Raw genomic sequence first — 69,627 nt, forward strand, 5'->3', positions numbered from 1 at the left:
TCCTAAGAGATAGAAGAACACTTTCTCAAGTTCATGACCTTGACAGAAGTTTATCTGGGGTCAAATATGCAAAGGGTACTCAAGAAAAATTATCAGAAATGTTTAAGAAGGTGATAACTTTCACTAGAATCCCAGACTTGCCCGAAAAGGAGGAGAAAAAAAAATAGTGGAGATTGTCCAATTATATTCGGTCTCGGCCTGGGCACCTGCCCTCCTCCTGTCACTTTTGTCATAGCTAATCTCTTTGGCTTTGGCCTGTCCTCTCGCCCTGGTCTTACTCTCCCCTTTCTGGTTTTCTGTGACCCCCGCTAAGACCTCTTTCTCAGCTCTCTTTAGTGGGGCTCTCACCTCATCTCTGTTAAGACTGCACTCTCCCTGCTTCCTCTCCTCCCCTGAAACCTGCTCACAGTGCATTACCTCCAAGCGGGGGCCCAAATTCATGTCTCCTCAGCATTTATGGACCCAACTCAATATTTCTGTATTGAGCTCTTGAATCAGTTGGCCTTGGTTCAAATCCTATTTCTACTCCTTAACTAGTTGCATCATTTGGGCAAAGCTCTTAATCTTTTAAACCTTAGTTTTCACTTCTAGAAAAATGCAGACAATAACAGTGGCTGCCTCATAGTGCTGTTGTGGGGATTAAAGGAGATTATCTTTGTAAAGCACTTGCCACAGTTATTTACCTGTGGCGAACAGATTGAGGAGGGCTGCTCTTGTTACTCTATGCAGGAGTTGATGTGATTCCCAGCGTGAGATTGAATTATGAATTATGAAGCAGATTTGAGGTATCCTTTCCTCTGACGTTGTTCTCCTCTGAGCCCCATGAGAGGATCTACTGATTATTCTGTTTTCATGCTAGCAGGCAATCTAGAGAAGTCACCAACAACATGAGCTGCTCTATGTAGATGGCGGTGGATTTGCCGGGTGGTCAGGATCCACTCTTCCCTTTTCCTGAGAGTAAAAGGAAGGAGCCTTTGGCCAGGCAGCTGGGGCCCCGGGGCCTTGAACTTGCTCTGTAGGCACTGGCTATGTGGCCTTGAGCAAGTCACTGTTTGTCTGTGGCCCTGTGAAGGTTCCTCCTCCACAGTAGAGGAGCTGCAGGATTCCTCTTGCATGTAGAAGCTCACAAAGCCTCCAGGTGGAGAAGGGGAGACCCTACCTTCAGGGCCCTCTCTGCCTGTGGTGGATGCATGGCCTAGACACTGGGTGGTGTGGGAGCCCTGGCCACTGTTCCTTCATGGGACACTTCAAGAAGGCGCCCCTCAATGCTGTGTGAGATGGATATTAAGGGATGTAGAAAGGGTGTTGAGGTGCATGGAGCTGTCTCCCCTCAGCTGTGGTGTCAAGCACTGCCTCAGCTCTCGGGCCACTGTGTCTGGCTTCTGCTCAGGGAACAGAGCCTTCCTGAGAGGGGACACCATCTCCTGAGGGTCTGGTGCAGCATCCGGGTTCATGTCTAGGGCTGCCAGGTCCTCAGGGGACAGCTGGAGCTTCTGAGGGTCCAGACATCAAGCTAGGAATCTTGGACACGCTGGTCCTTACTTGGGAGATGAAGAGTCCAGTTTAATGAGAGTCCAGGTCTCCAGCTCAGGGCACAGAAACCTGTGGGTCTCCCTCCCAGAGGCAAAGGCCAATCTTCTGGCCCTGCTCTGTCTTGGTATTTGTCTGCCTGAGAGTGCATACCTGCTCTGGCTCCACCCCTACCTTTTTGTCTTCTGTGGCAATTTGGAGATGGGCTTTTGGGTCAAAACAAATGCTTTTTCTCTTCTCCCTCATACATCCAAACACCAGGCCCCACAGGAAAGCCCCTCTCAGTGGGCCTTTGGGTGTCAGTCACCTTCTCCCTTGCCTCTCCCTGCAGCCTCATAGTGCTCTTAGCCCGCACTGTCTTGTTCTGTGATGCAGAAGCAAGAGCTCTTCTCCTGTCTCTGGTCCTGAAGTAAGGGCATGCATAAACACCTTTTGAAACATGATACTCTCAATTCTCAGTTATCCACCTTAGTGGATGTCAGCCATGGTACTGATAATCTGCAACCATGTTTAGCAAGAAGTTGTTTTTATTTCATTTTACAAGGCCTCCTATGACTGATTCTGAGACAGAGGGACTCTCTGCCTTCCATGGATTCATAGACCCTGAGTAGCCACCAAAGGGAGGAGGACAGTGGAAGATCTATGGGGACTGGGAGGGTGAAAGTGTGTTAGCCTGACCCCGCCCCATTCCCTGAGAAAGTCAGGTGGTATCCACCTAGAGAGCAGCCTGAGAGTGGGCTGGGTTCAGGTGTCTCCCCTCTGCCAGAATGAGGATAAAAACATAGCAGAAGCAAATCCTTCACAAGGGCCATGCTTCAGGCACAGTCTGGTTTGAAATAATGTCCAGTGTGACCTGTTGGGCTATAAGGGGTGTGACTAGAGCCCTGGAACCCTGCAGTTTATGAAGGAGATCTTGCATCCTGTGTTTTGTTGTAAAGGGTTGCCCACTGCCACCTTACCCTCTCTCCCACAGCTTTCCATTAAATTTCATGGGGAATAGATTCTGTTTGGAAACTTTAAAAATATTCACTAATAAGATTGTCGCTGAGTATTGTTCACTACCCCCAGATTGCCATCCTGCAAGGCCCACATGTGCATGTGTACACACACACACACACACACACACACACACACATATGTTCACTCTGTTCTGTCCTTGCTTGGCTGTCTGTGCTGACAGGAGGGAACACTGGAAGGGGTGCTGTTCCTGTTCAGCTTTGGAAGGTGGGCACAAAGGACCCTTGTTTCCTCTCTCTATTAGGAAAACACAGCTTCTATTTTTTACAGCAATAACTTTAGGCCTTGAGCCTTGTTTGGCAGCCAAGCTGGTGTTATTATTGGCTAATTGTAGGGTAATAGTGTTGCTATCATTATTGTTAGGAGGATTATTATCAGGCAACTAAATGGCCAGAAGGTGTGGAGTGGGAAAAGCAGCCTGGGGGCTTGGGTCACAAGGGCAGCTTTCCTGTTTTGTCTCCTGCTTTGCTCGGAAGGCAGTTTCCAGTCCAGCACTGCACTCGGAGTCCAGAGGTGTTGTATTGGAAGGCAGGTCTTACCAAAAATTCCCTGCTGTGAGCTCTGTTTTCAGCAGCAAGGGGAGGAAGATAGCCAGGGATAATGGGGCACAGGTCCTGCCTTTGAGCCACTCCTACACTTCTGAACAGGCAGCACGCATTCATTCAACAACCATTTATGTGCCAGATTCTGTTCTCAACACTAACACAAAAGGGTGACCAAGACCTCTGGCTGTTGGGAAGCAGGTAAGTGAAGGTGCAGAGTATAGTGGGACAGATGCTATCTTGGGAAGAGTATCTCAGGAAAAGGGACTCAGATTAGGAGGATAAGGGAGACTTCCTTAATGAAGATCCCTCAAAGCTGAAACCTGAAACCTGAAAGATGAAGAGTTAGCCAAGGGGAAGGGAGTGTTTAAGTAGAGGTGCTGTATCTACTGTGACCAGAGCAGTGCTGGGCACATAAGTAGGTGCACCATAAATGGTTGAATTGGTCAAATGAAAGAAAAGGAGGTTGACAAGAGCATGAGAAAATGCAGTCTGGTGGAGCTTGGAGAGAGATGTGGCAGGACAGGTGGGCGGGGCAAGATCAGGACGAGAAAGCACTTCTGCTTAGAGGTGGCCAAGGTAGAGTGGCCACCTTGTTCCTGTTTGCCTGGAACTTTCCTGGTTTTGAAACTGAAAGTCCCACATCCTGAGAACCCAATAAGCCCAGGCAAATGGAAAAGGTTAGTCATCCTATGGCTGCGTTGCCTTCCCAGATTTGGACTCCATGCTGCAGCTTTGAGCAGTGGACTGTTAGACACAATGGCAAGAATGCTTGCTCACCTAGCAGGCAGGGCATAGCTGAGCCTGCTGGGTGGCCCCCGTATCCTTTCTCCTTTTCTTTCACAGAATTAGAAATTTAGATGAGCACATGGCCAGCCACCCAAAGATGACATTTCCCAGCCTCCCTTGAAAATAACTGTGGCCATGAAACTAAACTCTGGTCAGAGGGATACGAGTTGTGGTATCTTGCTCATGATTGTGCTGTTAAAAGGCAGAACTCCTGAGAGTGGGTTCAGGCTCTGATGAAAACAATATGAGGAAGTTTAAAAAACTCTCCAAACTCAAGACCTGACCCAGACCTTTTAAATAAGAATCTCAGCGTCAGGGAAAGGGCTGATTTTTTTAAAGAAAGATTTCAGGCAGTAGTGGTTAAAAGGATGGACTCTGCAGTGGGCTGCCTGGCTTCTAGTCCTGGTTCTAGCTATGTGACCTTGTGCAAGTAACTTAACCTTCTGTGCTTCAGTTTTCTTATCTATAAAATGTATGTTAATTGAACCTTCTTGATGGAGTTATTTTGAAGATTAGTGTGCTCAGAACAGTACCTGTCATATACATGCTTAATTCACTAATGTGCTCAGTAAATGTTGCAAGATGGTAACATATATCTATATCTATAATTAAGATATAGAGCACCTCTACTTAAACACTCCCTTCCTCTTGGCTAACTCTTCATCTTTCAGGTTTCAGGTTTCAGCTTTGAGGGATCTTCATTAAGGAAGTCTCCCTTATCCTCCTAATCTGAGTCCCTTGTTCCTGAGATACTCTTCCCAAGATAGCATCTGTCCCACTATACTCTGCACCTTCACTTACCTGCTTCCCAATAGCCAGAGGTCTTGGTCACCCTTTTGTATTAGTGTTGAGAACGTAATAATTCTATATCTATAATTAAGATATAGAACATTTCCATCATCACAAATTTCCCTCATGTTGTCCTCATTTGGACACATCCACTTCTCTCCTGTAACACTCTGTTCAACCCCCAAGCAATTACTAATCTGTTTCCCATTTCTGTATTTCAGGAATGTTATATAAATGGAATCTTTTCAAGAGTATTACATAAATGGAATCATACAATATACAAATCATACAGTCCTTGAGGATTTTTTTTTTTTTAACTCAGTGTAATTCGCTAGAGATTCACATGGGTCATTGCATGTACTGATAGTTAATTCCTTTTCATTGTTGAGTAGTACTCCATGACATGAATGTATCACGGTTTGCCACCCATTGAAGGGCACCTGGATCATTTGCATTTTTTGGCTATTACAAATAAAGCTGCTATAAATGTTTGCATACAGGTTTTTGTGTGAACATGAGATTTCATTTCTCATGGGATAAATGATCAGGTTTGTAATTGCGGGGATGTATGGGAGTTGCTTGTTTGGTTCTTTAAAAACTGTCAAACTGTTTTCCAGAGTGGCTGTGCCATTTTACATTCCCATTAGCAATATATGAATGCTCTAGTTTCTGTGGGTCCTTGCCAGCATTTAGTGTTGCCACTAAGTTTTCTTGAAGCCATTCTGATTGGTGTTGAGTAATATCTCCTTGTGGCTTAAATTTGTATTTCCCTAATGTTGAATTTCATTTTGTGTGCTTATTTGCCATCGGTATGTCCTATTCAGTGAAAGTCTTGTCATGTTTTTGCCCATTTTCTAATGCAATTGTTGTTCTTTTGTTGTTGAGTTCTGAGAGTCCATTATGTATTCTAGATCCTAGTCCTATGCTGAATATGTGGTCTGCAAATAATTTTTCCCAGTCTGTTGCTTGTCTTCTCATCGTCCTTAACAAGGTCTTTTGCAGTACAAAGTTTTTAATTTTGATGAAGTCCAGTAGATTTCTCCTTATATGGATTATGCTTTTGATGTCAAATCTAAGACCTCTTTACCTACCCTTTATCTTGAAGATTTCCCCTATTGTTTTCCTAAAAGTTTTATAGTTTTACATTTTATAGTCAATTAAGTCTGTGATCTATTTTGAGTTAATTTTTGTGCAAAATATGAGACTTAGATCAAGATTTTTTTTTTTTTTGGCCTATGTATGTACAATCACTTCAGCACCATTTGTTGAAAAGGCTGACTTTCTTCCACTGAATTATTTTTGACTCTGTGTCGGAAACTAGTTGAGGTCAAATTTATCTTTTTTTGGTTTTGTTTTGTTGTTGCTTGTGCTTTTTGTCTCTGTTATGGGTTGAATTGCATTCTCCAAAAAAAGATATGTTAAAGTCCTAACTCCCAGTACCTCCAAATGTGAGTGTATTTGCAAATAATGTGCTTTAAAAATTTTCTTTTGAGATTTCCTCTTCAACCCATGAATTATTTAGATGTATATTGTTTAGTTAATAAGTGTTTGGATAGATCCTGTTATCTTTCCTTTGTTTATGTTCAGTTTATTTATTTTAGTTAGAGAACATATTCTGCATGGTTTAAGTTATTTACAACTTGTTGAGGTTTATTTTTATATTCCAGAATATGACCTATTTTGGTATATGTCCTGTGGGCACTTGAACAGAATATTTATTCTGCTTTTGTTAGGCAGAATGTCTTACAAATATCAATTAGATCCTGTTGGTTGATAGTACTGTTGAGTTCTTTCATATCCTTGATAATATTATTGCTAATTGCTCTATTGACTGTGAGAAAGGAATATTGGAGTCCCTAACTATAATTGTGGATTTGTCTATCTAATATTTTAGTTCCATCAGTCTTTCATTCACATATTTTGCAATTCTTTTGTTTGGTGCATAAACATTAGGAATGTCTTCTTACTAAAGCACTGTTTCTTCTTGGTGAATTGGTCTTTTTAAATTATACAGTGTCTCTCTCTGTCTCATATTTTTTTTTGCTTTGAAGTATACTTCATCTGGTGTTAATCTAGCCACTTATATTTGAGATGAGTTTTTGTAGATAGCGTATAGTTGGTTCATGTTTCAAAATATACTCTGTCAGTCTCTGCCTTTTAATTGGTATATTTAGACCATTTGTATTTAACATAATTATTGATATATTAGGGCTTAAGCTGCCATTTAAATTTTTGTTTTCTAATTGTTCTCTTTTTTCCATTTATGTTTTTCTCTTACTGTCCTGTTGGTTACTTGAACATTGTTAAGAATCCATTTTGATTTGTGTATTGTGTCTTTTAGTAAATGTTCTTGTATAGCATTTTTAGTGCTGCTGAGTATTTTATTATATATACATAACTTATCACAGTCTATTGCTATCATTATTTTATCAGTTGAAGAATCCTTACCTCTTTATATTCCTTTACTCTCTCTCATTTATAATATAATTTCTTAAATATTTCATCTAAATACATTTAGAATCATATCAGACAGTGTTAGAATTTTTGCCTCAACCATTGAACATAATTTGTAGGAAATTCAAGAGAAGGAAAGTCTATTGTATTAACTCATTTAAAAAAAATTATCATTTTTTTTCCTCCTTCCTAATGTTTCAAGTTGTCTTCTTTTATCAATTTCTTTCTGTTTAGAGAACTTATTTTAGCCATTCTTTTAGGGTAGGCCTGCTGGAAACACATTCTTAGTTTTTCTTCATCTGAGAATGTTTTCATTTTCTCTTCATTACTGAAGGATATTTTTACTGGGCATTGAATTCTGCATCAACAGTTCTTTGCTTTCAGCACTTGAAAACTATGCCACTCCCTGCTAGCCTCCACAGTTTCTGATGAGAAATCTTCTGTCCTTCAAATTGTTTTTTCCCTAAAGCTAAAGCATTGCTTCTCTTTAGCTGCTTTCAGGTTTTTCTTTGTAGTTTTCAGAATTCTGACTCTAATATGTCTGGGTATGAATTTCTCTAGGTTTATTCTATTTAGGGTTTGCTCAGCTTCCTGAATCTGTGAGTTTATGTCTTTTGCCAAATTTGGGGAATTTTTATTCTTTATTTCTTTGAGTTCTTTTTCAGCAATCCTTGTTTTCCTTTTCTTCTGAACCCCAGTGACTTGACTATTAGATCTTTTGTTAGAGTCTCCCTGATCCTGAGACTTGGTTCATTTTATTCTTTTTCAGTCTATTGTTCAGTTCCCTTTATTATTCAGATTGGGTAATTTTTATTGTCTTCTCTTTCAGTTCACTGATTTTTTCCTCTGGCCTTTTATTCTGCTGTTAAGTGTATCCATTGAGTTTTTTATTTTGGTTATTCTATTTCTTAGTTCTAAAACTTCCATTTAAAGATCCAGAAGCTGATGGATGTGGGTCTGATCACAATTCAGTGATGACTTATTTATCCCCCACTTCCCTTCACCGTCAGGTGGAAAGAGGAGCTGGGACTGTGGCAGGCAGCACGGAGCAGAAGGGAGACAAGTGAGATAGAAGGCCTCATCTCTACATATTATACATACATAACCCCAGGGAAGACACAGAGACTTGTACTTGCACTGTTCGTGTTGCTGCTCCCTCTGGGCCCTCCCAGCACATGCATGGTCTCTTCACCACTGCCCTTGAGTTCCGTGTCTCCTTCCCCTGCCCCTAGTTGTTGTCTTGGCTGCTCTCCCATACTTGGCTATGTTTAATTTGGAGCAGTGGGCATGTATGGGGAGGGGACGGGGTTCTTCCCAGACTCAGGTCCCAGCTGTTTATTCCATATCCTCTTCTCCAATAAAACAAGCAAGTTGGGCTTGGTTATTAAATAAATGAATAAATAAATAAATAAATAAAACTTCCATTTAGTTCTTCTGGTTTTTTAATTTCTTTGTTGAAACTGTCTAATTTTTCATCTATTTAGCATGTTCTTAGTTGTTCATTTAAGCATGTTTATTGCGGCTGCTTTGAAATCTTTGTCAGATAATTTTAACAACTTTGTCATCTAGGTATTGGTATCTATCAATTGTCTTTTTTTTCATTCACTTTGAGAACTTCCTTGTTCTTGGCACAATGAGTGATTTTTAAAATAAAAATTTGGACGTTTTGGTATTACTATGAGATTCTGGATATTGTTGAAATCTTCTGCTTTGGCTGCCTTCTTCTGACATTGCCCTTGCAGGGGAAAGGGTGTGGATGCTACCTTGTTGTTGCCAGGTAAGGGTGGAAGTCTGGGCTCCCCACATGGTCTCCACTGGCACCAAGTGGGTCAGGCACTTGTTATCTCCTGGTGGGGATGAAATCCCAGCTTCTTTCTTGGACTTCCCTGATTCCACCTAACTGCTGGGGGAGGGGGCAGTTAGGGCACCTCATTATAGCCTGGTGAGTGTGAAGGTCTAGGCCTCCCACTCAGCTTTTGCTGATGTGGGTGTGGGTGAAACCATAGTTTTTTCTGTGTGTTGGGATGAAATACAGTGATTATTCTCTGTAAGTTTTCTGTCTTGCTAGGCTGCCCCTTTACCGATGATGTGGCTACAGAGATGAGGCTTTTGTTCAGTCTTTAAAAATTTGAGCCTTTCCAGATTCCTGCCTTTTTCTGCCCCAAGTCTGGAATATAGGAGACAAATAGAAACCCTAGAGAAATCTTCATCATGTCTTTCATTGGGTCCTGAGGTCCCTGTTGGTGTGCCTTCTTCTCTACCCTTCAGAGTCTTCTTATGTTTGTGAAGAAGGGAAAAGTGTATCTACTTCATCTTTCCAGATGTGGAATATCTACATGTGGAATACTGATTTCACAATATTTATTTGATTGCCCCTGGGGGTGACAGGAAGTTGATTTCCTGCCTCTCTCTCTGTCTTTATCTCTCTTTTCTGAAACCATCAGAAACTCTTGCCCTAGAGTCTGGGCAGAGGCTAGTGGCAGGACAGCTCCACTGTGGGAAGTGGGGCTGACTTGGTAAGTGGGTTCATCTGGCACTGAGTTTCCCCTGGTGAGGGCAATAGCACGATGTGAAATATAAGGAGGTCACTATGTGAGAACCCATTTAGAGGAGTTTTAATGACAAGTGCTAGGGATACTGTTCTTAGGGAGAATGATTTCAAAGGGCACCTAAGAGTTTTTTAGCCTAGTCCATGACTGCCTGAGAGTCCTTCACCACTGGAGTTCTGGGAAGTGAGTAGAGAGGACCAAAGGGAGGATAGGACCTGGATCTTGTCCTCAGGAAAATTTCTGGCCATCAGGAAAGATTGACATACCTCCCGAACACAGGTAGAGACATCAAATTAGAAGAGACAATTGACATAATAGATGCTGTTGTTTGGACAACAAACGATACATGGGAGGCTGGGAAGAGAGGTGTGATTGGATTAGGAAAGTCATCAGAGAAGTTTTCTGGGGGTGCCTCTGTGGCAGGTTCACAAGACGAGAAGGCCAGGGAGGGGAGGGGAAGTGAAAACCATAAGGAGAGGGGCTGTTTGCTCGTAAGCACACCCACGCCACACTGCAGAGTTGGCATTCACAGCATAAATGCCACTGGGGTGATATCAAGGCCTGTGACATGCAGCAGTTTGTAGTTTTGCTGAGATGTGGGTCTGAATCACCTCCACCCCAGTGCTGGTGTGCTGAAATGAGCCAATTAGGGAGTGATTCTGGCTGGAATACTCAGCATTCTCATCACAATGCAGTTTTAATGGTCTTCTTTGTGCCTTACAAAGAAACTTACAAAGGAAGAGAAAAAAAAAAGAATAGAAACTTTGTGTAGCTAAAAGAGATTAAAGGATTGCCAAGTGGCATTGCCTTTAGTGAAATTGAAGACATCTAAGAAAATGATCATTCTTTTTTTTTTTTTTTTTTGAGATGGAGTCTTGCTCAGTCGCCCAGGCTGGAGTGCAGTGGCCAGATCTCAGCTCACTGCAAGCTCCGCCTCCCAGGTTTACACCATTCTCCTGCCTCAGCCTCCCAAGTAGCTGGGACTACAGGCTCCCGCCACCTCGCCCAGCTAGTTTTTTGTATTTTTTAGTAGAGACAGGGTTTCATCGTGTTAGCCATGATGGTCTCGATCTCCCGACCTCGTGATCCGCCTTCCTTGGCCTCTCAAAGTGCTGGGATTACAGGCTTGAGCCACCGTGCCCCGCCATGATTATTCTTAACTAGAAAACAACTGTATTGTATAAAAAAGAGGGGAGGTTGAATTTGGCAATTGCTTAGTACAACAGTTTTAGGGGCCTATCATAACCTCTGTACAGAAATAGAAAAGAAGGATGGGCCAAGTGTTCATTCAAGTACTCAGCTAGGGAAATACTTGTGTTTTATGGAGCAAATTCTATACTATGGATATATTTGGGATTTAGGATTTGGGAAACTCTTGGGTCACATACTTTGGCAATGTCAAGGATCCATAAAATTCAAACGTCTGCCCTACCTCCCCACCTCCAAAATTGTGAGCTAGGTTGGGTCTTCTTAATTCGGGACCCAAGAGCCTAGCACAGTACCTGGGAGAGAGTCAGCACTCAATAGAAGTCTGTTAAATGAATGGATAAATGAGTGAACACATAGATGGCTGACTGGCTGGTTGGATGGATGGATGGATGAATGAAAAAGGCTGGCATAGCTCTGAATGCGGAGTCAGAAGACCAGCCAAGAGGAGTCCTCAAGGCTGGGGCCTGTGCTTTTTTGGGGCATTTTCGTTCTCTGGGATTCACACAAAGAAAGGACTCACTAAATGTTTGCTAAAGGAATGATATCCTCAGTTATGTGAACCTTGGTTTCCCCATTGTTAATATGGATCATCACCATTCCCCTCCAGGCAGACTAAGTGGATTAAATGAGCTTTTTGTGTGAGGAGCTCTTTTATACTGTAAAGTGCTGCACCAGTGTCAGCCATCGTGAACGGTGCCAAGTGACCATTATTTCAAGGTCAAGAGTCGGGGTAGTGGGATGGTAAAGGGACAAAGAAGTCAGTGTGTGCAAAGGAAGGTGAGCAGGGCAGCCTGACTGGCACAGAGGAGCAGGAGAGCTGCCTGGGAGGGCACAGCAGGGGGCTGGCAGACAGAGGCTGGGCCTGGATTCCCAGTGTGCTCCTCTCCTATGGCCCTGGCCAGCCATGAAACCTATCTCCAGGAACCCCAGGAAGCCAGGCAGGAGGAGCCTCTTCCTAACCACATAAAAGCTGCTCAGCCAGGGTACCTGAAGCAGCCCATCTGATGCTGGCATGGTTGTGAGATTTCTCACAGATGACACTGTCAATTAAAGGTCTCCCCTCTGTACCCCTACAAACCCAGTCCCACCACTCCCTGGGGAACAGCAATTGAGACTGCGACAAACCTCCCACCCAAGATCTTTCTGTGGATAATGTGCCCATACTAATTACCCATGTTCATTAGTTAAACTCAAATTACATGAGCAAGACTTGCAAGACTAGCACTTTGGGAGTTTTCAAGTTATTTACCTGGTGTCTGATTTTGCTGGGAGAAAAGGATTTCTTGCTCCCAGGCAAACTGAACCCACAAATTAGGCCAGTGGCTCCCTCCTGAGTCCTATAAAGTGGGAACCCAGGATCACAGGCTGGTGAACTGCATCTCAGCTAAGAGTTGGCATCTTATCCCCACTTTCTGGCCTCCTACCATGAGCCGCCAATTCACCTACAAGTCGGGAGCTGCTGCCAAGGGGGGCTTCAGCGGCTGCTCAGCTGTGCTCTCAGGGGGCAGCTCATCCTCCTACCAAGCAGGGGGCAAAGGGCTGAGTGGGGGCTTCAGCAGTCGGAGCCTTTACAGCCTGGGGGGTGCCCGGAGCATCTCTTTCAATGTGGCCAGTGGCAGTGGGTGGGCAGGAGGCTATGGATTTGGCCGGGCCCGGGCCAGTGGCTTTGCCGGCAGCATGTTTGGCAGTGTGGCCTTGGGGTCCGTGAGTCCGTCCGTGTGCCCACCCGGGGGTATCCATCAGGTCACCATCAACAAGAGCCTCCTGGCACCCCTCAACGTGGAGCTGGACCCTGAAATCCAGAAAGTGCGTGCCCAGGAGCGGGAGCAGATCAAGGTGCTGAACAACAAGTTCGCCTCCTTCATCGACAAGGTGGGTCTTCCTGGAGAAAGCTGATCTTGGGCTCCCCATTTTAAGAACTGAGGAGGGAGCCACTCCCCTAATTTGTGGGTTCAATTTGCCTCAGAGCAAGAAATCATTTCTCCTAGCAAAATCAGACACCAGGTAAATAACTTCAAAGCCCCCCAGGTGCTGGGCCCATAAGGCTTGCTCATGTCATAGAGCCCCTTCCTTCCCCCACCTTCGTTTTCCTTGGGGCACTCCCTGTCTGAAGCAGAGGAAGGCAGGACACCTCCCCAGGATGCAGACAGCCCAGGGAGGAACTGGACAAAGCCTGGACATCAGAGGCAAGGGACCAGGGTCAGAGGGGTGAGAAGAGCCAGCAGCCTAGCCCGGGAAGGTGTCCAGGAGGCAGAGAGAGTGGTCTCTGAGTTGAGAAGTAGGAGAGTGACAGCCTTTGAGACTTAGAAGCCAGGTGAAGGAGATGCCCTTGACAACCTGGGGCATCTAGACTGCCATGCTACCCAGCTCTTCCTCCTGTGTCTTCTGACAGCTCAGACTCAGTCTGTAACACACGCAGCCTATGAGGCAAGGCAGCTGGAGGTCATGGTGCCCTAGAGCAGTCGTTCTCAAAAGTGGCCCTGGAACCAGCAGCATCAACATCACCTGGACGCTTGTTAGAATGCACATTCTCAGGCTTCATCCCAGAGCAACTGAATCAGAGCCTCTGCAGTAGGGCCCAGCACCCTGCATTTTAACAAGCCCTCCAGGTGATGCTGATGCACTCAGGTTTGAGAATCACCGAGGAACAAAGTGGTAGGAAGGTCTTGGGAAACAGAGACTTCCTAAACTTAGGGGAGCAGAGGAAGCTCACCCAGAGTGATAGTGAGGTAGGGTGGTGAGGCATGAGTAGGAGTTGTCAGACAGAGGTGGGGAAAAGGCAATCTAGGGAGAGAGCACGTGCAGTATGGTAGAACTTGTCTAGGGAACGGGAGACCTTGGGTTTATGAGATCACTGTGTGAGTAAAGAAGGAAGCCAGGAGGGCTGACCATATTATGAAGAGCGTGATAAGGAATATGGACTTGACCCTGAGGGTGATGTGGAACCACCCGAGGGTTTTAAGCAGGGGAGTGATATATATGTAGGTTGCAACTTCAGAATGCTTGTTCTGCTGCTGGGGCAATGCTGTGATTGAGATAATAGAGATGCAGACATGAAAGCAACTTAGGAGGGCCGGAGACCCCAGATAAGCTGAGCATCTGCCTCTGATTGGGCTGGGAGAGCCCACACACAAGGAGGGAGAGAATAGGCAGAGCATGGGCCAGGCCACCAGACCCTAAGCAGAAGGCCCGACAGTGTGAAGGCTAGCACAGGCCAGCTTGTGTCTAAGGAGCTGCCTTGGAGAGATGGCCTGGGCTGAACATGGACATCAGTCCAGGCAGGTTTGGATAAGTGCAAAAGAGACAGGAGATCTAGATCCTGATAGTTCGAGAAGGAAATGAAGATGTTGGTGCCCCTCCTGACGTTAGGGGCTGCCTCAGAGTGAGAACTTCAGTCAGATAAAGGACCCTAGGTAAGGATTGGGGGTGTGAGTGGCATGGGTGGCAATTTTTAAGGACTGAGGCTCATTTTTAAAGCTAGTGTAGCATAAGAGAACACAGTTCCTGTCCAGGAAGGGAAATCTCACATCCCCTCTCCGCGTTGCTTAAGTATGTGTGGCATGGGTTCCAGGTGCGGTTCCTGGAGCAGCAGAACCAGGTGCTGGAGACCAAGTGGGAGCTGCTGCAGCAGCTGGACCTGAACAACTGCAAGAACAACCTGGAGCCCATTCTCGAGGGCTACATCAGCAACCTGCGGAAACAGCTGGAGACGCTGTGCGGGGACAGGGTGAGGCTGGACTCAGAGCTGAGGAGCGTGCGCGAAGTGGTAGAGGACTACAAGAAGAGGTGAGCAGGATGCCGCTCTAGGCTGGCCTGCCTCCCAGGGTGAGGCTTTCCCAGCAGGCACTGGGATGTTTGCTTCTGGTCTTGGAGGTACTGGGTTCATCTGTCCCGGCAAGATGAGAGCCTTCTTTGGGCAACAAGGCAGACTGGACAGTGGACAACCAGCCTCTTGGGCAGCGTCAGGGCTGTCCTGGCAGGTGATCCCCTCCTTGGCATGCTCCTTCCTGCTCCCCACTCAAGAGTGCCTGTGTTGTGTGTGCCACAGCCTCTTGGTTCCTAAGCTCACCAATGTGCCGCTGAGTTCCAAAGAACCACCCCTGACCCAGCTGCTGCTCTCTGCAGCGGGAAAGGGGTTGGAGTTCCTGTTGGGCTTCCTCCCTCGTTGCCTTTAGGTCCTGGACACTTGGGCCATGCGCCTTCTTTTTCCCCTGGGGGATAGTTCTGGCTTCCTTGGAACCCCTGCCTAGGGATGGAGGGGAGCTGTTGGTAGGGTGTCAGGCAGGAGGATTGACACAAGAATCATGGCTGAAAGGGGTAGCTGATGTGCTTCTGTGATTCAGATATTGAGTGGGAAAAGGGAGAACTTACTCCCCAGACATCAGAAGAAATCAGACCTCAAACCATCCAGGCTTAGGAGGAGGTTACTTCATGCCCAGCCTCCAACTCTGGCCAAATAGTCCTGGTGTGTTGGGATGGACTTGCAAGGGTATAGAATAACACCTCTTAAAAAGCATATAATATGGGCATCTCTTTTCCCACTTCACTATGAGAATGTATACGCATGCACACACACAGACACACACCCTGCTCACTGTGATGCTTTCCCTGCAGGTATGAAGAAGAAATAAACAAGCGCACAACTGCTGAGAATGAATTTGTGGTGCTTAAGAAGGTGAGGAGGGTCCATGGGTTCCCTTCAGTCCCCCAGCAGCGGGTGTTGGGCTAAGAGAGAGGAGCAACTGAGGTCTGAGCGCCCCCGCAGAAGGGCCTGGAGCCGAAGTGCTGAAGGAAGAGATGAAGGGCTTGCTGCTCGGGACATCTTGGGACACCTGGGTATTGGTTTAGCACATAGCACTTTGTGGACAGGAACCTAGATGTGGATAGTCAGTGCCAACTCATGTCCACTTTGGCTGGGGAACAGGACAGGCTTTGGGAGGGGTTGCAGGTTTGCCTTCCAACTCTGCTGGTTTCTAGCAAATCGCTGTGGCTGCCCTTGGCTCCCTCTGTTGGCTGAATGACCGGCTGAGTGGGGTATAGAGTCCCACACCCTTCTCTAAGAAATGAGGCAGAAGGAGTTCCAGAGGCCCAAGAAACTTGCCCCAGATTTCACAGTGAGTCTGGCAGTGAGTTGTGGCTGGAAAGCAGGTTTCTACCCCTTGGATCTGAAGTCCATTCCTGGGCAGCTAGCTAGGGCAGGGCCTGCGGGTGTCAGTTTGCTGGACAGACCTGTCTGGGCTTGAAGAAAGGTGAGGTCAGGCGTATCTGGATTCTCCATAGGACGTGGATGCAGCCTACATGAGCAAAGTGGAGCTGCAGGCCAAGGTGGATGCCCTGGACGGAGAAATCAAGTTCTTCAAGTGCCTGTATGAGGGGGTAAGGCTCCCCCTGCTCCACCTCTGGTTCTGTCTTCTGGAAGGACAGATATGTGATGAACAGTTTCTTACTTATCAGTAACTTAAGCAGTCCAGGGCACCTCCGGCATTGGGGTGCTGAGAAATTTGTAGATCAAAGGTGGGAGTGGCCATCTATCCTGGTGCCCTATCCATCCCTGACTGCCCTGAGGATGTCCTGCTTTCACTTCCTTCAGGAAACCAGAGTCCTTAATGGGTTCAGTGGGAATTGAACTTCAGCCAAGCATATTCTCATTCCTGCTTCTCTTCTCTCTGTGACTGGGGATGCTTCCTGGGGTCTTGGGCAGGAATCCCCAGGGATAGAGGTAGGAAGCCCTCATACCCCTTCCACCTTCTCTATGCACATCTGATTTCAAGCCTCAACCTGTTGGCCAAGCATTCCTGGGCTCCTGTGTCCCTTAGTGTCCCGTGTGTGGCAGCCAGGTTGTTGTCTTCCACCTTCCCCATTCCTGTCCTGTCTCGGGGACAGATGTGTGGGCTGTTTTCTTCCTGGGCTGCTTCAAACCCATTCAGCAGTTTTCAGATGTGGTATTGGAACCTCTGGGCTGTGATCTGTGTTCTTATAAGCTTTGTGGGGTGCAGCTTCCATCTGTGTGGGATGGTCTAGGGCCATCCCTCCGGGACAGGGCCATCACCTTGGTACCTTTCTCTGGTCACAGAAGGCATTTCATGCTTCCTTGTTTCCCCCGCAGGAGATCGCTCAGATCCAGTCCCACATCAGCGACACATCCATCATCCTGTCCATGGACAACAACAGGAACCTGGACCTGGACAGCATCATTGCTGAGGTCCGTGCCCAGTACGAGGAGATCGCCCGGAAGAGCAAGGCCGAGGCCGAGGCCCTGTACCAGACCAAGGTGAGGCCACACAACTCCCTACAGTGACATGTGCAGGGCCCTGCGCTCCAGACTCTGTCTTGTCTGCCCCATGACTCACTGTGGTGACCCATAGCTTGCTGGGAGCACAGCACCATCCTGGGCACTGCGGGAAGCCAGACGGGAGAAGAAGACACAGCTCTGTCCTTGGGACCCACTTAGATCAACAGCACCCCTGGAGGATGCACTCAGCTGAGTGCAGGTGAATGTTGTGCAAACAGAGTCCAGATTGAGGAACTAGGACCAGGTGGGGCAGGTCAGAAACAACTCCCTGGAGGCAGAGAGTTCTGTCTGGAGGGGAGAAGCAACATGAGTAGTTGGCATCTCAACGCCCCCGCTAATTATCATAAATGAGGGGGTCTCTTCAGCGTGATCTGGAATCAAGTAATTTCTATCTTTTCATTCAAGTCTAACTCCAAGGATAAAGCAGAAGTTTGAGTCCTTCAGATCTTAACTTCCCTAATGGTGGTAGGTGGAAACTGATTCTTTAGATAATTTGGTTTCTCAGATCAAGATGGCAACTTCCTAATTGTTCCTTACATTATCAGGCTCTTTCTCAAGGGAATCCACTCTTGGGAGACCTTATCTCATCCCTCTCCCTGCCTTCTTGCTAGCCTGCAGTGGGGGAGGAGGGAGGCTTTCCAGGTCTAGGAGACATAGGCCAGGGCTTCTTGGTGGAGGTTCAAACTCAACTCCTCAGTCCCCAAAGCCTTTCACATTACTGTTGCAAGATAGGGTAGAGAATGGCCAGAATCATAACAGTATTATGATGGCTTATTTTGATGATTCCCTTTTAAAGATAAAGAAGGTAGGGCCCAGGGAGTTCAAGCTACTTACCAAAGGCAACAGCTGGCAAGTAACGCAGCTAGATCAGAATCTAGGTGACAGACTTCAACTTCCACTGCATTTGGGCAGAAAATCAGAAGTTGACTCTGGGGAAGAAGCATTTACTCTAAGGGCTTTGTGTGGCTTGAGAGAGAAGTGGCAGGAAGATGCTTAGCTGTTCGTCTCAAAATGAAGCTGCTTGGTGTCAGAACCAGTGTACGGGGAGGCATCCTGCTCACACAGCCTTGCAGAGAAGTGGGAGAAGGCTCCTTGTTCAGGGTTGGCACCAAAGATAAAACAAAAGGAGTGAAGAGAGAAGCCCCTCTGCCTTCTCTGCCTTCTCTGCCTTCTGGATGACTTGGCATCTTTAGGAACAATCCTAAATCTTGGGCCATGCTGTGGTGGAGCGCCCAGGGACAGAGACACAACACTCCAGAGTGCTGAACAGTCCCAGTTTTGTGTTCCGCTTGAGCCACATTCTGAGTAGAACTGATGTACTCTCTGTGACTGTTTAATAGATGACATCAAAGGCAGAAGTAATTCCAAATTAGTAGATGACCCAAATTTCATGGCTAGTGGTTTTGGGGTATAGCTGAATCTACCCTCATCATGCACACAAAATACTCCTCCATGCTAATCCCTCCCACCATCCCAGCCCAGCAAATCTGCCTGTGGGCTGGGGCCCAGCTAAGGTATCAAGGGGAGAGAGTCACAGAAAATACAGATGGACAGCTCATTGGCTCACTCATTCATTCATCAGATTCTTTTTGAGCACCAACCAGGCACTGTGCTAGGTACTGGGAATTCAAAATTAAAAGGAAAAGTCCCTGCCATCCATTCATTCTGGGTCTGATGCAGAACGCATGGAAATGGGTTCACAATACAGTATACTGTGGGGAGACCTATGGACTGGTGTACCAGGGGCAATGGAATAGAATTGCACCCAAAGAGGACGTCATGGAAGGCCTCATGGAGGAAGTGACTCTGCACTGGCTAAGTTGGAGCTAGCTAGGGAAAAAGGAGGATGGATGGGGGAGGGTTTTTCAGGTCGGAGGAGAGGCTTAGGCAAAGACTCAGAGACACAAGAGCACGTGGGTCATCTAGGGGAACTGTGGGACTGTTTGGCCCAGCTGAAGAGTCAGATAGGTGTTAGGCGAGGGCAGAAAGAAATGAGCCCCTGGATGCCATGTAAGAGTTTGAATTTGACCTTGACTTTGAAGGACGATAGGCAGAGGAATGTCATAATTGGAGTTGTGTGTTATAAGGTTGCCATGTGGAGAGTCTGGGTCATTCAACAGACCTTATGGCCAATACTAACCACCTACGAGATCAGCCGTGCTTAAGGCAAGCAAATGCAATGGACCAATGCTTTAATGGGAGGTTGCTGATAGATCTGGTGAGGCGGGTGACCTAGACCCACCTCTGCCAGACTCTACAAGTGCAGGCATAGTCTCTGTACCAGGCTGAGCCCAGCAAGGCCCTGAGTCAGTGTCCTTGCTTTGGTTCCTTTTCCTCCAGTTCCAGGAGCTGCAGCTAGCAGCCGGCCAGCATGGGGATGACCTGAAACACACCAAAAATGAGATCTCAGAGCTGACCCGTCTCATCCAAAGGCTGCGCTCAGAGATTGAGAGTGTGAAGAAGCAGGTGAAGGGGACTGGAGTGTTCCTTACTCACTCCTAAGGGAGGGGTGAACTGCTTAGCACCCCCTGCCCCCTCCTTCTCCTGAGCCTCCATCTCAGAATCCCCTTCCTCAAATGGAGGTCCTGCTCTCATCCCTCACCCTTAGCTCCCATCTGAAGTTAGGAACAATTGCAGATTCTTTTCATAAAGCCATGGGGCCCAGCATAACCAGTCTCCCAGTCCTGGGTTGACAGGACTCCACCTGGATGTGGCTGGGTCTCTGCTCTAGGACATTGGGCAGGGCAGAGGAGGGCTCAACCACTGAGAGCGTGGGAGAGGTGAAGTGAGGCCCAGGGAGGAACTCAGGGGAAAATGCTACCTCCTGACCCCAGTGTGCCAACCTGGAGACGGCCATTGCTGACACCGAGCAGCGGGGGGACTGTGCCCTCAAGGACGCCAGAGCCAAGCTGGATGAGCTGGAGAGCGCCCTGCAGCAAGCCAAGGAGGAGCTGGCACGGATGCTGCGCGAGTACCAAGAGCTTTTGAGCGTGAAGCTGTCCCTGGATATCGAGATCGCCACCTACCGCAAGCTGCTGGAGGGCGAGGAGTGCAGGTGGGTGGGACCGAGGGTCTGAAAGAAACTTTGCAAGTCTCCAAATCAAAGTTTCCCAGAGTGTGTTTGGGAGTGGGGGTGCTGGAGATGTGTTTAATTCACCCACAGGCATAGTTTCAAACAGCATCCAGCCAGATAGTGTGATAGCAATTTCCTTTACAGTTCTCTTTTGACTCTTTGAAGAAAGTCTTAACTGGGTGCTGTTGTGTTTTTAACACCTCTCAGATGGCCAGGCGCAGTGGCTCACACCTGTAATCCCAGCTCTTTGGGAGGCCGAGGCAGGTGGATCACCTGAGGTCAGGAGTTCGAGAGCAGCCTGGCCAACATTGGAGAAACCTCGTCTCTACTAAAAATACAAAATTTAGCTGGATGTGGTGGTGCAAGCCTGTAATCCTAGCTACTTGGGAGGCTGAGGCAGGAGAATTGCTTGAACCCAGGAGGCGGAGGTTGCAGTGAGCTGAGATTGCGCTACTGTACTCCGTCTTGGGTGACAGAATGAGACTCCATTTCAAAAACAAACAAACAGACAAACAAAACACAAAAACACCTCTCAGACACTTGCAAATATCGCCTATTGATAAACAGACAGTAGATCCCAGGTGCAGAATCTTTGGGAAGATAATAGCATTATCTAGCCTGAAGGTTTTAAATTGTTTTATTTTCATTATATTTATATTTGGTTAGGTAATAACACTGGTTTCTATTTACTCTGGTGATATAAAACTTCTTTTAAAAGAAATGCACTTTTGTGGAAAAGGCAGTCAATTAAAAATACTAAATATCTAACAGAGCAAGTCAAACATGGTCCTAGCAACAGTCGGAAGGGTGGCACACGAAGCATGAACATTCAAAAAACCCTGTTTTAACCTAGCACCATTTTAAAACTGAGACCTGGAGAGAAGTCACTGGTCCCAAAATCATACAGTTAGTTCATTAGTACAACTCCTGATCCCGATCTTTCCACACATGTATTTATTCAGGCAGCTGCTCACAGTAGTAAAGAAATAGGTTCAAGAGAAACCCTGCAGGAGGGACCTTGGGGGTGGTCATGTTGTTGGAGGTTCCAAAGTTGGAGGTTCCACATCTCTGCAGTGGGAAGAATAGATTGAGGAGGGAGAGGGAGGGATTAGAGACACTCAGGGACAGCCAGTGCCATCTGGCAAGTGTGGGGTGCATGGAGGCTAAGCCGGTCTGGCTGAGGATCCCCAGCCTGTGTTTAGGCAGTGAGGGCCACTATGGGAGTCCACGTGATTCAGACTCTCCTGTGCTTTTCTCTCTTGCAGGATGTCTGGAGAATACACCAACTCCGTGAGCATTTGTGAGTATTTCATGACTCTGAGGGAATACTTTCAGTCCATCAACAAACACAAGGTGGGTGGGTGTCCACCACCCAGCCCCCTGGAGAACAGCTTGGCTCTGCCTGTTGACCACTTTATCACATGCTCACCCTCCTTGCTGAGACCTGTGGCCTCCGCATTCAGAGCTGCTTCTTCCAGGTGGAGTCAGCGCCCAGCACATTCTGACACTGCACACTGGCCTCTTTCACAGCAGTCTCCCCACTGCTGCGGTGAAACTCTCAGCCCCTCCCCTCTCCTGTCACCCCCAGCCGGCTCTCCTGCATGAAGGAAACTGAGCACAGAGTGGTGCCTCCTTATTGGGAGTGGAGACCGGTGTGTAGACCACTGTGCAAGTCAGTTTAATGCTCGCCCCACAGTGTTTGGCAGTCTCCTTCTTACGGCGGGGCCAGCAGAAACTACCCTAATTTTAACAATCAGGAAATTCTTTTGGAAAATACTCAGAAGGTATTGTAAAGCTAAATGCAAGAACCTGCTGGCTTATCTGATGCTCGAGCATCATCTGTCCCTTGGGGGAAGCCCTTGCTACTCCTGTTTGTTTACAGAATGACAAGGTGCCTGACTTGGGAGTCTTGCAGGGTTGGGGTTCTTCTTCCCGTGCTTGAGTTGCTCAAATGAACCCAAGTTCATGGTTGATGGGAAGTGTTTGCTTAAGAAGCAGACATTTAAGCTAGTGGGGCTGGGAGGTTGGAGGGGGACTTAGGGCCACCTCTGTCCTGAGATATACACTGATCATTCATCCCTCCCTCCTCTGCAGCGGTCATCAACAGCTCCATGGCCGGGACGGCAGGCGCCGGGGCTGGTTTTGGATTCAGCAATGCTGGCACCTATGGCTACTGGCCCAGCTCTGTCAGCGGGGGCTACAGCATGCTGCCTGGGGGCTGTGTCACTGGCAGTGGGAACTGCAGCCCCCGTGGGGAAGCCAGGACCAGGCTGGGGAGTGCAAGTGAATTCAAGGACTCCCAGGGAAAGACCTTAGCTCTAAGCTCACCCACCAAGAAAACCATGAGATAAAAGTGAAAGGCAGCCCATTTCCCAGTAGTCTGCCTTGCCCTGGCAGACTGCTCCGGACTCCTCTAGGAAATTCCTCTGTCTCATTTGTCCTCATCTCCTTCTTGCTTTGCTTTGCTGTGGATCTCTCCTCCTTCTCCTTGACCTCTCTGCCTCAGTCTTTGTTAATGTTGAATCAGGATTCGAGAGCTGGAGCCCATCTTTCTGCCTCCATCCAAAGAGGCATTTTAACTCAGCCTCCCCTTCTGGATGAAGACTTGGCCCTTTCTCTGCCTGCATGTCCCTGTGCAGAGGAAGGCTGTCTCTCAAAGGTAACCCCAATCTGCCTGTGCTGCTCTTTCATACCCTGTCTCGGTAACTGTTTGGCCATGTGCTCCCTGGGTACACAAGGTTTCGGATCTACTGATAGACCTGCAGGAACTCTCTCGTGTTAGAGCAATAGTGGCTCAGGCAAAATGCCTGGTGGGAGGTTGTATCTTGCATAGCCAATGCGTATTACATAGCCTGGAGTACCCCTTGAGGCTAATTCTATCAACCAAGGGATTTGTGCTCTTCATCTGTGGGTACTTCCTTGTTTAGGCCTCACCTCCCTGCTCCTGTGTCTTACCAATAAACTTATAAAGCCAACGTGGGGTCAGGCTGCTTCTGTCTCCTAAGGGAGTCCTCATCTCAGTCCATGTCTCTTCTGCATGTGGAGTGGTCAATGAATGGGAGACTGGGGCACCTGAAGTCTGGAAGTATCTTCTGATCTAAGTGAAAGACACCCTACTCAGCCTGGGTGATCTCACCATCACCTTCTAAGTCATGCTTTTCTCAGGCTAATTCTCCAGTGAATGGGGGATCTTTAAGAACATTCGGGTTATTGGCAGGAAAAAGGAGCCCGCACTTGCCTGGTGTCAAGATTTAAAACTGGTCAAGAGGCAGCAGAAGGCCAGTTCTAGGTAGCCTAGGGTCAAATTATGATGGCTCCATGTCCCCTAAGAAAAGGCCCAAAGGTAGAGACTCCTCTTTGAAGTAATGACACATGTTCTCTTGGCCCTTAGTAAAGTTCCCACTGAGTTGAGCATGGGTGTTTATGTATATGTGTATATGTATGAGTTTGTTTATGTATGTATGAATATGTGTGTGCATACATGTATGTGTTTAAGAATGGGGCTCTCTGTTACACACACAATTGCAGATTCTTTTCTTTCTTTTCTTTCTTTTTTTTTTTTTTTTTGAGATGGAGTCTTGCTCTGTCACCCAGGCTGGAGTGCAGTGGCTGGATCTCAGCTCACTGCAAGCTTCGCCTCCCGGGTTTACGCCATTCTCCTGCCTCAGCCTCCCGAGTAGCTGGGACTACAGGCGCCTGCCACCTCGCCCAGCTAGTTTTTTATATTTGTTTTTAGTAGAGATGGGGTTTCACCGGGTTAGCCAGGATGGTCTCGATCTCCTGACCTCGTGATCCGCCCGTCTTGGCCTCCCAAAGTGCTGGGATTACAGGCTTGAGCCACCGCGCCCAGCTTTCTTTTCATAAAGCTGTGGGGCCCAGTGTAACAAGCCTCTCAGTCCCAGGTTGACAGGACTCCACCTGGATGTGGCTGGGTCTCTGCTCTAGGAGGATACGGAGCGGGACAGAGGAGGGCTCAACCACTGTGAGCATGGGAGAGGTGAAGTGAGGCCCAGGGAGGAATTCAGGGGGAAACGTTTGTTTTGAAAATACTCAGAGATTTCTCATAGATTCCAAGGCCATGATGATGGATCAGGATGCAACAGGATGCAAAAGCGAGTGAGAGGCTAGCACACACTCAGGTTGGGGCCCCCATATTGCATCTGAACAGGTCCCTGTGGTTCCTGGGAGGGTCCTAGACTTCAAGTCAATAGCTTTTAATTCAGATTTAGACTCTGCAACTAAGTGGCAATAATGAATGAAGCTCTCGTTCTTCTTGAACCTCATTTTGTTAGCTATAAAACAGGAAGAATAATGTCTCTAAGTTGTTGTTAAGCTAAAATGAGACAACACGAGGATGTCTTGTGCAATTACTGGCACAAAATTGATGCTTAATAAATGTTAGTGGAAACAAAAGCGTGCCCTCCATATTTTTGGTTTGACTTAATTAGCTCGCTGAAAGAGGTGAACAGCTGCTGGTAAAGCAATTCAAAAATTCAGACTTTAAAGAGACCATCTCATAAATTACAGCACAAGCTTAATTCCCTAAGGAGAACTGGCAGGCAGAATAATTAGTCTCAGGACTATACTCTTAGAGCCAGTGAAGAAAGTCAGCTCAAAAAATATTCATTAAGCATATATCATATGCCTGGCATGTGCTAGTGCTGGGGATACAGTGATGAAGAAATCTCCTCAATGCCCCTAATGGAGCCATAACCATAAAACACCTAACTGTAACATCGTGAGGTATTAGCAACAATAGAAGACACAGAGGCAGCACAGAGGAGAGAGAGGAACTTCAGGGAGGTCAGGGAAAGCTCACAGGGGAGGCAATATGTGTAGAGGTTTTAGAGGATGGATAGGAATTTACTAGGTGGACAAGAGGAGGAAGTGGGCTTTGTAGTCAGAGGCAGCAGCATGGCACAAATAGGTGACTGTTGCTGGAGTGTGAAGTGTAAGGATGGAGAGGCTTAGTAGGTGGAGAGGGAGGGAGCAGTGGCATCCAGAGTTGGGGAGGCAGGCAGCAGATGTGTAAGAGAGGCCCCTTCACGTATGCTAACAGCGGGGATTTTATCCTGTAGAGCTTGAGAGAGAAGTTAACACCTTGGGTGTCAGATGGACCCTGAGTCAGAAGGACTTTGCCACTTACTAATTGTGTAACTTAGGCAAGATGCTTCTGCTCCATAAGCCTCAGTTTTCTCATCCGTACAAAGGGGTTAATAATTGGAGTTACCTCATAAAGTTGTCATGAGAATTAAATTTAATGAAATAATGTACAAGAATTATTTAGTTCTTCTAGCACATAGTAAGTGCTCCATAAATGGCTGCCCCTATTGTTTTTAGGTGTAGAATATTCTTTCAGGAAACTGAAGTGAGAAGGGAAGTAGAGAATGTCTGATAGTGATCAGAAGATCGTTTGAGAACATGAACTTAGGATATAGAGCATTGGCTATTACGTGAGATTTCTGCCATCTAACTTTTATGCTTGGGTTCATATAATGAATGCTGACAGCCTCAAGAGACAAACCCTGACATCTGAGCAGCTTAACTTAACACAGCAAAGATTTAGTTCTCACTCACTGTCCAAGGCAGGTTAGGGCAGCTGCCCTATGTGGTTCTCCCATTGGGTGTCTCAAGGACCCAGCTCTTCTGCCTTGCAGTCCTGACACATGGGACACATGAACTCCAAGGTCACCAGACAGGGGAAAAGAGAGGGAGGAGGCACATGAGCTGCTTACTGCTCCACCCCAGAAATGACACACTTCAATGCCACTCATGTTTCATTGGCCAGTGCTAGTCACATGACTCCAAACCCCAACAGAATTGCAAAGGAGGCTGGGAAATGAGAGGAGAGCAAGGTTATTTGGTGAGCTCTGGCAGTCTGTGGCTCACCTTGCTCAGTCTAGATACCCAAGGCTGATTATCAGGCTGAGAATTCTCTCTCCCTTGGCCAGTGCAGGGATGATGCTGGCCATGATCTCTGCAGTCCACACAAACAATCTCCCTTTGGTTTGGACAGTACACCCCTGGCCATATCGCCATAAACTAGATAAGCCTGCATATTATATTTAGGCCTCCTTCATGTTTTTAGGGAGATATTGTAAGTCTCTTCAGATTTGGGAAATTTAAGTCAATTTAATGGTGAAGTAGAGATATCTTGTTCAGTGTTTCTTAAAGTATATTCCTTGAAACTCTGGCCCCCATAAAGTATTTGGCCAAAGAGAGGGCTCAATGGCCTAAAAAATGGTTTGGAAAACACTGAGCTTTGTGGGGATTTTTTGTTTGTGACAAGAACAGTACTTTATTTCTGATTCTAGAATCAACTTCCCTCCCCTTTCATCTTTAGTTTTTTTTTAAATTTTTGGAAAAATATAACTTATTTATAAAAGCATTATATGCTCATATTGGAGCATTCAGAAATATTAAAAAATAGAACAAAACCCACTGACACTTCCCCATTCACAAGTTCACCTCTCAGCTATCAGGTGTGAAAAACATTAAGTTTTGTATTACCCTTTGGTACAACAGAAAGTATCATGCATCTTTCTGTTGTTATTGTTTAATACCATCCACCTGTCTATCCATTCATCCATCTATACACCCATCCATCTATCCACCCATTTATTTGTTTAATAGACTATTCATTAGAGTAGTTTTAGGTTTACAGCAAAATAGAGTGGAAGGTACTTGGGTTTCCCATTTACCCCTTACCCCCATACATGCATAGCCTCCTCCCTTATCAACATCCCCCACCATAGGGGTACATTTGCTACAACTGATGAACTTACACTGATGCAGCATTACCACCTCAAGTTCATGGTTTACACTGGGGTTCACTGGGAAGTCTGTGGGTTTGGACAAATGTATAATGACATGTAGCCATCATTACAGTACTGTACAGAATAGTTCACTGCCCTAAAATTGCTCTAGCACTAAGCATGTTAATGGGCCTAGAAAATCCTGCAATAAGATGCCTGCTTAATTTTTTTTTAAACCCAGCACAGAATCCATTCTCGTACCTTTTTTCCCATGATACCTATTAACTTTCCAGGAACTAGTGTTGCAGGGCAAAGGAGACCCAGTTTAACCAGCAATGCATTTTCAATTCTCGGCCTAGTGTGATTTCATCCATCTTTTGTAGTAAAGATCTAGATTTCAAAGGGCAATATTCCTTGTCTAGTTTACTAATCTAGGGGTTGCTTTAACCCAAGAACTAATGAGAGAAGTGGTCACCAAGGCCTGAGGTGACACCGTAAGCCGCTGTCAGAGGCAGAGGCAATGAGAACCCCACCTCCCAGGCCTCAGCCCCCTTTGATCTGCTGACATCCCCACACATCTGAGGCCTTTGAAATCTGCATGTGTCACTTCTGTCTTTTCATGATCTGTAATAAAGGTGATCAGGGGTTGAGGAATTCCTTATTCATCCAGCCAGTCAACCCCTCATGGGAAGATAAGAAAAGGTCATCTTACGGTTCCTTAACCCTGGGCATAAGAGCCCTGGTCCCAGGATATCTCAACTCCTTAGAAAATTTCTAGGAAAAAAAAAATGATTTCAAGGACACCCTTTGTCAGTCAATCCTATGTAAAAATTCTCCTCTTTCAATGTAATCCATTCCTTGATTTTATATTCTCAATGGCTGGAATAAATAAATTCATTTTTGTGCTTGTGGAAAAAAAGTGGCTAAAATGACAGGGCAGAGGGAAAATCTCATGTAAAAATGAAAAACATAACCTTGATCTTCTTGAAGGGTCTGCTGGTCACCCAGTCACACTGACACTGCCCTTCTTCCCTTCAGAGGGAATGGACTACAGCCCCTCCTCTGAGGCAGCACTCAGAGCCCGCCCTCTCTCCCACCTAGGACACCCGGACGCTGTTATCTGTTCATCTGTGATTGGCGCCGTCTCCACGGCTTAATAATGCCCTCACAACTTTGTTCCCAGTGGAGTAAACACTGCGGCTGTTATTATGTCCTGTCATTGGCCCAGTGGAGGCTGTGTCAGCCAATTACCCTCGGGTACCATTTAGCCATCCCATGAGGTCCCCAAGGGGAGCCCAGACTTCAGGATATCACTGAGGATGCAGTAACAAGCCTTGCCCTAAGCACTCTGCTGTTTCACAATCATCCTGAATGTACCCTTGTCCAAGGCCTGGGCTGAGCACTGGGGTAGCAGGGGAGGGAAGGGTGAATCCAGGGGGCCCTGTCAATAGGAGAGAGGAAATGGAACACATACCCAGGACTCAGACAGCTTGAGAAATAAGAGCAATGAAACAATCCCACCTGCATGCCAGAGGAACAGGAGAGCTGTTGCTAAGAGAGGAGGAGACTTGAAGGCAGCTTAAGTTTGAGACAAGGAAATCGGGTTAGGTGGAAGAAGCAGCCTCTGTAGCTTAAAGGGGAATGAGGTTCTAGAATCTAGTTCTTGGTTTTAGATCTGAAGAGTCTTGACCTGTTCCTAATAACTGATCACATTTTGATGCTGAATTAGAAATGACAGGGTTGCAAATGACCTGAGCAGAGGTTTCCTGGATTGGATAAATGAGCCTCTTCTGCTATTAAAAGAAAACAAAAATGAAAACAACTCAAAACTTTAGGAAATATCATCTGCTAAAGCACACCTGAGCCTTCCTGTGCCACCTCCCCAGGCCTTCTTCCCTCCCTCCCAGATAGCATGGTCCCCATTCTTAATCTAGAAATGCTTTAGTGGAGGAACCTTTTCACTCTGGTCCAAAGTCAACACCCAACACTTGTGACCGCAGCTCTCTGTGTTCTGCCTTCCCCAGTAGACTGAGAGGTCTCTGCAGATGGGGCCAAAATCTCCTCCTGAACTTCCTTCTTACACACAGGACAGAGCGGTCCTTATGCAGAAGCCTGGGAGGCAGGAGGAGGACAGACTAAGGATGATTTTCTGGGATATTCTTGACCCTATTCATGGCCTTCTGAAGCAGAAGCAGCCTGGACATCTGCTTCACACACCTCCATCTCCCCAGACACACACCCAGAGGAGCCAGCCCCATTGGAAGTTTCCAGGGGCGATCTCAGGAGTAATAATCCCAGTAATTGGAGGCCAGCAGGTGGAGATAAGGTCGCTAAGCCATGATAATGCAGGAGGTGAGCCAAGTAAATGCTGGGTTCTGGGTCACTTTATAGGGATTCATGGGGAGTTCACGGCGGAACAGACAAAATTCTCGGTGAGTGCATGGTAATTTCCTACATGAAGAACCCAAGGGGCCTCAAGGGATCTAAAAGGAATTGTCGAGGTACAAATTAGGCTGACTCCAGCCGACCAGGCTATTTAAGGGGCGAGCCGGACCGAGAACGCAGCGGCTGTTTGCGCCCCTCCTGCCTCCCGCGCGGCCAGCACCGGTCCTTGACAGCCATGAGCCGCCAACTGACCCGTTTCCCCGGCGAGGAGCGCCTGGGCTTCAGCGGCTGCTCCGCGGTCCTTTCCGGCCGAAACGGCAGCAGCTCCGCCTCATTCCGGGCCGGGGTCAAGGGCTTGGCCTCCTTTGGCAGCAAGAGCCTCTTCTGCCTTGGGGGCAGCCGGCGCCTGGCTCTCAGCGCTGCGGCGGGGCGGGGCGGCGGCCGCCTGGGCGGCTTCGTGGGCACCGTCTTTGGCAGCGCCGGGCTGGGGCCCGCGTGTCCCTCCGTGTGCCCGCCCGGGGGCATCCCTCAGGTCACCGTCAACAAGAGCCTCCTGGCCCCGCTCAACGTGGAGCTGGACCCCGAGATCCAGAGGGTGCGCGCCCAGGAGCGGGAGCAGATCAAGGCGCTGAACAACAAGTTCGCCTCCTTCATCGACAAGGTGAGTCCTCGGGCATCGGCCTGTCGCCTGCGTTGGGCGCAGTGTGCACAGGGGTGCCGGCTCTGCCACTGGCGAGATGCGTGGGAACCTGGGCGAGTCATAATCTTTCCGAGCCTCCCTTTTCCATTTGTAAAACGGGCACAATAATGGGTCTTGCTCCAGTGGGTTGCCTTGAGGCTTAATTGGGGTGATTACAAAGTGCTTAGAACAGTGCCTGGCACACACTTCCAATAAACAGGATGTATTAGTCCGTTTTCAAGCTGTTGATAAAGACATACCCGAGACTGGGGAAAAAAAGAGATTTATTTGGACGTACAGTTCCCCATGGCTGGGGAGGCCTCAGAATCATGACGGAAGATCAAAGTCACTTTTTATATGGCAGCGGCCAGCGAAAAATGAGGAAGAAGCAAAAACAGAAACCCCTGATAAACACATCAGACCTCGTGAGACTTATTCACTATCAGGAGGAGAATAGCAGGAGAAAGATCGGTCCCCATGATTCATTTACCTCCCCCTGGGCCCCTCCCACAACACATGGGAATTCTGGGAGAGGTAATTCAAGTTGAGATTTGGGTGGGGACATAGCCAAACAATATCAAGGACCTTCATTTCTTTCTTGCATGAGACAAGACTGTGGGAAGGGAAGGGGCAGGATTGCCAAGGAATGGGCACTTTGACAGCTTCCAATATCAGAAGAGGAGATGGGACCCACATTCAGGGCAGGGCATTAGGGACACAGGCCAGTAGACGTTGCAGGACATGGTGCTTGGTGCTTGAGGAGTGGGGTGAGAGCTAGGATGGTGATAGAGGAGGTGAGAGAAAAGGGCCGGAAAACTGAAGGGTGAGGCTGAGGAGGCACTTGGAAAGAGTGCATGTAAGGTTACAGGTGTAGGCTGAGGGTGGGGTGTCCAGAAACTGGGGTAGTAGGGAAGTTGTCTCTGGAGATTCCGAGGCAATGACCCCAGTGAGTGGAGAGGAGACAGGGAATGGGCTTCTCTTGTCTCCACGTGAGTAGAAGATCTAGACGGTGAGTGATAAGGGATAGCCTTTTAACAATAGCTGACATTTATGGTGCTGTCCCAAGTAATTCTCATTTACTAATGCACAACCCATCATTCTGTTATTGTTCTGCCTTGCAGATGAGGATATTAGGACATGGGAGGCTAAGAAATGAATTCACCTTGAACAGGACTGTTGGTGGTGGACCGCGTGCCACCACTATGCTAGGGAATAGGAAGTGAGGTAGCTGCAGGGCACAGGTCTGCATGGAAGAAACACAGCAGCTGTTCCAGAGGCTGGGGCATTCTCTTGCTCTTTTATGTCTGTTGTTCCCTAGCATGTTTCCTTCTGCCCCTCAGGCTAAGAGATAGGTGAGAAGAGGTGTGTGGCAGAGGGCTCAGAGTTATTGAGTCTAAAAATGTGCACCCTGGCCAAGTATGAAGGAACCTTGTGAAGACGTGGTAGCCTGCTGTGAACAACAAAGAAATGAACAAACCAAGTGCAATTTAGGCTACACAACAGGAGGAAGGCTCTAAGTGCCAGTGTGCTTTCCAATGCCACTCCCCAGTCCCTCTTTCTCCCCTGCTCCCCATTTCTCTTTACTCAGAAAGCACCAGCATTTATAGCAAGAGAAGCTACCTCTGTCTCATGAAAACTCACTAAGGCAGAGGCAGGTGGTACCATTGCTTAAGTCCTCTTCTGATTTCTTATAGACTGGGTCCTATTTCTTGTCTTGGAGATCCAGGTGAGCATGTCCCTTGGCTGAATTCACCCAGGGATGAGCCTTGCTCTTTCCTACCCCCAATCCCCCAGGATGGCTGCCTCTGGTTTTTGGGGCCCTCTCCTCACTCTTGAGAGGCAACAGCATGGGGACTCTGGGCGATGACTGCCTTTGGGTTCCAGGTGCGGTTCCTGGAGCAGCAGAATCAGGTGCTGGAGACCAAGTGGAACCTCCTACAGCAGCTGGACTTGAACAACTGCAGGAAGAACCTGGAGCCCATTTACGAGGGCTACATCAGCAACCTGCGGAAGCAGCTGGAGACGCTGTCTGGGGACAGGGTGAGGCTGGACTCGGAGCTGAGGAACATGCAGGATTTGGTGGAAGACTACAAGAAGAGGTGAGTGAGTGGCAGGGAATATGCTTCTGGAGGATCTGATTTCAAATGAGGTTTTTGTTTGGAGACAGCATTTTTGCTTCTTAGATCCTTTGCTGTTACCAGGGGAGGGAGGAACATCCAGTCAGAATGGGACTTAGGAAAAGAATAGATCTACCTACACCGGTTCTCCAAACTGTCTAGGAAATGTGTGCTCAATTTCTAGCACTGAAAATGAAGGAATGGGGGAAAGAGAGTTGTATCAAAACCAGATGGATATCTCAAATGCCTTTGTAGTTCCTCCTGAGTGAAGTTTTCCATGGCAGTTCCCAGAACGTACGACACTCCACCAATTTCAGAACAAATTTTAAATCTAAAAAAAAAAGGATTTTAAAAACGTATTCCATGTTGAATCATGGCTGTGCTGCTGAATCCTGCCTTTAAAGAGAAGAATTGAGAATGTTTGAGGGATGATTGAGAATGAGTTGGAACCAGAGAGTGTGTCTTCCTCCAAGTTGAGCCAAATATGAGCGAGTAATAAATCAAGGCTTGGCGTGACCTGATATTTTGGAAGTTTGCTTCCAGATGCCAGGATTTCTAGGGGCAGGTGGCTTCTTCCACAATTCAAGTGGCTGGAGATGGTCAGAGCTGAGTTCTTTCTCTTGCTCCATATTCAATCTACTTACCCATCTCTATTCTGAAATTCCCTCAAAGCAGAACCCTGGCCCAAGCCCTGCATGAAGAACCTGAGGAAGGAGGGGACATGGTCCCTGACCTCAGAGAGCACACAGATTGTGAGGACAGGCTTAAAGAACAGTTTCAGATAGCCACCAATAAGAAGAAACAAATACAGTGTGAACTGAGATTGGTGGAATTAAGATGGGAACTGGAGCCCAACTAGAGATGCAAGCAGGGTCTGGAAAGAACAGGGGGCTGCCGGGCATAGTCCAGAAGTCCCAGACAGAGGCATCCAGGGGTGGTGCTATCTCTGGGCCTTTCAGATTGGAGTGGTTTTGTGCTCCTGAACACCATGAACTAGTTGAGCAACCACAGATGAGTCTCTGTGTCCTCTGTGAACTTTAGTTTTAGTATTTATGAAAACCAAATACTGATATCTGCCTTGCTACCTAACAGAGCTATTGAGAGGATAATGCCAGCCAGACAGTAGTATATTAGCAGCTTTGAAAAGAATCCAAGTGCTACACAAATGTAAGACATTGTTTTCCCTATGTCAGAGGTCCTGGCTTCACTAGTAACTAGCATTATGACCTTGGCCAAGTATTTTCATGTCTTTTGCCTCATTTATAAAATTGGGATAATAATAGAATCTACTTCATAGGGCTGTTGTGGGGATCAAATGAAATAATGTGTGTGAAGAATTTAGCACAGTGTTTAGCACGTAGTAAGAGGTACAATAAATATTAGCTGCATTTATTCGGAGTATTTTAAAATTGATTTTATCACTCATCTCTTCTACCTGTGGGTCCTCATGCCAGGTTTTTGCATCTCTCTTACGATATTTCATAAGAAATGCTAATCATATATCACCTGCGAATTAGAATTTTCAATGTATGTGCCTTCTTGTTAAACTGTGAGCTTCTAGAAGATTCACAGTGTATATGTCTTAAGCATCATTGTATACACTGAAGCTTTTCTCATAGATTCTCTGAAATGGTTTTTGAAAACTCTTCACAATTAAAAAAAATTTCACAATTAAAAAATTGAGACTGCAACTTTTAATCATAAGTGTAAGTAGTTTCGAAGAGTGTAATTTAAAATGTATTATGTGTATTCCTATTTGAAATTGTAATAGCCACATCACTCATTTAGATGTATCCAATTGCATCCAGGTGCTGCGGCAGGTTAGTGCCCATCACCCTTCATCTAAAAAGGCAATGAACGGGCTCTGCTTTAAAAATCATAACTTTTACCTTGATCCTTTTCTTATTTGAACTCCAATTTTCATGCCACTTTCCCTACATAATTTTGTTCTAATATAATATATTTTTATGTCTCTAAGTCTTTTATTGATCACCCTATCACAAAATATGCATGTATCTTGAAACTTTAAAAAAGTGTACTTCTTGTGGCCTGTATTCCCAGCACTTTGGGAGGCCAAGGCGGGTGGATCATTTGAGCTCAAGAGTTCGAGGCTAGCTGGCCAACATGACGAAACCCCGTTTCTACAAAAAATGTAAAAAATTAGCTGGGCATGGTGGCGCGCATCTGTGTTCCCAACTACTCGGGACGCTGAGGCACTAGAATGTCTCGAACCTGGGAGGCAGAGGTTGCAGTGAGCCGAGTCATGCCACTGCACTCCATTCTGGGTGACAGAGCAAGATTCTGTCAAAAAAAAAAAAAAAAGAAAAAAGAAAAAGAAAAAAAGAAAAAGAAAGTTTACTTTTTGTGATTGTAAGTTTTTAAATGTCAAAAGACTTATTTTGGGTTGAGTTATCCAAACAACAAAATATATTGCTAATTTTGTTAAATAAGTATTAAACATAAGAACTGAAAAAAAAATTGAAATTACATTTCTTAATGAGTTGAATGGGGTAGATTTTTTTCTAAGTGGCTTAGTTATCCATGTATGAATATTGTTCTTATTGAGCTGAGATAGGATTCTAGTCCTGTGTGTTTTCCATTCTTAGGTAAGTGCTGGGAAACTTTAATCATATAAGTAGATTTTAATGGAAGGAGTTTTGCAAGTCCAGTGTTATTTAGTTCTCAGAATGCCTTTCCAGTTTTTCTGCTTTTTCTTTCTTTCATAGTGCTGTTTCTAATATGCTGCATAATTGACTTATTTGTTGTGTTTGTTGTTTGTCTCTCTCTGCTTCATAAGGGCAGGGAAATTTTTGTTCACTTACTTATCCTAAGTGCCTACAAAGTACCCCACACTCAACATATATTTTCTTAGGTGAATGATTATATGTCAAAATCACATAATGACTCATCGTTAAAGATCATGTTTAACCATCTGTCAGCTGACAATTCAGAACCTTCTTTTTTTGAAAGCAAAACTTAAAAACCGTCTGACTTGCGAAAAGAACTTGTGTCATAGTCAGTAAAGTCATTATCTTCCAAATTTCTGGAAAATTTTTCAATAAGGCTTTACCAAGACTGATCAAATGATCATGCTTATACAACTTATTCTGTCCTTTAGGAGCACCATGTTTAATCCAATGGATCAGAAAGGACTGGAAACATAAAACATTGTTAATACTCAATACACCTATGCCAATTCTTTATCCTTAAAGAATAATGTGATTCTGCCTCATGTTTTTGTACACGAATACACACACCGGCACATTTTTGAGACTTTGGAGCTGCAGATTTACCTCATTCAATTTACATAGAAAATATCTGCCCTCTAGCTTCATTGGAAAAGCCAGTCTTCATGTTCAAATCAGAGACATGAGTTGCTTTTTATCAGAAAAAGCCTGACTTCATTTCTCAATTCAAGTCAAAATAAGAATTTGTACTTTAGGGACTGTTATAAAATCCACTCAGCAATAAATTAAGAAATATGTCTTGTATAATAGGTTATTGAAAGCATTCAAGATTAAAATGATTTAGATTTAATATAACTAATACAACTACATTATAAAACAAGAGAAATCAATATGTGCTTTTTCATGGTTTAACTTTTAATTATTCATTGCAATATATTTTTAAATAATAAATTATTTTTAAGTTTATAATGCCATAAAACTTATCATTTTTATTTTTAATGTGTGTATTGAACTTAGTGCTTGGCCTCTAGAAGTAAATAATGTAAAATTATTTATAACTAATGTAATTGATTTTGATAGCCCACTTGGTCAAAAGTTTTCTGTGTATTTTAGGAAATAGATATAAACTACTAAATATTAATTGGTCTGGCAACTACCATATGTTTTATTTTTATTAAGAGGAGGTAGACATTATTAAGCATTTTGTAAGATAATATAAAATAAAGTTTGACTGAAGAGAAATAGGTGTTTCATGACATAATTTGATTAAAAGGTTTCAGTTGTCTTTTGAATAAGACACAGAATCTGGGATAAATCGTATAAACTGCTTTTTGTGTGTTTTATATAGCATGACTAGAAAGATCTGCAGCCTTGGAAGACATCCTAGTCACACTGGAAATAACTCCCTTCACTATCCTGCATGGCTTCAGCCGTTCAACAGTGCCTTTTTTTTTTTTTTTTTTAATACTTTAAGTTCTAGGGTACATGTGCACAACGTACAGGTTTGTTACATATGTGTACATGTGCCGTGTTGGTTTGCTGCACCCATTACCTCATCATTTACATTAGGTATTTCTCCTAATGCTATCCCTCCCCCCTGCCTCCACCCCATGACAGGCCCAGGTGTGTGATGTTCCCCACACTGTGTCCAAGTGTTCTCATTGTTCAATTCCCACCTACGAATGAGAACATGTGGTGTTTGGTTTTCTGTCCTTGCAATAGTTGCTCAGAATGGTGGTTTCCAGCTTCATCCATGTCCCCACAAAGGACATGAACTCATCCTTTTTTTTATGGCTGCATGGTATTCCATGGTGTATATGTGCCACAGTTTCTTAATCCAGTCTGCCGTTGATGGACATTTAGGTTAGTTCCTAGTCTTTGCTATTGTGAATAGTGCCACAATAAACATACGTGTGTATGTGTCTTTATAGTAGCATGATTTATAATCCTTTGGGTATATACCCAGTAATGGGATCGCTGGGTTAAATGGTATTTCTAGTTCTAGATCCTTGAGGAATTGCCACACTCAACAGTGCTTTTTGAGGAGGGGGCTGCCAGGGACATGCCTTAGGAATGAGCAAAGAGCTGAAAAGGATTGTTTATGTTAAGTACATGAATAAAAAAGCTATTACCTAGCCTTAATTCTTTTTTTCACTGTTTTACTGAGGTAAAATACACATAACAAAATTTACCATCTTAGCCATTTTTCAGTAGACGGTTCAGTGGTATCAAATACATTGCAACCATTATGACCGTCCACCTCCAGAACACACTTTCCATCTAGTGAAGTGGGAACTGTATACCCAGTTAACACTAATTCCTCATTTCTTCCTTCCCCTCTTCCCAGCCCCTGGCTCCCACCATTCTACTTTATGTCTCTGACTTAGACTACTCTACGTACCTCACATGAATGAGATCATTTGTCTTTTGGAATATTTGTCTTTTTGTGATTGGCTTCTTTTCACTTAGCAGAGTGTCCTCAAGGTTCATCCATATTGTAGCATATTGTAGATTTTTTTTCTTTCTAAGTCTGAATGATATTCCATTGCATGTATACACCACATTTTGCTTATCCATTTATCATTAATTATTTCTTACCAATGCTCTATTTTGTTACCATACTCTCACAAATGTCCCGTAATGTATTCTTTGAGAATAACAAGGGATGGAAGAGGTAAGTTCTTTAAATAAAATGATTAGTTCCCTTACCTCCCCAATCAACAACATGTCTGTATTAAGAACATCCCAGTCCTAACCAAATTTCTGTGTCTTAGACCTTGCTTCTGTTTCTGCTTCACCTGGAACATAAATATGTATAAGAAATAGGTATAACATACAGTTTGAAAGTGACAACAATGCTTTTGTTCGGTGCCTAGGAGGTTTTTGCACCCTGAGTCATTGCACAGTATCAAGATGCCATGTGCCAGAAGGGAATACCTTTTCACCTCTGCTATAATGTGGGAGGGGCTAATTGTGACAGGGAGAGGGACAGTAGAATCTGCATGACATGTCAACCACAGGTGCTGTCTGAGGCAGGTAGTTTTAAGGCAGACTGCATAGGGACAGAGGAGCTGGAAATTGATTCCTTTAAATATGTCCTTGCCTGCATCCCCTTTAGGAAGGTTATGTGTGCCCCAGGGGTACATGAATCCCAGTTTGAAGACCCCCACACTGAGCTCTCAGCACAGAGGTGATAACTAACTGTTCAGTGAATGTTTGCAGAACTGAATTACCTCATTGTCTTGCCCCATGCAGGTATGAGGTGGAGATTAACAGACGCACAGCTGCTGAGAATGAGTTTGTGGTACTCAAGAAGGTAAGAGGGGTGCAAGGTGGGCTGGAAGAAGCCTAGAGGCCTCCCTGACCACCTGGCACAGTGATGCTTGTAGGGTGAGGAAAGGGGCCCTGTAGGTCACTCAGTCCCTTGAGCAGGGGTGACTGGCACTTTAACTTCCCAACCCCTCCCTCCAAGTCCCTTGCCTGGGATGCATGCTGTTTCTAGAATTTGCCAGTCTAAAATCTGGGCATTTTACTGCACTACTGGTATGGCCATTGCACTGCATGTTAGTTGGTTTACTCTCAGGGACTGAGCTCCCCATGAAGCCCAGGGTGAAGGGAGCAGAGACAGCAAGGCTTCCTGTGGCAGGGAGGGAAGGATGGGCAGGGAAGGCCCTCTCAGGGCTGCTTGACTGTCACGTGCTCCCAGGACGTGGATGCTGCTTACATGAACAAGGTTGAGCTCCAGGCCAAGGTGGACTCCTTGACAGATGAGATTAAATTCTTCAAGTGCCTTTATGAAGGGGTAAGGACTTGGGTGACCTCTCTTGGGAGGTCTACTCCTTTAACAAGTGGCTTCTGGCCCCTGGCTGGAGGGTGGTGTGGACCAAGAATTGGGAGGGAGAAAGCTTTCAACCTGGTGGCCCTGACATTCACCAAGGCCCTTCTGTGTGCTGAACAATGAGTTAGGTTTTGAGAAGTCCATGAAGGAGAAGAAATGATTCTCACCCTCCAGGAGTTCACAGCCTGGCAGGAAAACACCATGTAGCTGAGATTTCAGAGAGCAGAGGAAGGAATGGTGGGTTCTGCCTGGGCCATCAGTGAAGGTTCTTGGAGAGAGAGGAGAAAGAGGAAGATTTCAGTGGGTGCTGAGGGGGGCAGAAAAATGGAAGGTCCAGGAGCCTGTCCTGTGCTAAAGCACGAGGAATGAGGAAGGGTGCAGAGGCCTGGGGAAGGGACCAGTGCTGGTGACTCCCTAGGGGCCTTCACATGCTAGGTAAAGAGTTCAGAGTTGGTCCTATGGGTGGAGGGTGGTGGTGGCTGGTTTCTGAGGATGAGAATGTAGAAGAGGGCAAGAGTGGTTTCTGAGTGTGTAATGGAGAGAGGAGTCCCAGCGTTTGGGGCTGAAACCTAAGGCGCTCATTCACATGCCTGCCAGGCACTGGTGCTGAGGCAGAGTTCAAACGCTGAGGAGTGGCAGAGAGGGACGGTGGGGAATTTGCCCAGGAGGACCAAGAAAACTGGTTCCTCATGAGGACCCCTTAACTAGCTCCCCCCTCCAAACCGTCTCCAGGAGATCGCTCAGATCCAGTCCCACATCAGCAACACATCCGTCATCCTGTCAATGGACAACAACCGGAACCTGGACCTGGACAGCATCATTGCCGAGGTCCGTGCTCAGTACGAGGAGATCGCCCTGAAGAGCAAGGCTGAGGCTGAGACCCTGTACCAGACCAAGGTGAGCTGAGTGCCAGGTGTGCTGAGTCCCACTGGCCACAGCTAGCACCCTCTCAGCATGTGTGCATGTGTATGTGTGTGTGTGTGTGTGTGTGTATTTGGGCTCAGTCAAGACCTCCTTTGTCTCGGAGTTGAGCCTTGTGGAAATGCCACCCCATGCGTAAGGGAGATTAACTACAGTCTCTGCTTGTTTTGTGGACATATATGGGGCTTAGCCCTTGTCCTGTCATGGCCTTTGGCTGAGGCCACACTAGCTACAACCCTGATAGGATTCTGACTCTGTTTCTATGGGTGATTCACATATATTGTCTTATCTTCATGTTTTCTTCATGTTTCTAACTTTGGCAAATTGAGGACAGGAAATTCAAACTCTGCCAAGTCCCTCATGTTTGAGAACCTGAGGATCCTATTGAACTAGGGCAGGACCTTTTCTGTCCAGAAGAAAAGGAACCTGCCCTAGTTCAGTAGTATTCTTGTGTTCCTCTTCTCTTGTCACCCAACCTCAGATCCAGGAGCTGCAGGTCACAGCAGGCCAGCATGGGGATGACCTCAAGCTCACCAAGGCTGAAATCTCTGAGCTCAACCGCCTGATCCAGAGGATCCGCTCAGAGATAGGGAATGTGAAGAAGCAGGTGGGTTCTATGAAATGAATCCACTAACAGTATTTATTGAGTCGCAATCTGGGCCACACATAACATGAAGAAAGGGTAAAACACAGTGCCCTCCTTAGGTTCTCCTCTAATTTACCAGGAGAGGATGATCTGAACAGATGTGGAGGGATAAAGCAGCCTACACACTGTAGGTAAGTGCTGCAGGAGCCCAGAGGGATGGGAGGTGAATGAGGACCCCAGGGAAGCTTTGCAGGAGGTGGAATTACACCAGGAGAGGGGAAAGAGCAGGTGAAGGAGCTGGCAGGAGCAATGAGTTTAGGTAGGGATGTGCACGGCACGCGTGCAGGTGGGCTTGCCTATCTGGGGCAGGGGGCTCGCTGCTCAGCAGGGGTGGCAGGGAGCAGGGGACAAGACTGGGTAGGAATAGGCAGGCCATGGGGTTTAAACCTAACGCAGGAGGTAAGATGGAGCCATTTGAAGGTTTTGCATGATGATTCCTTGTGGAAGGAGAGAAAATCCAGCAGGAGATTTTAGAACAAAATGGAGGAGGCACAGCCCCCACAACCTAGATTGGGCTCAGGGCCATGCACTCGTTGGGGAGCTTCCTGCACTAGTGCTGTGCTGTGGGGAGGGCACTGCATTGAGGTCCTGCTCTCTGGGACGTAGTACCCCTGCAACCACACCTGTGGTTCTAAAGCAAGCAAACCCATGAGTTCTCAAGTTTGTGGAGGCAGTGCAAGGGTTTAAGACCCCATCTCCTTACCCTCCCCTGCACCCCATCTTTCACGCTGCATGGTGCATGCTTACACATGTACACACACACACACACACACACATACAGACACTACTCCTCTGTGCTCATGGTAGTGGGAAGAAGAAAGACCAGCATTAAATAACTTGTGGTGTTTTTGTTTAATCAAGAGCTATGTAAGTGCAGAAAAAACACGGATGTTTGAAGCTACCCTCAGTATTCTACTACAGTGTTTAACTAATGAAATGCTATGTGTTTATGGTTGGATGAGATTATTACCAGAAAGTGACCTTGCTTTGGTGGTCAGGGAAGATATCCTTTGTGGGGAACAAATGGGGATCACTCGCAATGCTGAGTCCCCATTGGGGCTCCTTTTGAAGGCCCTCAGCTAAGGTGCTTCCTGCCCTTCTGGCATCCTCCATCACATGCAGAGTTTCTTGGCATTTGGTGTCCTCAGCATCCATGTGACATTTGTTTGAAAGGATGCTAGAATTTCAAGTCCTCTCAACTCAGGCCACGTTCAGAAGACCCAAGCTTTTGGTGTCCCTCTGCCCCAGGTTCACTCTGTGGGATCTTGGTCAGTAAAAAAGAACAGAAGACAGTTTGACAAATTCAGGTGACAGCGTGTGTGGCCACTCCATGAATGATTAAAACCTCTACAGTCCCCAGGGTGGGGGAGGGTTTTCTGTGGCTAGAAGGTTGGGTCCTAGGCATCTCCTTGAGGCTGTGAGCCATTTATCCAAAATGCGAGGGCATTGGCATTGCTGGGGGCCTGCCCAGCAGAGGAGGATGGCGACAGCTGGACAATATTCTGCAGCCCATTTGGCCTTGGATCAGCTGCTTTCCTTGGTGTGAAGTAAATGGGGCTCTACAAATCGGCATACCCCAGGCAGAAAACCTCACCTCTCACCAAAACCTTAGTTGAAGGAATACATCAGGACTAAAGGGCTCAGGAAGCTCCCTGGGGGCTTTCACATACGTGCAAGCACACAGCCCTAGCTGCAGTTATGCAAAGGTATCTTCTCTAATTTATATATATATATATATATATATATATATATATATATATATATATATATTTTTTTTTTTTTTTTTTTGAGATGGATTCTCCCTCTGTCGCCCAGGCCGGAGTTCAGTGGTACAATCTGGGCTCACTGCAACCTCCGTCTCCTGGGTTCAAGCGATTCTCCTGCCTCAGCCTCTTGAGTACCTGGGACCACAGGCAACTGTGTGTCATCACTCCCAGATAAGTTTTGTATTTTTACTAGAGACGGGGTTTCATCATGTTGGCCAGGCTAGTTTTGAACTCCTGACCTCAGGTGATTCACATGCCTTGGCCTCCCAAAGTGCTGGGATTAGAGGCATAAGCCACCATGCCCAGTCTATTTTATTTATTTATTTATTTTTAATTTTAATTTTTGTTTTGACTTCTGGGGTACATGTACAGGATGTGTGGGTTTGTTACATAGGTAAATGTGTGCCATGGTGGTTTGCTGTACCTATCAACCCATCATCTAAGTATTGAGCACGGCATGCATTAGCTGTTTTTTTTTTTTTTTTTTTTTTAAGCTATTTTTCCTAAAGCTCTACCTCCTTCCACCCGCCAACTGGCTCCAGTGTACATTGTTCCCCTCCCTGTGTCCATGTGTTCTCATTGTTCAACTCCTGCTTATAAGTGAGAACATACGGTGTTTGGTTCTCTGTTCTCAGTTATGTAAAGGTATCTTCTAAGCCTGTTACCATTTAGCATAGTTCTCTGTGGGATTTGGGGACCAAACTCTAAGTGTGGCAAGTTTATAGGACATTTTATTAGTAGGAACTTTATTAGCCCTCATGTTTTCCCTGTGATTTATGGGATCTCCTAAAACCACCTGTACACTGCAGAGCTGAATGAAGTCTAGCTGCTCACGGACTTTTTTTTCAGAATTGACATAAGAATCTTACAGCTGATATTTCAGGCCAGGAGGGAGAGGGCAGGGGCCACATGCCCAGGCCAACCACTTTCTCAGTACCTTCCCCTCCTTCCTCCAAGGTGAAGGTTTTCTACTTTCAGATGCAGAGGAATGAGCCAGGGTGAACCATGCCTGGAGTGAGGGGAAGAACAGACTCACTTCTAGGGATGGCCAAAGTTGGATAAACCAATAGGATCTCTTACTATCAGTCAGGACAAAACGAGGGGAGGTTGTCCAAGCAAGATCTCAGAACTGGGCTCTAACTCTTAAGTGCTGGATCTGTTTGCCCTTCAGTGCGCCAATCTGGAGACGGCCATCGCTGACGCCGAGCAGCGAGGGGACTGCGCCCTGAAGGACGCCCGGGCCAAGCTGGATGAGCTGGAGGGCGCCCTGCACCAGGCCAAGGAGGAGCTGGCACGGATGCTGCGTGAGTACCAGGAGCTCATGAGCCTGAAGCTGGCCCTGGATGTGGAGATCGCCACCTACCGCAAGCTGCTGGAGGGCGAGGAGTGCAGGTGAGGGGCCGGATACCCCGTGTCGGGGCCGGTTTTATCTCTGCTGTGGTAGGAAGCTCCAAGGGAAACAGTTTGGTCCTGTTTAGGTCCTGCTGAAGTAAAACCATACAGCAAATGGGCTTGTCACATGATTAGGAAGGCCGAAATTGGACAGCAAGAAAGACCAAATTGTAAAAAATCCCAAAGGTTGTGGGAGAGGAGGTATTAATGCCGGTAATGTTTGAGAAACAGTATCCCCTGACCCTTCATGGTGCATTTTTGTGGGTGGCGGGGGGAGAAGCAAGACGGCCTCTAAGGGCCGTCCAAGTTCAAGGTCGCTCCAGCAAAGCCGGGGGCTCCAATGGGGAGGTAAGCTCATTCTTCTTAATCGTCTAAGACCAGTGGAATGACTAGAGGGAAGTGGAGGCCTCATGATCCCATACAGCAAGCAGTTCCAAAGCATCTTGATGGAAGGCTGACTCCTTGCAGCAGATTTCCATTTCTCTATTTCTTGGGAGGTTGCACTGGGATGTGTGGGAAGAAAGGAGGCTGGGATGGGGTTGGGAAGGCACGTTCTGCGTGGAGAGGCTTATTCACAGAGGTGACTTCCAGGTGGTTGGGGTGATTATTTATGGGAGATTTACCTGTTTTTCTTCTCCTTCTTCAGGATGTCTGGCGAATATCCAAATTCTGTGAGCATCTGTAAGTATCTGCAGATCACAGTTCTGCCCTTAGTCACCTTGCCAGAAGTCCGAGTCCCTGTAATTCATGACACCAAAGAGAAATCAGAATGACAGAGGGGGCTCAGGGGAGACTTAAGGGCAAAAGGAATGAACTGGCTGTAGTAACTAGGGGGAAGTAGTGGATGGAGAAGACGATCATGAGAGACAAAAGTACAACCTATAGAAAGATCAAATGATACTCATGAGTGTATCATCCAACGAATGATGCTTAATGGTGACATTATTTTTCTGTTGACCAAAACAAAGGCCCCAGATTGTAGTTAAGGGGGACTGAGGGGTCTAAAGGGTTGAGTGATGGAATGAATGAATTAGATGGAATGGTTGAATGAACGAATGAGAGCACATCCTCGGCTGTAAAAGCTGGAGAGCCTGTGTGGAGATGCTGTGGTGCTGAGAGACAGGGCCCTCAGTGGCCCCTTTCCTCATCAGCAGACCAGCAGCACCAGATGGGCCCTGGGAAGTGCCTCTCTTCATTTGTCCTGCCCATGGGGGAAATTCACACACTAATTGGAAAAGGTAAAGTGTATGAGGCTAAATGCATGAAAAATGAAGCCGTATGATCAGTGCTGATAAAAATCTCTTAGTAAACTGAAACACACAACAGAGAGAATCCATCTCAGCAGGAAGCCACTGCAGGCGAAAGTAAAGGGGGTGGCCCAGGATGCCCCAGGAGGGGCTCTGACGTGGGGCTAGAGCTGACTGGGGCTGAGGTCTTCTCTCATCCATTCCAGCCGTCATCAGCAGCACCAGTGCTGGGGCAGGAGGGGCTGGCTTCAGCATGGGCTTTGGCACCTCGAGCAGTTATAGCTACAAAACTGCAGCTGCAGACGTCAAGACCAAAGGCAGCTGTGGCAGCGAGCTCAAGGATCCCCTTGCCAAAACCTCGGGGAGCAGTTGTGCCACCAAAAAGTCCTCCAGATGATGGACAAGTGGTTGGCTCTGTGAGCAGAAGGCTTCCCAACCCATCCATTTCCTCCCTCTCCTTCCCTGGGCTCCCTTTCCAAGTCAAGAAATGCTTTGTCTGTCACTACAGTCCCAACTCCATTTCCTCTCCCTGTTGTCCTCAAGGTGTGATGCTTCGATGCAAGGAGTCCAGTCATGAGCTCTCTCAGTGGCCTCCTTCTTAGTCCCGTTTCGTTGGGTCATTGCCTGAAATGCAAAGACAACACACATACCCAGGATGTTTCCCCATGGCCAGCTACAAGCCCCTCTGCCTCCATGCCTTTCTAGGGCCTTTGCAGCCAAGGGACTCTCTTCATCTTCTGATTGGGATTGTGTCCAGTCCTCTGCTTCTCCTGCAATAAATGAGTAAATCTGTTTGGTTCTCAGTTGAATCTGTTGCCCAGAATGTCACCATCTGCAGGGCCTTAACTTTTCTTCATCTGACAGTTGTTTCACTCTGGGTCCTGGGCTCATGTGGCTTTTCACTGGTTTTAGCCAGGTAAGTACTGGGAGAGGGCTGATCCTTGTAAACAGTTGAAATGTATTACGCAGGCCGCTGCCGGGCAGGCCCTTTGCTTCACGTGCCCTGTGCCACCTATTCTGCACAATACCCCTGTGAGACATCATTACCCCACATCAGATACAGATGTTAGAGTTCCGCACGGCTTCCTGCTCTGGTTCTCAAAGCACCCATGGCTGTGCACGCTCACTGTCTGTGTAGCGAGTGGTCGTCCCTTCATTCTCCCCAGCGTCTCACTCTCCACCACCCACCACTCACTCCCCAGTCCTGCTCCCACACAGTGACCCTGCCTTCCTCTTCTTTTAACCGACTTCCTTTTTACCCTAATGTGTAAGGCCTGTGTGTGTATATGCTTATAGCCTCTCTGTCTAAGGTATATATGAAGTAGTGGCTCATTTAACAAATATTTAGTGAGCAAGGCATTGCTCAGGCACTGGGATTACCAGAATAAACAAAATAGGCATAGACACTGGCCCCACAGAGCGAGAGTGAAAATATGAGTGATATATAATATGAAGTCAAGCAGTGTTAACTACTATGAAGAAAAATTCAGTGGAGTAAGAAGCTGAGAGATTCAAGGATGCTCTTTTAGCTCTCTCTGTGTGTGTATGTGTATGTGTGTGTATGTTTGTGTGTGTGTGTGTATATGTGTGTGTATGTGTGTGTTTCCACAAGAATGTTTGTTTCTCAGAGTCAGCACAGTTGATTTGAGAAAAACCCTTAACGTAAGACCATCTTTCAAGTGCAAGCTTCGTTTGAGGGTGGCATTCAGAGTGCCCGAGATCCTGTCTCCGCTGCATCGTTTCCCACTTTATTCTCTAGCCTTTCCCCATGCAGGCCAGACTTTTCACACCCGAGGGCCTTTGCACATAACATTTTCTCAACCTCAGATGTCCATTACCCGCTGATGGACGGCCTGCGCACCCTGCGGGGCCTGACTGAGACTCCACCACCCACATTTCTGTGGTGCCTGGTCCCTTCAGGTGGACTACCCGTCTTCAAGCATTACATGAGAAGGATCGTTTCAGTCATGGCCCAACACCTCCCTGCCCCACACCTGCATTCTACAGGCAGGCAGACTGAGTCCCAGAAGGCTGAGTGATCTGTCCATATTCAGAGCACTGGCGAGCAGCCGGGGCTGGACCAGTGGCCTTCACACTCACAGCCCTGTCCTGAGCCTGTGTTAAAGCCGACACTCTATTTTTCTGGTGTCATGTCAGCTGCTCACATGTCTGTCCCTCACTCCATGCCCTACATCCCCTTGTTCCAGGGTCCGGCTCACAATCAGCACTTTTGCAATGGGAATGCATGCCTTAGTTTAGCCCACTTTCCCTGGGAAAAAGAGCTGGATATACACACAACATACCCATGTCTCGATGGCCTGGTGTGCAAGTGATAAGACATATTTGTGTTAATAAATTTGTGTTTTATATGCATTTGTATGCAGGCAGTCACTCAAACTGGGACACTTTTGATCTAAATAAATACTAAGCTGGATCCTTGAACAACTGGCAAAGCCAGGACTGTCAGATAAACGGTCCCCTTGGGCCTAGCATTGTGGCAGAAGAGTCATATACCAAGTTTTGAAGTCTGGCTCTTCTAATTGTCAGAAGTGGCCTAGTGCAAGATCCTGCACCTGTGAAAGAAGGTGAATACAAGCTGGCCGTTGCGAAGTGCTTTCTCTGCGCCAGAAGCCGTTCTCAGCAGTCACTCTGCTCAACTCTTTACAGCTGGTAACTCAATGAATTCTCCCAACAATCTGACATGCATTATTTTTATAAGATGTGATTATTATAATGTCCATTTAACTTGTGAGGATATTGAAGCTCAGAGGAGTTAAGTAACTAACCAAATGTCACTCGGTTAGTAAATGGGAAGAACTGAATTCCAGTCTGATTCTGGAGTCTATGCTCCTGGCTTCGACACCTCCTTACCTTTCAAAGAACTCACCTTAGAGGAGATCAGAGAATAGGAAAAGAGATAAGGGAAGTAAACCAGTGCCTGGAACACAGTCTGCCACCTGTAGAAGCTCACTGTTGTTATTAGTATTTTCAAAGCATAAGTCTGTGTTTGCCGGCTGTGGGCTGGTTCATGTCCGAGGAGTGTGGATCAACAGCAGGACTTTGCCCTGGCCGAGATGGAATAAGTGAGGGGTGGAGTCCATTAACTAAATTAACTAACTAATTAACTAAAATACATTCCTATCTGGTCACTGGCTGTTCATTTCCAAGCCGGGGAAAACCCTCGGTGCCTCTATTTTGTGCACACACTGCCCTCTGCCATCGGTCCTGGATACTGCACTTTCCATCCCTGTGACTCTGGAGGAAAGACTTCCCTACAGCAGGGAGGGTGTAGGATGACCCTAGACAGGCTCTGCGCCCCTTGCGGAGCTGCCAGTGGGAGGGGATGCTGTTTCACTCCCTGGCGTGCCCAGGCTGGCCCCAGCCTCTGTGTTGCCTGGGCCTGACTCCTGTCTCCTCTTCCTCTCCTCTCTGGCCTCTCCTCTAACAGGAAGGAGGAGGGGGCAGCGGCTGATGCTGCCTGCTGCCTGAACCTCCACACCTCTAGTTAGAGAACCTGAGGCCTTCAGACAGCTTTTCCTGAAAATCTTGGTGCTGATCCAGAGGTCCTTGGAGTGAGGGCCCCCATGACTCAACTGAGACCCCCTCTCCTAAGCCCTGCCTGCTCTGTGTGCAAACCCCTCCCTCCTCTGAGAACTCTTTCTTTCTCAGGCAGTAGATGAGCCAGTCATGGAGGCACCGGCAAGGCACAGCCAAGGGGCTCCATAGGACGAAAGGCCTGAGAGAGGAACACAATCTGGAAAGGCTTCCTGGAGGAGGTGGTAACAGGGATGTGAATTGTTGGAGACAGGGAGCTTGTTAAAGACTGCTTAGGTCCCATTTGGCAGCTGCTCTGGGGTTTGAGCTGCCCTTTGCCAGCTGTTTCCAATCTCCCTCTCAGAGGCTCTGCCACTTCTGCCGCCTATAGAGTGGCAACTAGACAAAGGACAATTGTTCTGCACTGCCCCTCAGTCCTTACATTCACATTTAGCAAAACTTCCAGGAGTGCCAGAGATGTTGAGGGTCTCTCTTCTCCTGCAAACCAGCTGCCATTGGCTTGTCTATCCCTCCTCCCTGGTGAGTCATCCACACTGCATCCCCATTTAGATGCAGACCCCTCTCAGGGGCTTATCCCCGAAATCCCTCCTTCTTGCTTCCAATTCGTCCATCTCCGGGAGAGATTCCACATCCTTCTTCCTGGAACTCCAGATGCAGCCCAAGTTCTAGATTAAAGCTGCTCCCAACTCAGGACCTGAACCATAGCGTGGTGGATCCAGGACTGAAAGGGACCTTAGAAGTCCAGCGTGGAAGTACACACACTTTGCAGTCAGCCAGGTGTGGATCTGAATCCTTTTGTTGATTTGTTTCTTTTCCCAGTTGTAACTGCGATATGGGCAACTCAGTTTCTTTGCTCAATTTCTCTTTCCTCACTTGTAACGTGGGAAAAACAAGAGTATTTACCTGACAGGTTGGTGTGAGGATGAAATGAGTTAAAATGTGCAAAGAGCTTAGTACAGTGACTAGTGCATAGCAAGCTCCATGTCGCACCTGAGGCACACCTGCCAGGCTAGCTTCTAGCTCCATTCCAGTCCCATTACATTCTCCTCCAGCCTCCCAACCCACATCCATTTCCAGAAGGTTCTCTCCTCCTGGAAGGGCTGCTGGTTCCTCTGAGCCTTCTCTTTGGCCCCTGTTATAACATGCAGCCTCCACCCTTGCTCCACACTGCCCCTGTTCCTCTTCCCTGAAATGGGAGCCACTATGACCCAGGACTTGCTTTCACCGGCTCTCGCTTCCAGACAGCTTTCCCTGTGATGTGAGTGGTTCTCCTCAACTCTCGGATCTGCAGGCTCCTGGCTCATTTCATAACCTGCCTCCTGAGCCCACAGCTGTGTGTCCAACCTGGTTGCCCTGCATAAGACACCATTTGCCTCAGTGGGGGCCCATGACACTGGGAAGATGGGGACTTGGTCTCTTGGTGTCAACATCTCCTGCCTCCTTTTCTGCAGGAGAGGGGGATAGAACTTTCCAAAAGGGCTGGCTGTGGTCTTGACTCCAGATGGAGGAGCTCACTCTCTGACCCTGAGGCTCAGGTGCCAGTGTCAAGCCTCCCCTAGGTCCCACTGCCCAAGCCTCAAATTCCATGGCAGGTCTGCATTGGTGAGGGTGGTGCTGAGGGTCCCTCACCCCACAGCAGTGAGAGGTTCCCTGTATCCAGCAGGCCACCCATCCCTTCCACCTACAGGCCAGGGCTGCATGGATGTGTCTCTCATGGAGCTCTGAAGGGCTCAGTTCAGTCTCCTGCCCTAACCTCAGGGTTCATCCTCCATTCTCTCTCTTTTTAGCCCTTCCCTCAGCAGCAACTTACCCTCCTCACTGACCCAGCCTTCCCTAGCTCCTTTCTCTAAAGACTCCACTTCTTCTATTTCTTCTTGACATGCTACTTTTATGTTTCTTCCTCCCAATTTCCACATCGCCTATGGTGATCCAGGCCCCTAGTGCTTCTGCCCTGCCTGGTATCTCTCCTCTTCTCCTGTCCCTTCTTAACACCTTTCCCCAGGGCCCAGCAGGCTCAGATATGATGTGGGCCCAGGGAGGGAAGCTGGTCATTCCTTCCACACTGGAGGTAGTTGCCACCCCAGGCCTGACCCACCACTAGAGCACTCCCCAGGGATGGTGCAGGGTTGGGCTTCTCCTTCCTGTTTGGATGGATTGTGTGATGCTCTGATGATGGGAGATAGAGAGCATGTCATTAGCGATGATGTGGCTTAATTACAGCCCAATGCACAGCCGGCTTGTTTGCTTTGCAAATGGGCAGAGGAAGAGGTGGATCAAGCATCAAACTTCACAGTGAAGATCAAAAGATTAAGGCATTTCCCCCAGCCTCCCTGTAGTCTTTCAAAAATGAATCCTGTAATAAAGGGGGTTGGGGTCTCAGAAAATATAAATTTCTTCCTGAAGTGGCTGGAGGGAAGGTGGAGGGGGTCTGAGGTAAGGAGATGGATTAAATAGTGCCCAGATGGGGGCCTAGTGGAATTTTAAAATGAACAAATGGAAGAAACGTGTCCTTCCCAGGGCAAGACGGTGCTTGTCTTCACATACCTATGTGCAATGGAGCTGAGAAAAGTTCCCTGTGATGACTAGGTAGGTGGTGGGTAGAGTCGTAAAGAGTTCAGAGAACTTTTCTTGAAAAAAAAAAAAAAGAGGAGGAGAGAAAGAGAATTAAAGAGTGCTTGATCTACAGTCAGGGGCTAGGGGCCTGTTCCATCATAAAAACCTTAGGAGCCCGAGCAGGGAGAGAACCAAGAATGGAGGAGCTTGGAGAGACACAATTCAGGAGGTGCTGAAGACAAAAGGAGACTCAGACTGGAACAATGAACAGTAGCCCGCTGATCCCCAAGCCAGAGAAAAGCTAGGCGGGGCAGAGTTCCTGGTGACAAGCCCTGTGGGTGCCAGTGAGTGAGGAGCTGGGAGACCACCACTTTTCCCCAAGGATCAGAGAGGAAAGACCCTGGGAACTGGCAGACAGAGCTCAGGCAGCCCTGGAGAAGGAGGCGAATGCTCAGTGAATGCTCAGGAGGACAGCTCTGACCAGAGGCTCCAACTCACCTGTGGAACGTGAGCCCATCCCTGAGACTTAGGCAAGCTAACAGGGCGGCCCTGGTGGGGCGTGCAGGTTGTGCTGAGCACTAAGTCTCAGTGCGGGGGAAGTAGAGGCTGAAATCCAGCCATGCACCCTGGGAAAGGGCTGCATCTGCCCAGAGGAAGGGGCACCTTTTTCTGATTGGCATAAAGGCTCCGTATGGGCCCTGCAACAACTTGGTTAAACTGCTCTGATGTTTCTCTCTCCAGGTGGGAAGGGTGGAGCATGCCCATCCTGAGCTGGGTTGCAGCAGAGAGGAGGGAGATACCCATGCTGGGAAGAAGTGGGGAAGGTACTAGACTCAGAGAAGGGTGCTTGCAGGGATGCAGCCCCCATGTTTACCCGGAGAGGTATAGGTAGAAAGTTCCACGAGACTAGCAGTGATAAGGAAACTGCCAGGTTTCAGGTCACTAAACATCCTCTGCTAAGTGTTTAATAAATAGAGGCTTACTGCACAATGTGCTCTACACTAATGTGACACCAAGAAATGGGAATTTTGACCATGCTGACTGCCCGTCTGGGATTTCACTCAGTACAGTGCCTGTAACAGAATAAGCACTGAGTGAGAGGGATTGAAATTAAATAAAAATTGATGCCATCCAGCCATCTGCTTTCTTCTCATAATCTGAGGAATTCATTTAACAAGAGTGTGTGTGAGGGGAAAAGGGAGTCTAATAGGGATGGAGACAGGGATTGCTTGAGTGTTTAAGTTTCACAGGCTTGGTAGACGTGACTTCAGTGATCCTTAGGGTCCACTGGAGAGTCTGGTACTCAGAGCTCTGCAATATGGTGTGTGATGTTCCGGTGATCAAGGGTCCAGTTTTTTCCAGAACAGTCCAGAACTTTCCAGAACTTCTGTAGCACTGAAAGTTGGATGTTCTGGAAAACCCCTCAGCCCTAGGAAAACTGGGATAGTTGAGTACTCTACAAAACAGTATCTAGATACTCCATATCATCTTGCCTGGGGTGCTTTTCCTATTCCTCTGTGCCCAGAGTTTCCTATTCCCCCTCTCACCAACACGGAGCTTTCTGCTTCACTCTCCACACCCTCTCCGACTCAGCCCCCAACCATGTCTAGAGCCCAGGATTGCCGCAGTGGGCTCTGCCCATGTCTCTGGTGCATATCCCATCTGTCATCAGACTCCTGGCACAGAAAATTTAATGTCAGGAAAGTGAAGGGCTTTGGGAGACACATGGGGAAAAAGCAGATGAACTCTATTGTCTGGGCTAGCTAACTTTGGACTAAGATGGAAACACAGGCTCCTTTCAAACCGGTTCAGACAGGCAGAGGGTATTAGGTTTCTGCACTGAGCTTATTTTCAAAGCGAAATCAGAGAACTCAGTTTTAGAACCTTTCCAGTGCTAAGGTGCTGTGGTTTGTCCCCAAGTCTTGTCCCCGCAAAGTTATCTCAAGAATCCTTCAAGCTTCTTTCTCTTTTCTTTTCTTTTCTTTCTTTCTTTTTTTTTTTTTTTTTTTTTTTTTTTTTGAGATGGATTTTTGCTCTTGTCCCCCAGGCTGGAGTGCAATAGCACAATCTCAGCTCACTGCAACCTCTGCCTCCTGGGTTTACGAGATTCTCCTGCCTCAGCCTCCCAAGTAGCTGGGATTACAGGCATGTGCCACCACTCCCAGCTAATTTTTGTATTTTTATTAGAGACAGGGTTTCACCATTTTGGCCAGGTTGGTCTCGAATTCCTGGCCTCAAGTGATCTGCCCGCCTCGGCCACCCAAAGTGCTGGGATTACAGGCATAAGCTACCATGCCTGGCCTTTCTCTTTTCTTTAATGACCTTGATCTACAGAATCTGGGTCCCTCAACTGTTGTTCTGTACCCAGGAGCAGTCAAAGGCCAAAGGGCTAGAGAAAAACAACCTTCGTTATTCGTCTTCAAACTATAGACATGATGGTTATGGCCATTGGGATTTTTCATGGGGCTGCTTTTTATTTCCCTCTGTTGAGATGTGCTCTGCAGAATGGGATTCTTATGCTCCAGGAAGATGGTGAGAGATTGTGGCACAATTGACTCAGCTCCCTTGGGCTCCCTGAGGTACCTGTGTCTCCAAAGCCCTCCTCTTGTAACACAGAGCCTATTCCTTAACCAAAAGCACTGGCCCTGTGAAATCAGGACCCTTGCATGATTCCACAGTGTCTGCAGGGAGAAGGGAACTGTCTAGGCCTGCACCGCCATCTCTGCCTCCATCTCTGCTTCCCAAGTCGAGCCTTCCCTTACAATCTGCCTGGACCTCTCGCTGTCTGAGGGATGCCCCATGCACCTGCCCCATCTGGCCAACTTTCCAGTTCCCAGCCCCTACCTCAGAGAGCCCAGCCTCTCTTTTATTCTATTTTTCCGTTTCTTTTTAATTCAAGGGTGGAGAAGATTTAGGGTAAGCAAAAAGTAGATTTTCATGTACTTTTAAAATTCTTTTTAGATCAGAATTTCAATGAACAGCTTGTCTGAGTTACTTGTTCAAGCACATAATCCAATATAGGCATGTAGAATTAAAACTACAGCAATAACAACAGCAAAACAACGTCTGTATGTTTATATTGTTTCTCCTCCAGTTCAATTAACTTCCTAAAAGAGAAAGAGAGCGTCTCAGATATCTCCCTCTGTCTAGCATAGAGCTGAACACACAGTAGATGCCCAGTTTTATACACATTTAATGAACTAATTAATCTCTTCAGGCCTTGGGACACTCATTAGTCCAATGAACTCGAAGACCAGGGTGTGGTGTGTGATTACTAATTAAAGGGTATCCAACACAGTGAAGGCTGGAACTCTAGGGATCTGACTGCACAGGCCAAAGACAATTCCCCTGCAATTAAGTTCCCTAGGAACCAATTAGGAGGATTGCTTCTGTGTGGCCACAATCACAACACTGTTATCAGGAAATTCTACTCTGCCTCTACCTTTTCCTTCTCCATCACAGCCACACCGCCACCATCATTACCGCCACTGTCAGTAACCCTTGTTGGCCAGCCTCCAGCACAGGGCTCAGCCCACAGAGGTACCCTTTATAATGAATACAAAGGGTGGCAGGACCCCTAGCCCTGGTCCTGGCCTTTCCCAGCCCATCACACACTTCTGAGTGTGGATGGACCCCGTTCATTCTGCTGCATTTCCCGGGCACCTGGATGTCTGCTTTTTGTTTACCCCAAGTCTTCTCCAGCCTCAAAGATCTAGCCTCATGCCTCTTCTGCTTTGTAAATGCCTTCTTGTTGAAATTCCTATCAGATTGGGGCTCATAGTCAGCCAGGTGGTGGTGGCACAAAGACTCAGCTAGCCAGAACTGTGTTTATTTCTCCCTTCGAGCCAGGCAATGAAGGGCCAGCTGCTGGGGATTCCAGAATAAAACAGCTGCTCATGAAAGCAAGTCTCTTCCGTCCCCCTGCCCATCCTTGCTGTGGCTGATTTTCTCTCTGAACCTAGAGTGATGTCTTATCATGAGCAGCTACCTTTTGCAAGTCCCCAGTTCAGCAACCTCCCCTTCTCCTCATGTCACACTTTAATCAAAAACAACAGAAACACAAGCACGAGGGTCCCAGCCCACAGCTGCCATGCCTGCCACATGTACCACAATGTCTTTGCATCTTTGCTACTAACTTCCATCTCTATCATATAACATGATGGTCAGGAACATGGACTTTGAAACCAGATGCACTTGAATTCCAGGCCCAATTCTAACTTACTAGTTGAGTGAGATGGGTAAGTTCCTCTGTTTCTTCAACTGTAAAGGAGGGTCAGTGAGACATCCCATGTAGTGCTTGGCACAATGCCTGGCACATGTGAACAGTAAGTGTTAACTCTTTCTGCTACTACCATCACTATTATACAACGATGTTACTACCACTATTGCTACTACTACCATAAGGAATACTTCCAGCCCCACTACCTCTGAGCCACTACTCTGAGCCAGCACTTGTCATAGGCATTGTTGGGAATATAAGTCTGGCTTCTGGAGATCCCCAAAAACCCTAATCAAAAAGAGCCATTCCTCAGTGCACCTCTGATCCATGGTTTGTAATGTTCTTCTGTTATTCCAGAGCTTTGGCTCTACTTTAAGTTCTTTGTGTGGATTCCTCTTATTGGTCTGCAGGCTTCTTGGGGGCTGGGGCCGTAGGACAGTCACCCCCAGGTCAAGGAACTCACACCATTTGTTGACTTGCACACTCCAGCACAGGAAGGAGGCAAACCCAGCGTCTGGCAGCACCCCTGCTGTTGCCCTTGCAACCTGACTTAGAAAACCACAAGCAACCCCTTCAATTACATGCTCCTGTGCTCTAGGGCTAGGCCCTTCCAGGAGGGCCCCCCTGAGACAGCGTCCCTGGGGAAGAACCTGCCACCATTGTCTTAGGGGCTGAGAGGAAAACACCCTGTGAAGGGGAAAGTCTTCTGGGACAGGTTCCAGGCCTAAGCTCCACACTCCCTGCCCAGGTCAGCTTCTCCTTTTCCCTCCCCAGCACTGGGAGCAGTTGTCTTCTGCCCTCGGCTGGATCCAAATAGGCCAAGCATTCCCAGTTTAGTTATAGGAAGTGGTCAGAGTCTCGCATGAAGGCAGCTGCCAGATACCTAGTTTTGAAATAATTTTTTTTTTTTTAAGACAGGGTCTTGCTCTGTCACCCAAGCTGGAGTGCAGTGGTGCAATCTCAGCTCACTGCAACCTCTGCCTCCTGGGTTCAAGTGATTCTTCAGCCTCAGCCTCCCGAGTAGCTGAAACTATAGGCATGCGCCACCATGCTCGGCTAATTTTTATATTTTTAGTAGAGAGGGGATATCATCATGTTAGCCAGGCTGGACTCAAACTCCTGACCTCAGGCAATCTGCTGTCCTCGGCCTCCCAAAGTGCTGGGATTACAGGTGTGAGCCACCGTGCCCAGCCCCGAAATAATTTTTTAACATTGCACTGTACCTACACTACCTGAGCTATAAAGCGGTGATACTTCCTGTTCCAAAATTGAGTGCTCCCTGAAGTTGCCAGGAAACTGGCAGAACAGCCCCCCCTGAACCTGGGAGTGAAACTCAGGGGGTCCTTTTCCTTGGTGACTTCAGCCATGGAGTGTTTCCCCAGGGAGTGTGGGGGCTTATGTCCCAGCTCCTGCCTGACCTCCTAGAGTAGGACAGATAATCTTATCCAGGAGAGAAAATCCAACCGGAGGAAATGCAGCTGGCTGGAAACGTTCTCATCGTTGTAAGGCAATGTCAAGGTCACTACCACACAGGCCCTGCCCAACACAGAAGGCCCTAGACAATATCCCTGATAGGGGTCATGCAGATGCTGCAGAGTCGTTCCTCTTCCTTCCTGGGGTCCACTTCATTGCTAGACAGCTGTGGTCCTTAGCATGGTCCAAGGATGGACCCTGGAGCTTCTTACCCAGATCCAGATATTTGAGGACATCTTTCCAAGAAGAATCATCTTTCCATGTCTTCTTTTCCCAGATGCAAAAATTCCAGCTTCCACACAAGACCCTATAATAGGGAGATGGTTTCTTTTGGGAAGAAACCTGGGATTTTTCAGGTGAGTCTCCTCTGGGGAAAGGCAGGCATTTCCCCTACTCCTTGCTGATAGTTAAGCAAGAAGGAGGTAACACTGGAAAAATAAAGCTAGGAGATCTCTTCAGGGGATAACTCTTCAGGTCCCTAATTAGGGAGCACAGATAAACTCCAAATTAGACCACTCCAGTCTGCAAGGGCAGCATATTCCACTTGCTCTCAGAAGAGCTTTGTTGCTGCAAAGGACTTGGAGATCTCTGTTCTACAAATTGCCCATGGCTCCTGGCCCTTTAGCAGGGGAAAAGAGATAGTAGAGAGACGCCCTTTTCCGGTGTCCTGGGCCCAACAGGGATAAAAGGAGGCAGCACTCTGGGTGCCCCATCACTGTGTTCTCTACCCCTTGGCGACTGCTTTTCTCCAGCTCTGTCAACTCCACCTTTCTCACCATGAGTCGGCAACTGAACGTCAAGTCCGGTGGTGACAAGGGCAACTTCAGTGTGCATTCGGCAGTGGTGCCGAGGAAGGCTGTGGGTAGCCTGGCCTCTTACTGTGCAGCTGGCAGAGGGGCTGGAGCTGGCTTTGGCAGTCGGAGCCTCTATAGCCTCGGAGGGAATCAGCGTATTTCTTTCAATGTGGCTGGTGGCAGCGTTCGGTCTGGAGGTTACAGCTTCAGGCCTGGCTCTGGGTATGGAGGGGGCCGGGCCAGTGGCTTTGCTGGCAGTATGTTTGGCAGTGTGGCCCTGGGGCCTGCTTGTTCATCAGTGTGCCCACCTGGGGGCATCTACCAGGTCACTGTCAACAAGAGCCTCTTGGCCCCCCTCAACGTGGAGCTGGACCCTGAGATCCAGAAGGTGCGCGCCCAGGAGCGGGAACAGATCAAGGCGCTGAATGACAAGTTCGCCTCCTTCATTGACAAGGTGGGTATCATAGGAGGAGAGTGAGGCAGCCCCCTGAGGCCTGAGCAGTTTTCCTGCTGCCTGGGAATGGACTGCGCATTGTGGCTGGAAAGGTGCAGCTGGGCCTCAGGAAGGGCTTCCTCATCATTAGAGAAGGAGAGTAGGAGGACTGTGTGCCACGGAAGACAAAAGAATACATGAATATATTGGCTTCTTTGGCGATTTTGCAGAGAAGGATGGGAAGCTGGGTAAAAAGCAGCCATTCCTTGACAAAAAAGTGATGGGTTTCTTGAGGATGGCTGATTTCCACGAACCTGAAAGGCTAATAGAATCCAGCAGTGTTCAGAGGGAAGGGCTCATGGTACTGGAAGAGACACTTAGTTGAGACATAAAGAAGGACATCTCCTGGGACCAGGGCCAAGCAATAGAAGAAAGCTGTGGAATCTCCTTGAGTGAGTTCTCACTGATGGCTTCTCCAGAAGGCTAGGAAATGAGCACTTGTAAAGGGTCTAGTTTGTGTGGAATGTCAAGGGTGGAGAGTCAAGACGTGAGCAAAATGACTACAACAATCTATGGCAAACCTGGGGAGTCAATGGTGTGTGTCCACGGGGCATGACTGCACCCATTGTGGTTCCAGTTGTCTGTTGATTTTGGTTCCAGGTAAGGTTCCTAGAGCAGCAGAACCAGGTTCTAGAAACCAAGTGGGAGCTGCTGCAGCAGCTGGACCTGAACAACTGCAAGAAGAACCTGGAGCCTATCCTCGAGGGCTACATCAGCAACCTGCGGAAGCATCTGGAGACGCTGTCCGGGGACAGGGTGAGGCTGGACTCGGAGCTGAGAAGCATGAGGGACCTGGTGGAGGACTACAAGAAGAGGTGAGCAGGCCCCACCCGACGGTCACAGACCATGTTCCCCGTGCCTCTGGGCTCACTTGATCTCTGTGCCATTATTTTTTAGGAGATGGAGGTGTACCTTCCAGGGTCAGGAGCTCACATCCCCTTCTCTGGCTGGGGGGAAGGGCCTATCCTGTTCGATGATAACTTCCTGCCTGGTTGATAGGAAGGAGTTCCTGTGCTCCTTGACCCACTGAAAAGTTCAGTTGCTGGTGTCACCTGAGTGTTTTCCTAACATGCAAAAAGTAGGAGGCAAGTGAGGCAACTCAGGGATATCTTATTCCTGTCACTAGCCTCTTACTGCTCACCTCAGAGACCCTGCAGGGACCCTACATCCCAAACATTTGCCTGGCCAGCAGGAAGAGAAAGTTCCTTGGCCAAGAGGGCTAAGGCTATCTTCTCTCCCTGCCGGCAGATATGAGGTGGAGATTAACCGGCGCACAGCAGCAGAGAATGAGTTTGTGGTGCTCAAGAAGGTAAGGGAGGGAAGAGCCTCCTTATTAGGGTCTCTCTCACCCCCATCTTAACAACTCTGCTCAGGACTTCAGCCCAGGCGACTGGGGAAGGGGCTGGCTCCTGGTGAAGGTGGAGTGAGTCATAGTCCTGGCCTCCAGTGAGTTGGAGAGGAAAGACACACACTCGGGAAATGGACAGAGACAGAGAATTCAGGTCTGGGAACTGTGAAACTCTGGTCCAGCTCAGCCTTGCTGTGTGACCTGAGGAAACCTACTACCTCTCTGGGCTTTGTTTTCTCCAGGCATAACAGAGCTGCCACATCCTCCTTTCCCTATTCCCAAAGCTTCAGGGAGTCTGAGAAGAAATGGATATTGAGTGAGCTTTCCTTTGTAGGTGGAAAGTAGAAAATCAGGTGGCTTTGGGGCAGGGGTTGGACAGGGCAGCTGTGGGATGAGGATTGCATGCACCAATGACTCTGGGGCCTCTTGGAAGGATGCAGATGCAGCCTACGCGGTCAAGATGGAGCTTCAGGCCAAAGTGGACTCTCTGGACAAAGACCTCAAGTTCCTCAAGTGTCTGTATGATGCGGTAAGGACACTCCTGTCCCCTCACCCTCACCCTGACTGCTTCTCGACTCTTCCAGGGAGATGCCAACAGGAGAGGTTTGGGATCAACATAATGAAAGACGTTTTGGTGGAAAGGTCAAAATCCTGCACCAGGAGACCATGGAAGTGCAGGATGCTGGTCCTTGGAGGCCACACATGCAGGAGGAAATTGATCTCGACCACAACAATGGCCTTGCCCACAGGCAGGAAAAGATAACCCAGTGAGGTCTTACAAAGCACAGACCCTTGGATTCTGCGAAATTGTGGGAAATGCATTCTTCACCCATCTGCATGTGCCCGCAGACATCTGCCGCTTGCAGGGGTTCCTGCTGCTGGGAGCTGCTCTCCCTCAGCTCTGCAGACACATCCCAGAGGGCACTTCTTCCCCCTACTTTGGCCCCGGGGACCCTAGCAACCTATTGGGCCAGAGACCATGGGCCCAGAAGACTAATGGGGCAGAAGAGGGAAGCCAGGGATTGCTGAGTCTGTCTTCCTCTCTCAATACAGGAGATCTCTCAGATCCAGACTCATGCCAGTGAGACCTCAGTCATCCTGTCCATGGACAACACCCGGGACCTGGACCTCGACAGCATCATCGCTGAGGTCCGCATGCATTACGAGGAGATTGCCCTGAAGAGCAAGGCCGAGGCTGAGGCCCTGTACCAGACCAAGGTGGGCACCGCATGGGTCTCCTCCCACAGCGGCCCCTCTCTTCCTGGGAAGGGTCACCTCCACAGTGAATGTGAGGAATCCTTTTGTGGGCTGAGTGAAAGAATGGTTCCAACCAAGGCTTCAAGGACAAAATGAATTCTCAGCAGAGCCTGTTATCAAAGATAAATCATGAAACCGGTATGGATTGAATATATGCAACAGAGAGGATCCCTCACTTCTTTCCTCCGTCCACCAACTACCTGTCCCTCTCTGTTGCATGTGAAAGAAGTGAGGTGGTAAAACAAATACAGTTATAGGAATGGGGGTATGCTGCCACAGGGCAGAGGGAGAATCACAGACTTGCAGGAGCGTAGCCACAGGTGAATTTGGTGGGGGGCGAGTGGGAGAAGGAGAAGCCTGTAGCTCTTTCCTGATCCACATGGGAAGACTTTCAAAAGGAAATGGAAGGCCGGGAGTCCTCTGAGTAATGGAACTATGCTTTGGGTAAACTGCTTTGGGGCTGTCAGGGAGAAAACTGCTTGCCTGGGCCCCCAGGACCCTGTTCCAGCACTCCTCTTCAGCTCCGTTAAATCCCACCAACAGCCAGGGTGGCAGGGGTGGCTTATTTAGAGGACCCTTCCCCAGTGCCCTTGTCTCATTGCCAAATTCCTATCTCTGGGAAACCAGATCCAGGAGCTGCAGCTGGCAGCCAGTCGGCATGGTGACGACCTGAAACATACCAGGAGCGAGATGGCGGAGCTGAACCGGCTCATCCAGAGGATCCGGTGTGAGATTGGGAACGTGAAGAAGCAGGTGGGCAGCAGCCCCACAAAGGACTCTCGGGTTCCACGGGAGGCTCTGGGATGAGGAAATGGGGCCTGCCCTTTGGGAACAAGCAAATCTCCCCTGCCAGGCTTAGGGGTCCCTTGGCCACCCACAGTCCCCCTTTCCCACCCTGCCTTGGTACTCCACCATCAGAGCTGGCACCCCGCCCAGAACTGGGAGGAGCCTCAAACCTATTTCTCTGACTCATCATTTTGCAGATAAAGCAACTGAGTTGGGAAGGGGAAGGGACCTGCCCAGAGCCCCCAGCTGGTAATGAATGGAGCTAGGATTAGAACCCAGGTTCCTCTTCTGCAGACGTTTTCTGTGTCCAGGGAACCTACCCCATGTCCCCTTCGGGTGTCCCCTCTGAGGGCAGACCCTCTGTCTCCTCCTCCCACTGGACACGGAATGTGTGTGGGGTGCAGGGGGTATACATCAGGCACCTCTGTGGCCACACCAGGTTCCTGCCCTTGGAGTGGGGCATGATCTGGCGACTGAGGGACACAGCCGTCGATGAAGCCCTCCTGGGTTTCCTTGCCCTGTGCCACGGTACTACTTCCATGTTAGTGGGCCAGGGAGGGGGGCTGTCTTACCCGACAGCAGCAAATCTTAAACACTGCATCAGTGGGGAGATGATTTTGGAGGCTGGAGGATCCTTCCTGTGACCTCTGTGAGAACTAGGTCTGCTCCACTAGTGACAGAATTGCCCAGCGGCAAGATCTGAGCCTGTTCTCCTTCTGGTACCCCCACCGCCCTCCATGCTCTGCAGGGGAACACAGGGACAGCTCTACGACTCTACGTTTGGCCGATTCACAAATTCCGTGAGCATAGTTCCTCCCCCTCTGTTAGCACCAGGCATTGCAGTGCCCCCAGATGTTCATCAGAGTCCAGCTTCTGAGGTTGTGCCTATAATTCAGGGCCTTACCCTCCTGCTCTAAGGGAAGGCCTTAGCATGTGGGAGCCTTCAGGCAGACCCTCCCTGGAGTGCTCGAGTCCAGAAACACTCATCTGGATGCTAACAGATCAGAAGGATCCCCACTGGTGAGAGGTCCTGCAGCAGGAATCTGATCGCAGTGGGACCGTGGCATACCATCTCATCCTCAGAGCTGGCCTTGCTGAGGAATCGGGTATGATTTTCCTGAACCTGGAGTATTTTGAATCTGCAGATGCTGGTGGCCTCCAGTCTCAGGCAAACATCAACCTTTCTTTCTGACCTCCTGAAATGCAACTGCCTCCACAGCTTCTTGTGACAATAGCTTTGAATATTCCTCTGCAATAGAAAATAGAAGAGACAAAGTTCTGGTGTTGACTTTGCAGCTTTTACTCCTTGTCACCTAGGGCCCCGTCTGCAAAATAAGGGTGCTGTTCTATTTAACCGGTATGAGCTAAATGTAATTTTCTGTTCTGATGGTCTCTCTGTTCTTTGCCCTTCAGTGTGCCAGCCTGGAGACAGCCATTGCTGACGCTGAGCAGCGGGGAGATAATGCCCTGAAGGACGCCCGGGCCAAGCTGGACGAGCTGGAGGGCGCCCTGCACCAGGCCAAGGAGGAGCTGGCACGGATGCTGCGCGAGTACCAGGAGCTCATGAGCCTGAAACTGGCCCTGGACATGGAGATCGCCACCTACCGCAAGCTGCTGGAGGGCGAGGAGTGCAGGTGGCCGGGGTGGAGGGGAAAGTGTGAGAAGGGACTTGGGGTGGCTCCTGTCTGGCTGAGGGGCCACCTGGAGAACAGCATCGTTAGTGCCAATACAGGCAAGGGATGTGGTGATTTCATGAACTCAGAGGCAGCTTCCTGCAAGGGGTTGTCTGACATGAGCCATGAGGCATAGGTGGCCGTGTGCTGCTGTGAAGAGAACCAGGGGCTCAGACAGACCTGGGGCTAATGATTGGCTGTACAGCAGGGGCTAATTATTGGCTTTACCCCATGCTAGTGCTGTGGTCTCGATAAATCATCTAGTATCTTCAAGCCTCTTGTTTTCTCATCTGTAAGATGAAGGTGATAGTGTCAATTTCACAAGTCATTATAAGGATGAGTTTAAATGATGCACGTATGAAAGCAGGAGCCCATTAAGGTTCAGTGGAATCTCGACACTGAGTTTTTGTCTTTCTCTAACTTTCTGTCTCACAGGATGTCTGGGGAGAATCCATCCTCTGTGAGCATCTGTGAGTATCTTGAGAGATGCCTTGGGTTGGGAAAGCCAGGGACCCTGGGACAAAGTGCTGTCACCTCCATTTACTGTCTCACCCCACCCAGAAGCTTCTGTTACTGTCTTGGGAAAATTCTTGGGCTTCAAAGGAAATGTTCTCCTTTTTCATCCTATGAAATGGTGACTGAGGTCATGCCCACCCCTTTCCCTTCCTGTTTCTCCCCTAGGGTGTTGTCATTTGGAGAAAGGGTTGGTGGACATGGATTTTCCTAGAATTTCCAGAAGGGCAGGGACTGTATCTATCCTATGGGGTCTTCACCTCACACAAAGTCTGGCCCATAATAGGCTCTCAGTTCATCTCTGTAGTGCTCCTTGACTACTGAGGGTCGTTCTGAGGATTAAATAGAGTGGTGTTGTAGAGAAGCCCTTGGGGACAGCCTTTACCATAGCTATTACCTGCTGATTGACACTGCTCCTCTCCCCTGCTCTTGGCCCCTCCTCCTCAGCCGTCATCAGCAGCAGCAGCTACAGCTACCACCACCCCAGCTCTGCGGGTGCTGACCTTGGGGCCAGCACTGTGGCAGGCAGCTCTGGCACCACCCAGAGCGGGCAGACCAAGACCAAACAGGTGCGAGGGGGAGACCTCAAGGACTCCCAGAGCAAGAACACCCCAGGCAGCACCCCAGCAAGGAAAGCCACCCGCTAGACCCATGGCCTCATCCACCTCAGCACCTGGAAGAAGAGGTGACTTTGCCACTCCCAAAGGTGTCTGCCACACCCAAGTTCCCAGCCCCTGAGTTTTAAAACCGTCTGTAGTACACTCAACTGTCCACATCATGGTTTAGCTTTTACTCTCAAACTCTGATTGACACAGTCACCTTCCCTGTTTCCTTAGGTCCCATGTGGACTAACGACTTGTCATTTTCCTTGCTGCTTTCGGCTGGCAGGAGGCTTTGGAGGCACAAGCCATTATAACCTTCTTGGCCCTAAGGAAGCTGTGATCATCCCTAGAGAGAGGGAAGGAGCAAGAGAGGACAGGGGAGGGGCTGGTTTGTTCTGTGCTTAGGCCAAATTAGCTATTGCCTGAGAGGTTTTACATCCCCTGCCAGCACGGTGGGGTGACTTGAGACCTGTAACCAGGTGGTGAGAAGTTAGACAGCCTTTACTTGCTCCACCAGAAACAACTTTGCAGGATGACGCCAATATTTAGCACACCATGTGTACATCTGTAGACCACCAGCTGCACCCATCTCCGCAAAGTCAAGTGAAGGTGTATTGGGGATTCTCTGCCAGCCTGTGTCACCCAACCACCTCCTTCATTATCAACAATAGCTACCATCATTTGTCAAGCACTCGCTAGACGCCAGGCACCTTAGACGCATTGCCTCCAATTCTCATCCAGTTCTGCAAAGAAGATGTGATCAGCATCATTGGAACAGACTGGGAGCCTGATCCCAAGAAGCTACAGAACTGGCCCCAGTCACCCACCTACGTGCCAGAGTCGCACCTGGCCGACACCAGGGTCTATGCTCTTTCCGTGGCATGTCACTGCCTCTTTAACAAACGGACTGTCAATGTCACCATTCTTTTTGATGAGAGCAGCATAATTACATTGCCTTTTGTCAGGACAGTGGGTATGTGATTTGTCTTTGGCCATCTCTCTGAAGCTGTGTCCTACGTAGCCTCTGACTCTCAATTTCTGGTGCCATGAGCTGAGCTCAGTGAGTGGAGCTTGCCTTTCTGTCCCTGGGTGGTACTGCCTAGTCCAGATGTCGTGGCTCAGAGTGTAAATATTCCTAAGAATGGCGACAACTAGTTCCTCTTTTGCTTAAGTTAAATACTCTGAATTTCTGCTATATGTTCAATAAACTGTCCTTGAGTGGTGTCAGAGGTATGCTTCTGTCAGTCTGTCAATCTTTCTGAATGTTCCACCCTCTAGTGAGGATGTGCCACCCTCCATTTCTTCCCAGCAAGTGTGCAGGACTCTTGCCGGGAAGCTGCAGGCCAACTCAGATGAGGCTGCTCTGGAGGCAGTCTCAGGCTGCTGGAAGAGACAGATACATACTCATGTAAATCAGGGAAGGGCAGCCTAGGGCAGCAATGCTAAGAAGTGATTGGAATGGAGAGGCTAAGCAAGGAGGGCTTCCTGGAGGAGGAAGACAGTTTAATTAAATAACCAGAAAGATGGACACATAGGCTCCTGGAGAGATAATTTAAATCACAGCAACATAGTAATTTGGACACAGGCTTTCATGTGTTTATTTAGTAGGGGGTGGGAGATCTCAGATTTTCCAAAGTCAGTACAGATTGGGTATACCTCATCCAAAATGCTTGAGACCAGAAACATTTCTGACTTTGGATTTGGAAATATTTGCATGTGCATAACGAGATATTTTGGGAATGGAACCCAAATCAAAACATGAAATTCATTTATGTTTCATATATACCCTCTGCATAGACTAAAGATAATTTTATACAAATTTTAAATAAAGTGCTCAAAAGTTTTGGAGTACTTTGGATTTCAGACTTTTGGATTAGAGATGCTTAATCTGCAGTGGGGCTGCGTGGATTTCCAAGTTCCTCAGCTGTGGCCGGCAGAGTCTAGCGTCTTAGCAGCTTTCAAATTGGTCTTGTGTCACAGGTGTGCCCAAAGATGTTCACCTCTACAGGTGTCAGGATAATGGGGATGGGCCTTGGGAGGATGGGGCCTCTGGCCTAAGAAGTGGCCTCCATTCACCTCCCTGTGCCTTTCATGTGTTAAGGAGGTCCTCGTCTGTGTGTGCCAGGGTGCAATAAACCGTGGGAAGCACAAGAGCCCAAGACTGTGCTGGGCTTTCTGCCCAAATGTCTCCCTCTGATGTCACCACTGCCGCCACTGTGGATACTGAACTAGTGCTCTGGGAGTTATGGGAAGCTCTATTCCAGCTCTACCACTAACTAGTCACCTGTTATACACAGTGGTTCTTAACCTTGTAAGTCATGAACCTTTTGAGGGCTTATGAAAGTCATGGATCTTTCCCCTGAAATGTGGACAGAGTCTACTGCATGTCCAGAGGTTCACAGATCCCCACAGCCCATCCACGAATTCCCTGGGTCATGCACCCCAGGTTAAGAGCCTTTGGACCAGATACCCTTAAGGCCCTTCTTAGCATTGATGCTCTGTCTTTCCCAAAAGACCTCATTCCCAGTGAGGGACCCAGTAAGAGGGGCCGAGGTGAGAAAGGGAATGAGACCCACAACCTGAAATAGCCTTTGGAGAAATATTAATACATGAGCCTCCGTGAAATCACCTCTCAGGGCTGCTGTGCAGCATGCCCCTGACTACCGGGCACACCTGAGCAGGTGCTGTTGGGCTGTGACGGCTGCACGTGCAGGTGGCTCTGGATGCAGGGATGAAGGGCTAAGCAGATGTGATACAGTGTGTCCTCTGTTAGAGTGCTGAGGTGGGCAGTAGGAGCAGCTTCTCTGGCTGCAGCTTATCCACCTGAGAAATGAGAGATTCTCTGCCACCTGGGATTATGAAGATGCTGAGAGGTGCACAGGAGTGACTGTGCTCTTGCTTTTGGACTCAGTTAGAGAGTCCTTTGAAGCTTGAGAAATCATGGAGGCAGGACCGCAGGCGATTGTTAATTTCAATTATTTATAGTTATGGCCATTTTGACCCAGGTACCAGGACCATTCAATAGGGGAAAGAATAGTTTCTTCAACAAACGGTGCTGAGACAGTGAGGTATCCACATACCAGAGAATGAGGTTGAATCTCTATTTTACACCATACACAAAAATTAATGAAAGTGAATCAACAACCTAAATATAAGAGCTAAAACCATAAAACTCGTGGAAAAAATTTAGAGGGAAATCTTCGTGACCTTGATTTGGCAATGAATTCTTAGGTATGACACCCAAAGCACAAGCAACACAAGAGAAACTAGATAAATTGGACTTCCTCAAAGTTAAAAAACTTCTTTACAGTAAGGGACATTATCAAGAAAGTGAAAAGACAACCTACCAAATGAAAGAAAATATTGGAAAATCATAGAGCTGATAAGGGTCTAGTATCCAGAATATATAAAGTACTCTTGCAACTCAACGATAAAAAAACAACTCAGTTAACAAAAGAGCAAGTAATTTTAATAAATTTACTTTAGAAGATACACAATGACCAAGAAGCACAGGAAAAGATGCTCAACATAATTAGTCATCAGGGAAATGTAAACCAAAACCATAACTAGGCACCAGTTTATACCCACTAGGATGATTTATAATAAAAATAACAGAAAATAATGAATGCCATGAGATTGTAGAGAAATTTGAACATTCATACATTGCTGTTGGAAATGTAAACTGGTTCAGTCACTGTGGAAAAGTCTGGCAATTCCTCAAAGAGTTAAACAGATTTGCCATATGACCCAGCAATTCCACTCCTAGATATAAAGCCAAAATAATTGAAAACATGGCTGAGCCCAGTGGCTCATCCCTGTAATCCCAGCACTTTGGGAGGCAGAGGCTGCAGGGCTGCTTGAACCCAGGAGTTTGAGATCAACCTGGGCAAGGGAAGTTGCCCTTGGGCAACCCAGGGCAAGGGAGACAGGGAGATCCTGTCTCTTAAATAAAAAAAAGCTAGGTATGGTGATGCATGCCTGTGGTGCCAGCTACTTGGGAGGCTGAGCTGGGAGGATCACTTGGACCTGGGAATTCAGGGCTGCAGTAAGCCGTGATTGTGCCACTGCACTCCAGCCTGGGTGGCAGAACAAGACCCTGTCTCATTAAAAAAAAAAAATTAAAACCAGGTGCTCAAACATACACACGCACATGCATGTTCACAGCAGCACTATTCACCATAACCAAATGTGGAAACAACTCAAAAGTCCATCAATAAAAGAAAAAAAAAATTGTGGTATATACTTTCAACGGAATATCATTCAGCCACAAAAAGGAATGACTTAGTGATATATGCTGCAATGTGGATGAATCTCAAAAACATTATGCTAAGGGAAAGAAGCCAAACAAACAAACAAAAAACCCCCACACATTATATACTTCCATTTACATGAAGTGTCTAGAATAGGTAAATTCATACAGATAGAATGCAAATTTGTGGTTGCAGGAGTTGGGGAAGGGGAAATGGGGCAAGTGCTAGTGGGCACAGGACTTTCTTTTGGGGTAATGACAATGTTTTAGAACTAGACAGAGGTTATGGTTGCACAACATTGTGAACATACTAAATGCCACTGAATTGCTCACTTTAAATAGTTAATTTTATGTTATGTGAATCTCACCCCAATAAAAATTAAATTAAATTTGGGAGTGCAGCAGAGAAAAAACCAGAGAAACCGTATCCCTGGACTTCGCTCTCAGCCTTCCCTACCATGTGGCAAATCGCAGCCTAGCATAAAGACAGAGTTGTCCAGGGCCAGCAGGGGGACAGACACCACTTACCCTCGTTTTGGCTGGCCAAGGCAAGCCTGGGGGAGCTGGACTTTTGATGGCCAAGAGCTGACCATGTCTCTGGACACTTGGCCGCCACCCAGCTGAGGGCAACCACTGGCTCTCTCTTGGCTAATTAAGTGCTTGCTTAACTAACTACCTGAGTCTCAGACTTTGGTCATGAAGAGCAACTCAGTGCCCTTGAGTGGCTCTCATAGCCCTTGCTGATGCCTGTTGAGCTGAAGCATGTGAGGCCAACAAACTGCAATATTTCTTTTCTTTGCCAGGGTCATGGCCTCTGCATAGTGACTTGGATTAGGATTTTAAGTGGACACTCAAAATCTTGCTTAAGTTCCCAAACTCACTATCCTGGTTCATTAGCTCAAGTGAGCACAAAACCCAGGTGCTACTGGAATCTTCTCTCCACCTGGGATTTAATTTAAGCTACAAGGATCTGCAATGGCAGATCTATCTGCTGGACTGAGAAGTTCTCAAAGGCAGGCTGGTGTCTTCCTCTATCCCGGTATGTGGCAAATGCTTGGCACACAGAGGCTGATTAGTAAATGTCAAATGGATCACGGAATGCAAAAGAATACAGCAATCAGTGTTTGTGCACTGTCTCCTGGGACCTCATCCACCCTTTCCTGCAGCTTCTTCCTATGCCTCTCCCTCTGCCTCTAACCTTCCCATTTTCTGATTTTTCTAAACATTCTCTATAGGTTCCAAACTTGGTATAGCAGGAGGCTTTAACTGAGTAATCTGTGTTCATTGGGAGAGAAAGTCTCATTGAAATGCATCCTCCATGACCTTGAAAAGTCACCTTGGCCATGCTCCTGCCCTGGGGAAGGGATGTTCTTTCAGGTCTAAGCAGTCATGACTTCTCCTGCTTTCATGGTCTCAGAGATGTTAAATGAATGAA

The 69,627-nt window shown here is 47.6% G+C and overlaps 3 protein-coding genes and 1 long non-coding RNA gene across 6 annotated transcripts; 3 read left to right on the forward strand and 1 right to left on the reverse strand.

Moving 5' to 3' along the window:
* The first annotated feature begins 12,279 nt into the window (after window positions 1-12,279).
* Window positions 12,280-23,217, forward strand: KRT73 (keratin 73, type II). The gene is made up of 9 exons (XM_012002093.1): window positions 12,280-12,751; window positions 14,451-14,665; window positions 15,494-15,554; window positions 16,160-16,255; window positions 16,986-17,150; window positions 19,512-19,637; window positions 20,006-20,226; window positions 21,510-21,544; window positions 22,339-23,217. Exons 1-9 carry the CDS (start codon window positions 12,305-12,307, stop codon window positions 22,593-22,595), a joined length of 1,623 nt encoding a protein of 540 aa, XP_011857483.1. The 5' UTR covers window positions 12,280-12,304; the 3' UTR covers window positions 22,596-23,217.
* On the reverse strand, window positions 15,528-20,944 carry LOC105555254. The gene is made up of 3 exons (XR_001008445.1): window positions 19,414-20,944; window positions 18,006-18,500; window positions 15,528-17,274 (listed from the first exon to the last, which is right to left on the reverse strand). It is a non-coding gene; the product is annotated as an uncharacterized LOC105555254 (long non-coding RNA).
* Window positions 23,218-29,394: 6,177 nt separating the features above from the next.
* On the forward strand, window positions 29,395-45,469 carry KRT72 (keratin 72, type II). Of its 3 annotated transcripts, XM_012002066.1 has the most exons (10): window positions 29,395-30,045; window positions 31,948-32,162; window positions 38,123-38,183; window positions 38,574-38,669; window positions 39,438-39,602; window positions 40,108-40,233; window positions 43,210-43,430; window positions 44,077-44,111; window positions 44,884-45,093; window positions 45,221-45,469. In XM_012002066.1, the coding sequence occupies exons 1-9, from the start codon at window positions 29,620-29,622 to the stop codon at window positions 45,072-45,074; spliced, it is 1,536 nt and encodes a 511-aa protein (XP_011857456.1). In that variant the 5' UTR covers window positions 29,395-29,619; the 3' UTR covers window positions 45,075-45,093; window positions 45,221-45,469. The 3 variants fall into 3 exon arrangements, with proteins under 3 accessions (XP_011857456.1, XP_011857447.1, XP_011857466.1); XM_012002057.1 differs by having other exon boundaries at window positions 44,884-45,469; XM_012002076.1 differs by lacking the exon at window positions 40,108-40,233 and having other exon boundaries at window positions 44,884-45,469.
* An 11,743-nt stretch (window positions 45,470-57,212) lies between these two features.
* On the forward strand, window positions 57,213-65,137 carry KRT74 (keratin 74, type II). The gene is made up of 9 exons (XM_012002049.1): window positions 57,213-57,725; window positions 58,365-58,579; window positions 59,013-59,073; window positions 59,546-59,641; window positions 60,166-60,330; window positions 60,997-61,122; window positions 62,569-62,789; window positions 63,264-63,298; window positions 63,789-65,137. Exons 1-9 carry the CDS (start codon window positions 57,255-57,257, stop codon window positions 63,986-63,988), a joined length of 1,590 nt encoding a protein of 529 aa, XP_011857439.1. The 5' UTR covers window positions 57,213-57,254; the 3' UTR covers window positions 63,989-65,137.
* The last annotated feature ends 4,490 nt before the right edge of the window (window positions 65,138-69,627 follow it).

Source organism: Mandrillus leucophaeus, unplaced genomic scaffold (assembly GCF_000951045.1).
Source record: "Mandrillus leucophaeus isolate KB7577 unplaced genomic scaffold, Mleu.le_1.0 Scaffold118, whole genome shotgun sequence".
Taxonomy (NCBI): Eukaryota; Metazoa; Chordata; class Mammalia; order Primates; family Cercopithecidae; genus Mandrillus; species Mandrillus leucophaeus.

Bases quoted from the DNA above. Each gene is read 5' to 3' on its own strand.
- KRT73 (XM_012002093.1), top strand. From the start codon at position 12,305: ATGAGCCGCCAATTCACCTACAAGTCGGGAGCTGCTGCCAAGGGGGGC. The intron at 14,666-15,493 runs GTGAGCAGGATG...CTTTCCCTGCAG, and splicing joins GTAGAGGACTACAAGAAGAG to GTATGAAGAAGAAATAAACA. The intron at 17,151-19,511 runs GTGAGGCCACAC...CTTTTCCTCCAG, and splicing joins AGGCCCTGTACCAGACCAAG to TTCCAGGAGCTGCAGCTAGC.
- KRT72 (XM_012002057.1), top strand. From the start codon at position 29,620: ATGAGCCGCCAACTGACCCGTTTCCCCGGCGAGGAGCGCCTGGGCTTC. The intron at 38,670-39,437 runs GTAAGGACTTGG...AACCGTCTCCAG, and splicing joins TCAAGTGCCTTTATGAAGGG to GAGATCGCTCAGATCCAGTC. The intron at 40,234-43,209 runs GTGGGTTCTATG...TTTGCCCTTCAG, and splicing joins TAGGGAATGTGAAGAAGCAG to TGCGCCAATCTGGAGACGGC.
- KRT74 (XM_012002049.1), top strand. From the start codon at position 57,255: ATGAGTCGGCAACTGAACGTCAAGTCCGGTGGTGACAAGGGCAACTTC. The intron at 58,580-59,012 runs GTGAGCAGGCCC...CCCTGCCGGCAG, and splicing joins GTGGAGGACTACAAGAAGAG to ATATGAGGTGGAGATTAACC. The intron at 60,331-60,996 runs GTGGGCACCGCA...CTGGGAAACCAG, and splicing joins AGGCCCTGTACCAGACCAAG to ATCCAGGAGCTGCAGCTGGC.